General features: G+C 51.2%; 1 long non-coding RNA gene across 1 annotated transcript; it reads right to left on the bottom strand.

The window, feature by feature from the left end:
- Positions 1-35745: 35745 nt before the first annotated feature.
- LOC140597671 (uncharacterized) lies at positions 35746-46497 on the bottom strand. Its single transcript, XR_011999494.1, has 3 exons — positions 46421-46497; positions 42914-43079; positions 35746-36118 (listed from the first exon to the last, which is right to left on the bottom strand). It is a non-coding gene; the product is annotated as an uncharacterized lncRNA (long non-coding RNA).
- Positions 46498-71281: the final 24784 nt, after the last annotated feature.

Here is a 71281-nt window from a genome sequence, read left to right as displayed (position 1 = left end):
AGAGCACAAACAGGGAGAGTGGCAGGCAGAGGGAGAGGGAGAAGCAGACTCCCTGTGGAGCAGGGAGCCTGATGTGGGTTGATCCTAGGACCCTGGGATCATGATCTGAACCAAAGACAGATGTTTAACCGACTGAACCACCCAGGCACCCTTCTTAATTCTTTATACATAGTTTTCTTCAGTTCTTTGAAGATATTTATAATAGCCTCTTTGAAGTCTTTGTCTATTAAGTGCAACATGTGGATCACCTCAGAGGCAGTTTCTACAGACTGCTCCCCCACCCCTGCCAAATAGATCACATATTGCTGTTTCTTTGAATGTCTTGTAATTTTTGGTTGAAAACTGGAAATTTTGGATAATACATTGTGGCAACTCTGAATTCTGATTCCCTGTGACCAACACCAGGGTTGTTGCTAGGGTGACCCCTGCCCCCATCCTGCTAGTGCATAGACTAAGAATCTGTCTTCCCCATAATATGAGGCTACTGGTGTCTCTGCTCAGGTTTGTTTGGTTTTTTTAAATTCCTTTTATTTTTAAGCCTGGTGTCCTAGAAATTGCCCTGGATCAGCATAGCTTAGTGTTATGCCAATGGCTGGTCAGAAAGTGTGCTTAAATACCTTGATCCAGTTAGGCTTCTATCCTCTGCCAATGCATCTTTGTGTTGGTTGGGAAACACATTCAAGATTTAGACAGTTTACAAATCTGCTCCAACCTTTAGTCTCTGTGTGCTTAGCCAGGGATCACTAGATAGCTAAGGCCCTTTTCAGCCTCCTCTTAGTGTGCACATAGCCTTCCACACCCCCAGGGATATGTGGGAGCTTATCAAGGCTCACCATGGCTTTCTTGTTTCCGGGTATCCCTTTTAAATGTTTTGCTGTTCTCTTGATTTGTTACTTGCTCCAATTAGTATTAGCCTCAGGCTAAGACTACAATGTTGGCCTCAGTGTACATAATTTTTAGAAATATACCTATACTGAGAGCATGTGCACATCATATTTCCTGGTAAGAGTGCACAATGAAACATGTTTGGTGACTGCCAATCTACTTTTGGGCATCTCTGACTGGTCTGCCCTGGCTGGGTCTCGATATTGAGCTTGGGATTGGCATCCATTGGGTCGGGATCTAGGGGGCACTTGAGAAGAGCTGTTGCAGCAATAAGATTCTCCAGGGGGTACCTGAGGGGCAAGTGGTGGTCATCCAAGGTGGTTGAACTTGCCTCCCTAGGACAGCTGGCTCTGCCCCTCCTGGCTGGGCCTTTGCTCCCACAGGGATGCAGGCCTGGCTGCTCTGTCAGCAGGCTTGGGGTGTGGAGCCAGGTGCCCTTTTCCCTGGCTTCCAGTCACTGGTAGCCTGCCAGGCACTCAGGAGGAAGATCTAATGGAGCCAAGAGAACGATCAATTCCCTCAGGGCAGGGCTGCCAGCAGAGTGGGGGTGAGGGTCACCCAGGAAGCAGCTGGCTCTTGCCCCAAGAAGCCCAGGCTGGAAAGAGCTGGTGCCTGTGGCCTCCTCAGTCCCCTAGGTACTCACTAGATGACAAGGATTCAGAGAACAGACCCTTCCTCCTGGTTCTACCCCTGTCCTTGGGGTGGGCACACAGAGAGGCCCGTGTCCATGAGCTGAAGGTCAGTGAACACGGTAGGCACTGTGGGTAGGAGGGGTGAAGGGCAGAGAGGAAAGCTGGGATGACAGTCACGTACGCTGATGTCACTGGTCACTCTGCCTCCCTAAGGTATCACTTTCCTCATGGCCGGGCCTGCAGCTGAGTTCAGGGGGGCAGTCACGTCCCATCCCTGGCACAGCTCTTAGGCTGCTCACTGCACCACCTCTGGGGCTGCTGAGGTCACGATGGTACTTGCCAGCACTGCCTAGTGTCAGCTCAGCTCTGACAGTGGGGAGGGGGAGCCTAGGGAATGGCAAGAGTGGCAGGGACAGGTGTCTGGGGGCTGGAAGTAGCCAGGCTGCTGAGAATCTGTCCCAGGGTACTTGGGGGGCTGTGCTGGGCTTACTTCCCTGGTGGGCAGCAGCCCTTGCCCACAGGTGGCTCCCAGTCTGAGGAAGAGGACAGAGCCCCAGTCCGCAGACGCAGCAGCTGTGTCTGAGCCGAGCATGGTGGTGGCAGCAGCTGGAACCCCCCCCCCCCCCCCCGCCCCAGGCTACTCAGTACTCCTGTGCAAGGCTCCCAGGTCACCCAGAAAAGATACTTTGGAGAATCCCTTCCCTGGGCCCTGGGAGGACCCAGCAGGTGCCCTGCTTGTGACAGTCCACATGGAGTAGGGAGGGGCTGCCAGAGCCTAAGTGAGGACAGACAGCGGCGTCCCTGTGTCTGAGCTCGTCCTCAGGGCTGGGTCCAGCAGAGGGAGCTGGCAGCCAGCAGGAGCTGAGACAAGCCGGCCCTGACCCCCGAGATGGCCCTGAGAAGCTCCCGCTGCCTACCCAGGGTGGCAGACTCACCCATGGCTGGAGCTGGAGCATTGGCAGCATACGTTGAGGCCCAGGACCCTTCAGCCCACCCCAATACCCAGGGCTGCCCCACCGAGACTCCTCTGCAGAGTCACAAATTTTAAACTCTTCCAGCTCGATTTATGGAGTCCTTCCCACTGCTCTTGGGCTAGGTTGTAATGCAAGGGATCAGAGTCCTGGGTATGAATTCTGATCCTTGACCTACTAGTTCTATGACTCTAGGCAAGTTATATAAGTTCTCTGGACCTCAGTTTCTTCACCTGTAAAATGGGCTGCTGTGAAGAGAAAGCGCATGAAACATGCCTGGCATGCAGTAAGTGCCCAGTTAGGGCAACTTCTTTCCTCCTCACCATTCCTCTTTGCTTCCCTTTGAGCAACAGCTAAATGGCTGAGGATGGGAGAAGCTTGCTGGGGCAAATGCCAGCCATGGGGCAGGTGGCATTAACCACAGTAGGCTTCGTTTGGAGACAAGGTTTGAACTGGGTTTAGAGAAATGCTTCCTCTTGGCCCCTAATGCAGGCATGTCAAACTGCAGCCAGAATGAGGTGGCAGTGAGAGGGCAAGGGTCATGGCCTCATTGGCTCTTCACTGAGCACTTGTCTAGCAACCCTTCCAGTCATGTGCCCCTGGCTGTATGTCAGCCCCCAGTAAGACTTACTGGCCTCTTGCACTGCCATCAATTTCAAGGTCTCCTTGGGGTATGTAGCTCTCCAGGTGTTCTCTCATTTTCCTTATGTGCCAGGCCCTGTTCTAGGCATTAGGGGGATAGCAGTGAGCAGAGCTGAGCATAGTCCTTGACCATGTGGAGTTGGCACTCTAGTGAGGAGTGAAAACATTCAATAAAATTAATATATTAGAGGGTGATAAGTGCTCTGGAGGAAAATAAGAAGAGGTTGAGGGATGGGAGTGCAGGTGTAAGTGGGTGATGTAACATTAATAGAAAGATCAGGAAAGCCATGAGAAGAGGATATCTGAGTAAAAATCTGAAAGATGAAGCCACATTTACAACTAGGGGAAAATATTCCATGAGAGGGAATAGCTAGTGCAAAGACCCTGGGGCAGTCATGGAGTTGGCTCGTTTGAGGAAGAGCAAAGGGGCCAATGTGAAATTAGTGAGAAGGAAAGTAGTGGCAAATGAGGGCAGAGGGGCAAGAGGGACCAGATCCTAAAGGGGCTGGTAGGCCATTGTCAGGACTTGGGCCACAGAGCAAACATGGATGCAGAGAAGGAACACGGACACTTTCTTTTCCCTAATGGGCAGTGGATCAGAAAGAAAATGCTACCTGCTTTAATAAAGACGAGCCCCGGAACTTCAAGACTGGTACTGGAGGTACACTCCTGATTGAGAAGGGCAGCACTCTGAGTCTTGAGGCTCTGTCCCTCATGGTCTCTCACCAGCATCCAGCGCCATCCATATTGGTCTTGGGGAGAGGGGCCTCTCTAGGAAGGGTCAAGAGCAACCTGAGGGCAGGGGTGCCTCGTTGACTCTATGTCCTTAGTTCCTGGACTTACAAAAGGTGCTCGACACAACCTAGTTGGATGAAGGAAGGACAAAAAGAAAGAGAGAGTGAAGGAATGGTGGACACAGGCCCTTCATTCCCCATAGCAGCAGAGACTAAGCTGCGGGGTTTCAAACACTGAGGGCAAAACACTCAGAACCAGGCCTCTGAGATGTGTGGCCAAGGCCTCACCTACATCTTTCCCCTTGGGGTCTCCTGTGAAGTGTCTCTGCTGGCTCCTTGGTGACATTTCTGTGCTGAGCCACCTCGCCCAACACACCCCCACACGCACACCGTGGTTCCAGTACACACACACCTCAGCCATTCAGCAGCTTCAGAGGCTCCACTGTGTGCCAGGACTCCCACCTTCTGAAACCCAGCCTCTTGTCTGAGGTTCTTCTCTTTCCCCTCTGAGCCTCATCAGAGGGGCCACCGCTTATGGGGAGCTGCCATACACCCCACACAAGGTAGTGGCTTTGTGGGCCTCAGCCAAATGACCCAAAGCTCGGGCAGTGATGGGGAGTGGCCTAGCATAGTAATACTGATGACAACCAAGCAACAGCTCACCTTCATCAGGCACCGACCACGTGCCTGGCCTCTGTCCTAAACACACCATCGGCATTATCTTGCTTAGCTCCAGAGGCCTCCACGTGCCAGTCAAAGGGACTGGGGCTCCAAGAGGTCAAAGGACTTGTCTGAGGGCGCTTCCAAGGTGCCCCTCCTGGATGGGAGGTAGGAGGCCTACAGGGCCCTGGCCCAGAACTGCCCCCTCCTGCCACTGCCCTGGAGCAGCCAAGTAGACAGGTTTCATCTCAGGGCACCCCTACCTCCTGTGAGAGCCAAGCTAAGTATGTCAAACTTCAGCCTTGCCCTTCAGAGGAAAGGCTGGGGTCCTGGGAGCTAGGAGAGCCCGGGGCTGGTGGGACTGAGAGGCCACTCCCATCCCTGGCTCCGTTCCGGGAGAGGAGCTAGCTGGCAGGGCTCGGACCACCACCAGAACGTGCTGCTGCTTCTTTGATCTGCTGTGGCACTTGCTGCTCACCCTTCATGTCTAGGCCAGCTGTGTCCTCTGGAGAGAGGTCCTGAAAACAAGGCCAGGTCAGCCTCCCTACTTGGGCTGAAAATGGGTTTTCTGTAGGCAGAGAGCAGATCTGGGGGGCCCACATGTATAGGCTCCCACTGAGGCTGTCAGACCCGTGCCTCCTCCTGGCAGAGGAGACTGAAAGCTGCCCTCTCTGAGCCAGGACGCTGCCTCCTCGACTCCAGGAGGTGAGAGGACAAGGTGGAGGAAAGCTGCCAATTAGCAAAGTGCTCTGCAAATGGGAGTTCCGCACAATTGCACCTCCTGTCTCCGCTGGGTGGCCACTCTCCTCTGAACTTGAATGTCCAGGAACCATACCTCTCACCTGGACACAGCTTTCCTTCCCCTTGACTGACAGTCATTCATGCACATTTCTAATCTCCCATGCGTAGAGACAAGCCCCGGGGCAGCAGGACTTGGGTCTGAGTCTGTTCAGTGCAGGGCCTGATACCCAGCTAGGTCTTCCTCACTGCCTCCCTTCCAGAGGATAGCAGGACAGAAGTCGGTCAGGTGTGGGGAGGACAGCGGGGTGGGAGTTGCTTATGGAACAAACAGAACCTGGGGTGGGTGGCCTAAGGATGCGGGTTTGTGTCCTGACTCTGCCTAACAGCCCCAATCTCCCTTTAAAGTGTTTGAGAATAGAAGAGATGCCTTTGGGAACACATGCTCTCATTGCCCCATCAGACAAAGGCTCTACAGGTCTCCGAAGCCAGAGCTGGGGGGCCGGGGCGGTGTTGGGCGGATCATTTCCTGATGGAGGCTGTGAAATTGGCAGAGAGGAAACCTACGAACACACTGGCCCCATGGCCTTGGCACCTGCAGCAGCCTGATCCCCAACCCAGTGTGGCAGCTGGTGGTGCCCAGGTTTCCTCATGGCTCCTCCAGGGCAAGGGCTGGCACATGTTCCTCTCTGCTCCCAGTGGTGAGGGCAGGGTCTGGCCCACAATAGGCCTTGAACAGTTGATTATTGAAACAATTTGGCAAGGCTGGGGAGTGGAGTGTCTCCCAAACCGTCCTAGCTGGGCTCCAGCGGGGAGGCCAGAGGGACACCTCAGGTGGCATCATGGTAGAGATAGTACTAAAACAAACACCATTTTTGAAAATCCATGTTCGAAATCTGGTAAGATGGGCTCTTGGCCAAATACCAGTGCGTGGCTCATCCTGCAGAGAGTGAGGCCATCCTGGAAGGAGAGGCTAAGATCTCAGGGATAAAGAGCTAGGATGGCATTCTTTCTTTTAGCTCAGTTGGAGCAAGAAATAGATCCAAGTGTCCCTGTTAGGGGGACCAACAGAAAGCAGAGGAAGAGTGAGTCTCGGTCAGTCCCGGCAGAGAGAGGGGATGTTAGGATGGAACTGGCCGTACTTGTGGTGTTTAAGTCTGGGGCCAGAGGGAGTCTCATGTGGGGGGCTGGAAGACCCACTCCTGAACACAGAGCCTCAGTTCGGTAGTGGAGGGGGGGAGCAGAACACCAGGGCTGGGCTGATTCTGAAAAGCAGGAAGGGTCTATTTGGGAAATGACAGACTTCTGAGTTTGAAACCAATCCCCTCTGGATACCTGGGAGTTGATCATTTGGACTACAAGTTCATAGATAAGGAGGACAGACCGATTGGCGAGACAGAACAGACGGCAGTAGAAACCCGAGTGAGGCAAGTGATTCCATACATCGTCACAGCACCGAGAGGTGGGTTTTGTTACCGCCGGTTGGCAGGTAAAGAAACAGGCTTCTGGAAGTTAGGTAATTTGCCAGGAGCCACATTGCTAGAAACAGGCAGATCAGGACCCCAGCTCTGCTGATCACAGAAATCAGGTGACCTTCCAGTCACCTCTCCTGGGATGCCACGTTAACAGCCCCAGCTCTCTTTCTCACAAGGGTACTGGAAGGCTGCTGGAGGCAGGGGTGCTGGGTCCCCCCACCCGCAGGGTGGCAGAGCTTGTCGTGATACTCTAGGGAGGCTGGCTCCCATGATAACAGCAGAGACACAGCACATGGCAACAGCTGATGAACGGGACACTGGAATTCTCTAGGGCTTGTCCCAGGGCCCTCCTCCTTGGCCCCATTGTCCTGAACATTTTTATCAATGGCCCGAATGGAGGCCTGAGTGGCTGTATCCCCCCCGGCTTGCAGACACCCCTCAGCTGAGAGAAACAGGTTCGGCAGCACAAAGAAGATTCAGCCTCCCCGACAGCGCCTGGAACGAATGGCAGGCAGAGCCAATGAGAGCAACAAGCGGTAGGCAGAAACGACAAAGGCCAGCTCTAGGATGGAAACAAAACCGGAGGGAAACCGGAGTACCCTCACATGGGTACTGAGAAGCTAGCACACCTAGCAAATGGTTTCTGTGCAAAGGGACTCCTGGCAGGATGGTCTTGACGCTGCAAAGGACTGGAAACAGTGTATGTGTCCCCCAGGATGGAGGGGTCTGTTAAATACTTTGTGTAGGTCTGTGCAATGGAAGGCCACAGGTCTGATACGAAGAATGAGGAAGAAGCTTTCAGTTACTAATAGGAAAGGCTCCCCAACACACCCGGTTAAATAAAAAAGCAAGGTCATGGCTGTGTGCACTGGAGTGTAGACCATACTTCTGTTTGCATAATCAAAAAGATGTGTATATATTTGTATATGCAGATCATTTGTGGAGGATACATGGGAAACCAAGTAAGCAGCTAGGGTCTTGTTTTACACTGAATATCTTTTGTGCTTTTATGTAATGCCATATAGGTGTGTGTGTGTGTGTGTGTGTGTGTGTGTGTGTGTGTGTAGGAGGGCATGGATAGAGAAATTTTGTGGAAAAAGACCTGGAAGTTTGGCTGACCATAAACTCACTAAAAATTGCTTTAAGAAAAAAAGACCCCTATAATCCAAGGTTAATTAACAGGCTGTACCCAGAATGTGGGGCCTCTCTGAGGGTGCCATGTTTGAAGAAAAACCCTGGGGGCTAGATTATACCTCAGGGGATAACTTGGCTAAAGTAGAGGTGGATGGAGGGAGGGTAACTTGACAGGTAAAGAGATGCCAAAGAGATCAAGGGTCATTAAAGGGTCGCCATGTGGAAGCCCGGGGGACCTGATCTTTTTTTACATGAGTCCCTATGTTTGCCTGTCCATTTATTTGGTTTCAAGAGTAGAATTTAGTGATTCATCACTTACATATAACCTCCAGTGCTCATCATAACAAGTGCCCAAGAGGAGCCTGATTATTTTAACTTGCTTCAAAGTATTGAACCTGGATCAATGGTTTGGAAGGTATGGGGAGACAAATTTTGGCCTCAGGAAGACCTTTCTAATCATTTGAATTGAATTATATAATAATATAATAAAATAATCAGAGGAATATATAATGCATTATGTAATTTAACAATATAATGTAATAAAAAGTACTTTCTAATAATTAGTACCGGAATGAGCTCTGCGTCACTGGAAATATTCAAGAAGCTACTGATGACATCTCACTAGGATGCTGCGGAAGACATCAATAAAATCACCAGGTCCTAGATTTGGAGATCACCCCAGGTCTATGAAAGCTGTATCTCTGGAGTTGAAGTCTAGAAATCTGCTTTACTGATTGATTTTTTACCACTGATGCAGACAACTGAACTAAGTACACTCCTCCGTTCATGGTGTATTATCGTCATTGGTCTGGTCAAAGTCCCCTTTATTTTTTTATTTTTTTAAAGATTTTATTTTATTATTTATTCATGAGAGATAGAGACAGACAGAGAGAGAGAGAGAGAGAGAGAGAGAGAGGCAGAGACACAGGCAGAGGGAGAAGCAGGCTCCATGCAGGGAGCCCGACACGGGGCCTAGATCCCGGGTCTCCAGGATCATGCCCTGGGCCGAAGGCAGGAGCTAAACCACTGAGCCACCCAGGGATCCCCCAAAGCCCCCTTTAATGCCACTTTTCATTTTGTTTTTTCCCCCTTCACCTCTGGTCTCTACTTCCATTTTCCTTTTTTTAAAAAAAAGATTTTATTTATTCATGAGAGACACAGAGAAAGAGAGAGGCAGAGACACAGGCAGAGGGAGAAGCAGGCTCCATGCAGGGAGCCTGATGTGGGACTCGATCCTGGGTCTCCAGGAACACGCCCTGGGCTGAAGGCGGCGCTAAAACACTGAGCCACCCGGGCTGCCCTCCACTCCCATTTTCCACCATCCCCAAATCCCTGCTTCCAGACCCTCATTTTATGTGCTTGGTAGAGGTCATGAAACATGCATCTTCTGCGTATGTTGCATTGTGTTGTTTTCTGCATGTTTTATCATTTATATAAATGGTGTTATGCTGTCACTCCCCTCTGTTTCTTACTTTTATCTTTCAATGCTGCTGTTGTTATGCATTCTTGTGTGTGTGTCTGCCTTGTTTCTAACTGTCTCTTGGCATCTGACTGATCCGCTCCCCCATAGGTGGCCACTTAGGCTGCCTCCAACTTCCCATTACCCCCCAAGTTTTGCTGTCATGAGGATCCCATGCATTTCCTCTCTTCGTCCTCTATAATAATTTTTTCCAAGCCATATATCCACTTGTGGGATTCTGGGATACAGGGTGATGCATATTTCGCTTCAATAAATACAGACAGATTGCTGCTTTTAGAATGGTTATTTTCATTTATCCTCTTGCCTGAAGGATACAAGGGTCTCATCTCCCTACATAGAATAGAACTCACCTTTCTAATTTGTGCCATTCAGTAGAGTGTGTAAAAAGCTACAGTTGTTGGATGCGTCTCTCCAATGGCTAGTGAATTAGCACATCCCTTCATATACCTGGCCTTTGCATTTCCTCTTCTGTGGCATGCCTCTTCAAATTTTTTTTTTTTTTTTGCTTATTTTTTTCTATTAGATTTCCTGGGGTTTTTTTTGTTGTTGTTTTGTTTTTTTACTTATTCCCTATTTTAGTTTTAATCCCAGGCAAGTTCTGAAGTTGCAAATATCTTCTCCCAGCCTGAGACTCTTCCATCTTAGCAGGTGTCTTAAGGATCAGCCAGGCTTGGGAAGCTTCAGGATGGATATATACCACTTGAGATCATTTCTAATTCTGCCACTGCATGTTTTTAAGCTTCTTGGGCTTTCTGAGGAGTTTCCTGGCCATCTCCATGGGGAAAACAGAGGCCTCGGGGAGGGCTGAGGATAAGGCGAGTCATTGTGAATGCGGATGTAGAGATGGGATGCACCCAGCTCCATCTCTAGCAGTGTGTTGCATTGTGAAGATGTTCATATGATGTGGCCCAGAGAAGCTTTTGAGATCCTCCTGGGAGATGATACACAGTTCATTTGGGTAAAGTCTAGAATAGCTCATTGTTTGGAAGAGGTCATCAATCCACTGGAGTTTTCTCAACAACAAAAGCTAACTCTTTCATCTGTGGAAGTCTTAAAATTTGACTGCAAATATTTAACACTCCTGTCTGAGAGGTTAGTGGAGAGAGGTCTGTGTTTCCTGCCCTTGAATCTGGGTTGACCCTAGTCACTCCTCTGTGCTCAACAGAATTTTGCAGAAGTGATGCTGAATGACTTCTGAGGTTAGGTCAGAGAAGACTCTGTGTCTTCTGCCCAGCTCTTTTGGGACTCTCACTCTGGAGGAAGCCAACTGTTGTATAAGACACGCAACTACCCTGAGACTGCCATGCTAGAGAGGCCATGCATGGGTGCTTGGGTCAACAACACGAGCCGGGGTCCCAGCCAGTGTTCAGTACCAACTGCCAGCCATGTGAGCAAACTGCCTTGGATGTCCAGTCCTAGCTGACTTCTGACAGCAACTGTGTGAGACCCCAGGTTAGGATTACCCAGATGATCCCTTTGTGAATTCCTGATCCACAAAATCAGGAGACAATAAAATTGTTTATAGCACTAAGTTCTGGGACACTTTGTAATGTAGTGGCAGTAACCACAACAATCTCCTAGAACATAGTAAGCAGTTACTTCAAGTCTTTGCTGATGACTCTAATACATGTAGCCTTTATGGGTCTGTTTCTCTTGTCTGCTGTTCTGATGTTTTGAAATTATGTTATCTGACTCTGTCTGTGTAGGTATTTTCAATTATGTGTTGGACATTGTATTTATGGACTTCTTTGTAGCAATAACCTGGACCCTGGAATGATTACTATCTTCTTTCAGAAAGGATTTACATTTGTATCTGCCAGCTACTTGGGGCATTATTAATACAGAATTACCTATTTCAATGTTTAGCACTGTGTGATTGGAAACTGAGCTACTTCTGGTTCACCCTTAATTCCTAGGATATAGCCCTTTTGAGTTGCCTGCCCAAAGACAGAGGGCTCACTAAGTCCAACTCTTTGGTAAACCTGGGACTCCACTTCATGTCCTCTGCGTCCCACAGGGCCATCAGAATTTTTCAGCTTCTTGGACTCTGAGTTGACCTCTCCCGAATGGGCAAACACCCTTAGGAGGGGAAATGGCCATAAATGCCACTCTTTCTTCTCCGGGTCTCAGTCATGGCCCAGAAATTCTTCCTATCTTGTTAGCTCCTCAGTGCTTCAAGCAGATTTTTCAGATATTTTGTCCAGCTGTTCTAGTTGTCCTCAGTGATACATGGGTCTAAATCACTTAGGCTGCTATTATTAAATCTTATTTACTTAATTCTTCAAATGTCAAAAATATAAAGAAATATGAAATCATGATCTTTGAAAGTCCCTATAAAAAAATGTATCACATAGTCTCAAACTTTCTTAAACAGAGATTGACCATAATCCAATTTTCCACTGAAGCCTTGGGATCCTTGTTAAGAATATTCCCTACTATAGTCAAAATACAGTGATGCCTCTAGGAATTGGAGTATGTCTTTTTTTATTATTTATTTATTTATTTATTTTTTTGCACCTACTCTGAATAACTCAAGATTGCTTTTGTTTTTAGCTCTTGGGTCTACCTTTGATTGCTCATGTGTTTGCTACCTGACACCTTTTGCTATCACTGAGAAGAATGTCCTTAGTGGCCTTTCCTCCATTCTGATTTTATTCTTTTAATTCATACATAAATTAGATAACCATGCATATTAGAATAGTGTGTAAGGTAAAAGCACATAGGCTCTGACTTGGGTGGGGGAAGAATCGATAGGTGAAGCTCTAAAGTTTGTCAGACTCTAGTTGGACAATTGTCAAGCATATCTTTAGTCTGTTCAGAAGCCTTACAAGCTCAGACTTCAGTCTGAATGGCAAAGGTCATCAAGTATATGGCCTCTGGATAAGTAGAATGTTGTTCCAATTGCCCTGACTTTGGTGCTCCCACTGGAAGCAGGGAGTTAGGGGGCATATCTAGTGCCCTAAAACAGCTTAGGGGCTTTGGCCAGTCATAGGCTGCTTTCTTTTTGTTTCCAAGGCCCCACCCTGTCTTCTGGCCAAGGAGACTGAAGAAATCTTGGCAAAGAATGCTATTCCCTGCTGCCCTGCGGAGATGACCACTTCATGGAGAGCAGAGGGAGGAAGGAGGAGAAAAGCGAAGAGAAAGGTTCTCTTTCAGGCTTAAGATGGTGTGGAGTGGCTGCTCTGTGGCCTGCCAAGAGCTGACTCACCGGGCTGGGACAAGGCACTACAGGTGCACTCAGGCCAGCAGACAATAGGCGCCTGTTGCAAATAGCCCCACACCCGAGACAGACCACCAGGGTCAGGTGGAGACAGTCCCTGAGGGAGTGTGGGGGCTGGAAGGGCAGGCAAGAGGCTTGTCCTGGGAAGTTGTTCTTGTCCGGTCTTCCCAGGGCCTGACTCTGAGTACTCACAGCCGTGGTGACTCTGTGATTTCATGGCCAAGGGACAGGAGCACTGGACCACGAGTCCAGAGACCCGGGATGTGGCCTCTCTTGTGGGCCTTATCCTTCATCTGCCAGCTCTAATGTTCTGGTTCTCATGCCACCAGCATGCTTTGTAGTGTGGGAAAAGTCCACACACTTTCCAAGCTTCATTTTGTTCCCCTCTGGGTGAATCCTTACCTGCATTATCTCTTTAATCATACTGTCCTCCAAAATAGGTGCTATTGTTAGTCTCTTTTTACAGATGAGGAAACTGAGGCACAGATGGTCTGAAGATGCAAGCCTGGTTTCAAAGCCGGAGCTGTGTGAGTCTGGACCCCATGCTATGCGCAGCACTGCCATCCAAGTAGACCAGGACCCAACACCTTGCATCTTGGCAAATACAGGGCCTACTCTGGGGACCTGGCAAGGCAATAGGGGTGGGATGGTCAGAAGGCTTCCTGGAGGAGGAGAGATTGAGCAGCTCCTGGTATGGGGATGGGCACCATAGAGGGTAAGGGCTGGTGGGGATAGGGAGCCAAGAGTCAGATTCCTAGCTGATTTCTGCATTCAGCAGCAGACTGGAGGGAGGGTAAAAGCATGGGGAGGGAGACTCACTTCTGCCCCTCTTAAGCCTCTTAACCCCTGGGGGAGTCACCTGGGACCCCCTTCAGGGCTGGGTACAGGGGCAGCTGTTCACTGCCCTGTCCATTGCTAGCTGTGTGAACATGGGCAAGCTGGAGAGACTTTCTAGATTTCAGTTTTTTCATCAGTAAAATTGGAAATATAAAATGAACCCCATGAGGTTGTTAACATAATGAGACCTAATGAAGTCTCATTAGGAGTAGCACAGTACCGGGGATCCCTGGGTGGCGCAGTGGTTTGGCACCTGCCTTTGGCCCAGGGCGCGATCCTGGAGACCCGGGATCGAATCCCACATCAGGCTCCCGGTGCATGGAGCCTGCTTCTTCCTCCGCCTGTGCCTCTGCCTCTCTCTCTCTCTCTCTGTGACTATCATAAATAAAAAAATAAAAATTAAAAAAAAATTATTAAAAAAAAAAAAGGAGTAGCACAGTACCAATGCCCCCTCACCTGTTCCTCTTCCTCTTCTCTGGGCTTCGCTTCTCCAGGCACCTTCACTTCTCTTGTCTTTCCTCAGAGGCCTCCTTGCTGGAGTCTGATACCCTCTGTGACCCAAACCATCACTACTCATTGGAGTTAACTTGCTGAGCAATGAGTGCCTTCCTACTTTATCTCTTCACCTCCTCTCCCTGGTGGAGCCTGAGCTCCTAAGACTGCACTCCCCATCTGCTCTGCCAATGGGATCCCAGTCCCACCATGAGCTCTTTCTCTGCCTTTGCTTCACTGGCAGGAGATGAAGTGTAAATGCCCCAGAGTCGAGTGCCTTGGAGGCCTGGTTCAAGGTGGTCCCGCCTCATTGAATGGCTGGGTCAACCACTAGCCCTCACTAAGCCTTCCTGTCTGAAAAGCAAGGTTGTCTGGGGGGGCCTACTCCCACAGGGGCTCAGGGTGAGTAAGCAGAGATGGCTCTGTGGCTCCAACCCTCCTTGGGGAGGGAGGGACTGATGAGGCCTGGCAGGAGAGGATGAGGGAGAGCTGCCCTCCCTTTCTCCTCCGGTCCAGAAGCCTCTCAGGGTCCTTTGCCTGAAAAAGAAACCATCTGCCTTGCCTTTTCGGAGGACAGGGCCTCGATAAGGAATTAGGGAAGCAAATCCAGCCTGCATGTTAATCCTTGCCTGCCTTAAGTTGGCCACAGAGATGGGCAGACTGAGGGCCTGGCCCAGAGAGGAGTCATGGCCAGACCTCCTGCTATCAAGGCAGCAGACGATTAGCCAATTAGCCTGGAGGAAACCAGGTCTGGCTCCTTGGGGGCTCTGAGCTGCAGCTCCCAAGGAAGCAGGGACCTCCGGGGGTGCTGATTTAGGTGAACAGGGGCAGCCGTGGGGCTTTGCCTGGAGCCCACAGGGTATCCAGGGGAGAGGGCTTTCCTGGCTGCCAATTACAAGGGAAGGGACAATGGGGATGAGGCTCTGCACTCTGTACCCCAGCCTGGCCTCCTGCGTATGAGCCCTGTAATGGCAGAGAGGGCTTGGCACACAGCCGGTCCTGGGCTTTGGTCAGCCCTGCCATTATTCTTCTTGTTTCCACCATGCAGTGAGCACCTGTGATGTGACATCATCTCCGTGAAGTCATGCTATTAACTCCAGGGAAGCTGGGGAGACATTGAGTGGAAATTCAAACTCAGGTCTCTAAAAACCTGATGTCTCAGATACTACCTTTTCTGTATTGGCACCACTCGGGGTCACCTGGGGCACTTGTGGCAAATGCAAGATTTCCTAACCCATCCGAGGCCTGCTCAGTCAGGATTTCTTAGGGGTGGGGACAATCACAGGCATCTGTGTTCTCAATGAGACCCCTACCCACACATCACAACTGACACTGATGCAAGAGATCTGCGGTCTGACTCGGAGACACTCGGACCTACAAGAACCCCTTTGCCTCCTTCCTCTCTCCTAGCTCACCCTCTAAGCAGGGTCAGACAGGGGAGTCCCACTCCTCTCATCCACTGAGAACCACTCAGTGCCTTTAGAGGCCCTCAGAGGCATGGCAATGGTGGGAAGGCAGGTGTGCACGTCCTTGGCAGAGGGGCTCACCAGCCTCATCTCGGGCCAGCGTGGCAGCCCCAGCCTCAGAGATTGCTTCTCTGCATCCACGATGGAGAAGGCCTCGAGAGGGCCTTCGGCCAATCTGAGGAGCCCTGGATCCCAGGAGAGGGCCAACCCTATAGGAACCTGTGGGCCTGAGGGTTTGCCCTCTTCCTGCATTTTGGCCACCGACGCCCACGGACATCTCAGGCAAATCTGTTTCTCATCAGCCTCTCTGGGCCTGGAAACCAAGGCTTGAGGCTGGCCCGTGGCCTTGTGGTTTAGAAGGAAGGGGAAGCCAAGTCCTCCAGTTCCCGGGGCCTCCACACTCATAAGTCTGCACAGGCACACATATGCGTGAATTGGCAGGCAGATGTGCAGCACGCAAACACCCACCTGCACATGTTCTCGGGCTCAGGGCTGCAGGCCCAAGGGAGCCCCAGGCTCAGGGATGGCCTGCTACAGACGGTGGCAGCTGGGGTCACAGGAAGGCTGGTCTAAGAAGGCCTCACCCTGGCCGCTCCTGGCTTCTCCCAGCCCCATCCCTTTCTCTTCAGGCTGCTGGGCTCCAGGACAGGAGAGGCCATCAGCTCTGAGGCGCTCTGCTCTCCCTTTGCTACCTGACCTACAGGGGCTCATGGGCTTACGGGAGGGCCTCCGTGGTGAGCCTCCTGTGCCCTTCACCCCCACACAGTGAGGAACAAGACTGGTGCCCAAGGAGCACTCGCCCGGCCAGTGCTGGTCTTGTTGAGTGGAGCCCCTGCAGGCCTAGGTCAGACCCTAACTTCAGACCCAAACAACCCCCGAGCCACGCCCACTCCATGTTAACTTCAGAGACAGGAGCTGACTCCCACAACGGAGCTGGGGCTGTGGTCCCACTGTCCTGGGCCAGAAGGTGGGGGCATCTGGAGCCAAGGGTCTTGGACACAGGCCTGGTTATCTGGCCCTGCCTCTGTGGAGAATGAGCTGGGCTGACTCAGGGGTCGGTCATCCCACTGCAGCCTTCCCTTCCCCACTTGGATTTGGGGGCCTACGGGCTACCCCTAACTACAACCCGCTTTGGGAGCTCCTTTAAGGTGGGGGCCTCCATCCTCCTATTGTACAGCCAGTGCCAGTGTGGGGCCAGGTGCACAGCAAGTGCTCCAGACATGCCAAGTGTGCAAATGCATCCCTTCTGCTCCCCATTCCTGTCTTTCTGTGTGCTTGGTTTCTTTCTTTCCCTTCCTGTGTGTCAGACCTGAGACATCCCACACTGCCGGGCCTGCCTAGAACCCCCAAAGATCATAACCTGATCTTCCAGAGGCTTCCCAGCAGGGACCAAATCCCCAAATAATCCCTGAGCTGAGGGCTGCTTCTCAGCAGCCCCTCTGGACCTTGAGGAAATTGAGGCTTGAGGCTGGCCAGCAGGATCTTTTCTTCTGGAGATATACTTCCTCAGAGGAGGCATAGGAGACCATTTGGGACTTGGCACCTCCCTCATGGTCATCATGGGCAGAGCCCCTGTGCCGGCCACCCGCAGCATTGGCACTGTCAACCCTCATCACCCACCCACCCTCCTTTCAGTCTGAGGGCTGCCATCCTCAGCCAACTAAGCAAGCTCCTCCCTGAGCCCACCCTGGGCTCAGTGCTGAGGAGATTATTGGCCATGCCGGCCAGGGGCTGACAGTCTGGCTCGGAGATATAGACTCCCCAGAGAGAGATGGGCCCCAGGCAGTCGGTCAGGCTCAAGAGAGCTCAAGTCTTCGGCATGGCCAAACGCAAGTCCCTTCCCTCAGAGATGGCTGACTCAGCAGTGGGCAAGGAGCTGGAACAGGTGCACAGGGCCCTCCCACCCTGTGAGGGGCAGGGGATGGATCTGAGGTATAGAGAAGCACCCCCAGGCTGTGAGGTCAGCAGCTGTGGGTTTGAGAGCTCAGCCTCTGGCCCCGACTGCCTGGGTTCACATTCAGGTCTGACTCTCATGAGCAAACAGGACCTCTATGAAGTTGCCCTACCTGGTAGAGCTCTTTCCAGAATTAAATGAGTTTCTCGGTGTAAAACACTGGAATCACCCTTGGCACAAGAGTGAGCCCTCAGTGGACGTTAGATATTATTGTTAAAGACTGGAGTAAACCAAAACCCACCCTAGAGAGCTTTAATTGACTGTTGACATTTGGCTTCCTCCACTGGGCTCTAAGCTCCCCAGGCCCTTTATCTCCCATGCCTGGCACATCTCAGAGACTCAGAATGTGTGTTGAAAGGATGAACACAGGAATGAATGAATCAGGGAGCCTATGGCATCAAGAGACACTTCCTGGAAGAGGCAGCACTGGCGGCTAGGGTCCCACAGAGGTGGAGAGGGAAGGCTGAGGGAAGGCCAGGAGGCCTCTAGCTGGGCTGGTGGCAGGGGAGGCCCTCAAGGAGAGGAGCCCAGCGAGGCCTGAGGGAGGCTGGAGGGAGGAGGGAAGCTGGAGGGAGGCTGGAGGGAGGCTGCCTGGGTTACAGGGGGCCGGGGCTGGGTGAGGATGGGGAATGGGCAGGGAGAGGCAGCGGGGGCGGGGGGCTTCAGCTCAAACCTGTCTTCCTCCTCTGCCCAGGCACCGGCGGGCCATTTACGGAGTCTGCAATTCTGTTGTCACTGGGAGAAAAACCAGCCTCACTCCACAGACCCCTCCGCCAGTAGAGAAACAAGTGTTGAAGATAAGAGGAGTTTAAACAAATACATTCCCATACAGGAGGCCGAAGAAGGGGAAAGGTTGGGAGTTTTCTCTCCCCTATCTCTTTCTTTCCTTCCTTCTCTCTTCTTCACTCCCTGGCTTTCATCCTCCTTCTTTCTTTCATTTTTTTTTATTCTGACTTTATTAACCACCTATCCCACAGATCAACAGAACAAAATAAAAGCAACGCCCCCATCACAGTGCCATCCTGTACTCAACGCTGAGGACCTAGAAAAGGTTTTATTGACCCAGAGTCAATAAAAGGGTCATCTTGTTCATTCCCCTGCTCCAGATGCAACCACTTATAGATTCCTACAGAGGACGCCCTGTTTCCCTCAGAGGAGCCCCGTGACCTCCACTCTGGCTCCTTCTTTTGCTCAGCCTGCAAGCAGAACTCTAGGGAATGATTCTTGGGTGGCAGGAGGCCCAGTCTAGACCAACCACTGACCACTACCCTGGAGCAGGTGAGGCTAGATGGTGGGCAAAGTGTTTCTGAATGGGGAGGCACAGCCCTGACCTCAGGGATGCACAATCTCAGGGGGAAACACAGCTGTATCCTTAGGGATCCCTAGTCTTAGGGGGAAGATGCAGCCTGAGCTCTAAGAAACCCCTGGTTTGAGGGAATAAAGAACCACACTACAAATATTAACCTGTTTTTCACATTTGATGCAAGATGACAAGACATTGGGCAGAGTGGCCCCCCAAATCTATATCACACAGAGGGGTAAGTGAGGAGATGTGTGAAGCTGTGAAAGGTTAAGGGGCAGTGGGGAAAAATATCCTCAGTTCCCTCTATCCCTTTTCTGTCTCCAGCCTGACTGACCAACAGGGAGGGTCACTGGAATCCAGTGTCCCCTTGAGGCAGAGGAGAGTCGGGGCTGGAGAAGCAAGAGGTTGGGAGAGGCCTGCTGAGTGGCTCTCTGGTGTCTGGCAGGCGAAAAACCATAGGAGATAAGCCCCTGTGATAAGGGGCAATCAAGCCACCTCATTTAGTGGAGAGCCTGTCGGTGACAAGCCGAGCCCTGCACGGCTCAGGATGTGTGTGGCAGGGGAGTCGGGGAGTGGGCACGATTCAGGAGCTCTCAGCTGGAGGTCAGGGCTGGCGGGTAGGAGGTTTCCCAGGGCAGCCCCCAGCACCTCCTGTCTCTGCCCAGGTGGAAACAGTCCCATTCCCTGACATGGGAGCATCTCCAGTGGGACCTCATTAAGATGGAGATGGTGGGGATGGAATGTGTGTGTGTGTGTGAGAGAGTGTGTGTGTGAGTGTGTGTGTGTGTGGGGGCGAGAGTGTGGGTGTGAGTCCTGGATTCCCAGCAGCTTCTAGGCTCCTCCCTTGGTCACATCATATCGAGTGTGAGCTGACTGGCAGCAAGCAGGCACGTCCACCGAAGCTCATATGACCTAGAGGCCAGAGGGAGGCTATTCCAGGGAGTGAGAATGTGAGCCTCAGGGTGGTGGAGTTGGCTGTGGCCTTTTCATGACAGAAGAATCTCCTCTGGGGCTTGGGGGATGAGCTGGGGTTGCCTGTATGCATTTGCAGAAGCCAACATTGGGAAAACTTTTAGGTTCAGAAGGGGAAACTGAGGCTCATGGCGGGGAAAGTCTTGCCTAGGACCACCCAACCCGCACCGGAACTGCAGTCAGACTTCCACTCTGCTCCGTGTATGGGCATGGACGCCGTGGGCTGTGTTCTTCAGGCCCAGTGGCCACAGTGGGGCCCTGGAAGGGGTTCCAAGCCCAGATCTGGCCCCTGATTGTGCACAGCCAAGGCGACCCACATGGGAAGGCCCCCAGACTTCCAGGCGACACTCACTCATCACTCCATTAGTTGCTCTCCAGCGAACAGTCCACAGACGGTTCTCATTCTGGCCTGGTGCTCCCCAAGGCCCAGCAAGAGCACCAAGGACAGGCTCAGCTTACGAGTCCCCAGGGACCTCTGAGCTCATAGCAGTTGCAGACAGAGCACAGTATAGTCAGGCAAGCACTTAGCTCTGAGGAAATGCCAGGTAATACCACAGAGATTGCATGCAGCTGGGCATGGCCCCTGCCCTGTCTTCCCTTCCAGAAGGGGGAGCAAAAGGCATGGGGACAGGCGGCTATGGGGAGGGGAGAAATGACATAAATCAAAATGCCTGAAATGAATATGGATAGGAGCATGCTTTATGCAAACATATGCAAATAGGCATGCAAATTGACCCCAGAGGATGGGGAAGTGGAGAGGATGTGTGCAAATCAGAGCTCCAGAAACTCTTGACATCGGGAGTCTGTTCCAGTGAACAAAACCCAGGGATCCCCAAATATATCCTCCCACAGAGCTTGGGTCTTCCTGCTCCCAACTGTGTCTCCATCCCCTCCATCTGCTCGGATCATGTGATCTGACCCCAGGTCACTCAGGGCTGTGGAGAGCACAGGATGGCCCAGACAGAGCCTGCCATAGGGCCCAGCCCCCTTGTACTTCCTCCAGGCTGCACTGCTCAATGCCCTCCAGCTCCTAACCGTTGTCTGCCTCGGAACGGCTGGGAGGGGTCCGTGGCTGCCCATCTCCTGCGACTGCAGTCTCCATGCCAAGCTTGGCCTGTCCCTGCCCCCTCCACCATGAGGTTGCCAAGACAGTGGTCTGCCCAGGAAAGATGGCCTCCTCCATGGGCCCTCCTGTTGTTTCCAGCGATGCCCAGCACACAAAAGATGCTCAATAATGAATGAAGGGTGGAATAAATGAATGCACAAACACAAATTCAAATGCATGGTCACTTCCCTCTGGGGACCATTGTGCTCCCTTAGGATCTCTCACAGCTGTACGTGTATTGGAGCTGAAACATTTGTGTTCCTTCCTCACGTCCTCAAGCAGCCTGAGCTCACTATGGGCAGGAGTGTGTCTTGGTCATCATTCTCGTCCTGGCTTCTTCCATGGAGGGCTCTCAAATGTTGACTGAATCGATGAATACACAACCCCATGATTTCTAAGGATCTGCCTGTTTTCCTCTCCCCCTTGCCAGGCCTCGAGTGCCTGGAGGGTGAGGACAGGCTCACTCGTCTGTAGTACCCAATAGGTACTCACTACATGTGGGATGGATAGATGGGTGACTGGGGACCTCTGAGGGTCCTGACCTGCTGACAGGTCTCTTTCCTGTTCGATCCTGAGGGTCTGGACTCCTGGGCACATTAAGAATGAAGTACAGGGATGAGCAAGGAAATGAATAAGCGAGTGGATAAATGACTGAGTGCTGCCAGGCATCTAAACATACTGTTGCTGGCTGCCAGTGTCACCAGCCCCAGCCAAGGTGGGTGAGCACACACGTGTGTCCTGCACTCAGATCCGAGCTTGTCTCTGACTTCTCCCCAGGACCTATGCCAGTCTACAGGCCTTTGCTCCCACTCCCTTGATCCCCCGTGGCTCTTCCTATGCCCCCCCATCACCTCGTTACCCATCTAGCTGCTTAGCCTAGAGCCCCACAGCCTCTGGGTGGCTTTCTCCTTCCTTCTTTGAGGTTGCCAGGTCAAGGCAGCTTGGAAGCCAGCTAGACCTTCTGGGCTTGAGTCTATCTGCCCTCTGCCATCTGCCAAAGGCAAGAGGCTGAATCTTCTCCAGCCTCAGTGTTCACATCTGTAAAGTGGGGATGATATCAGCTGTTAAGAGGCTTATCCGAGGCTCCAAATTGACTCCTGAAATGGAGCCAACTGCTTGCTGAATTAAGTATTCCATCTGTGGCTCTTCCTTCACTCCCTGTGCCTGCCACTGCCTCTGTAGCCCCCTGTGGGGCTTCTGTCTGCCCAGGAGAACCCCCTCCAATCCCCCCCCACACACACACACTGCTTTCGAGAAGCAGGAGTAAAGGACTCACTTCTGTAGGAAGGGGAGTCCTGGAGCTGGTTCGGGTGGAAAACCACCAGGAACGGGGAAGGGACCATTAAACCAGAAAAGAGGCACTCTTGTAGGCACCCTACAAGAGAAGCAGAACTGGAACCTCTGTGTGAAGCATTCCAAAGCAACAGCTAAAACTGAAGCAAGCTTGAGGTTAGGTACAAGAAGGGACTTCCCATAAGGCAGGTGGAGGGAGAAGTACATGGTCAGAGACAAAAGCCATGGCTTTCCTGCCTGAAGTTTAGGAGGACTTGAGGAAAAAGCAATTTGAATTTACCTTCTGCTACCAAACTATCAAAGTTTTTGCCTAATTCTTTACCTCATTTCATCCCCATCATGAGCCCTGAATATAGGGCAACAGCATACAGCAGGCCCCCCTCATCCGTGGTTTCGTCTTCAACGGTTTCAGTTACTCGCGGTCAACCTCGATCTGGAAGCAGATGATCCTCCTACTGGCACCGTCAGAATGTCGAAAGCAGCCTCGCTCCTCGTCACGAAGCCTGTGTCATTGCCCTCGCCTCATCTCATCATGTGGGCCTTTCTCATCTTAACCACGACACAGGAAGAAGGTGAGTATAACTCAGTAAGATATTTTGAGAGAGAGACCACATTTACATAACTTTTATTCTAGCATGTTGTTATAATTGTCCTATTTTATTATTAGTTATTGTTGTTGACCTCTTACCATGCCTAATTTATAACTTAATACTTTGTCACAGGTATGCATGTGTAGGAAAATATATGGTGTGTGTGTATATATATAGGGTTTGGTACTCTCCATGGTTTCAGGCATCCACTGGGGGTCTTGGAACATATCCCCTGTGGATGACGGGGGCTACTGTGGTTTGTAAAAGAGGTGGGACAAGCATCATGATTCTCCTGTCATGCAGGGAGGGAAGAAGGTTCTGAGAGGTCACGGGACTAGCCCAAGGTTGGCAGGCGGAGGGCCAGGCGACTGGGCTGAGATCTCTCTCATGAGTGAGCCCAGATCATTGGCTTTCTCTCCTCACCCTTTCCAGGGTGTTTTTTGAAGCTGAGGTTTACTGCTGATTTTTTTTTTTCTTAAGGAAATAATGGGAAGTGGAGGGTGGAGGAGGTTTTCCCAACACCTGGAGTACAGAGTGTGGCCTGAGTGTGTCCCTTTACATCTAGAGCTGGGCTGGGACCTGTGCAGAGGTCAGTGAGCAAGACTCCCTGTGAGGCAGGAAAGGGAACATCGGGGCAGGGAGGAGGGGTTGAGCCTCTGAGCTTCCATCAAAGGCAGACGCCTCTTTGACCCCATCTGGGCGGCCAGCCTTCCCCCCGCCTGTGTGGCCAGACACCCCCATTCCCACCCCAGCCCGGCCCATCTCCGCCTTGCCCCAAACCTGCAAACAATGCGTTGTTGACAATCCATGGGGGCTAAACACTCGATAACACGGTCCCCACCACGCCAGACATCCTAACGGTGGGCCAGGGGGCTCTGTGCTGGGCCGGGAAGATGCTTTGAATACATCATCCTGTCAACCGAGTTTATTATTCTTTTAGTCAAGATAAACTGCAGCCGCCATCGAGCGGCTGTATAAATTCCAGGCTCAGAAGTCAAGCAGGCCCCACTCCTTGTTAAACACTCACTCACACACACACGCACACACACGCACATACACATAAATCCTGCTGAGAAAATACTACCCCCCTTAGCCCCATGGGGCTCTCGGGGGCTCAGTAGCCTCTGTCTCATGGGGTGGTCCTAGGAGCAGCTGCAGACGTCAGGGGACCTAAGGCTTGGGCCTACCCTTGGGCCACTTCCCTTGCCAGGCCTGAGGAGACTCAGCCTGGGGGGCTCAGAAAGGTCTCCCCACAGGAGCCAGTTGTCCTCCCATCAAGCCCAGCCTCTCAACTCCTGGACTTCTGTCTGTCCAAGGCCACAGCCCCATGTGGGTGGCCAGAGCACCCCTATGGCTGTGTCGGGAAGGGCAGAAATTTTAAGACTCTCAAGCTGACAGCCAGGCCCTCAAAGCGGATCCTGACAAGGCCTCCCAAAGCAGCCAGCATCTAGCCTGGGGGAAAGGGGACCCCAGGGACTATCTCTTCTCCCCACCCCACACACATAGAGGAAATGCTGAGGAATCCGTGTCATTTCCACATGCTGGCCAGAGAGAGGGGTCTCTGCACCCAGAGTTACAAACCCAGGCCTGTCCTCCCAGGGCCCTTGGCTGATTGCAACTCGAAGGGAGGGGCTCGGCAAACTCCATTTCAGTCTTGCTCTGTCTCACTTGGGGACTTCAAATTAAATCAAAACAAAGTAAAACCACATGCCTAGTGCAGGGGCAATAATAAGGAGGCAGCCAGATGCAGCAGAAAGAACATGAGTTTCAGTGAGAGATCTAGGTTTGGGTCTCTCACCTTCAGGATGCTTCTCCATAAAATGGGAGAGTCATTTCTATCATGCAGTGTAATTGTAAGGACTGGAGGCAAAGCATATCACATAGCAGATGCCTGCGTGAATTTTCTCCATTTGTAACGCCCTCTTCCTATTTCTCAACCAGGCCAGGGAGGTAATAGTATTTATTATCCCATCCTACAGATGAGGAGGCTAAAATTCTAAGGAGAGCCCAAGGCATCTCAGGCAGGAAACTCATTTCACTTCTAACTCTAAAGCCAGCAGATCACAAATTATTATTTGGCACCTGCTGGGTGCAGGGGACTGTGCTGGATTTTGAAGGAATGAAGAGAAGGACTTCAGCCTGAAGTTGTCCTCCTCTAGGACCCTCCTCTAGGGTTTGGGCTGTCAGGTCAGGGATCTGTCTGTTTGTCTGCCTGTCTTCTGCAGGGCATGTCTTCCCCTGTACAAGAGGACTCAAGCTCTAGCAGATGAAAGTTCTTGGTTTGAGGTCTGAGGATTGGTCTCACGGCCTATGTAAGCTGCCTGATTCTGCGCATATCTCTTGCTCCCTCTGCTCCAATGGAGGCACTCTTACTAGCCCAAGACAAGGAGGGAGAGAAAATCGAAGATGCCAGAAGCCCAGCTCACGTAGAAGCAAATTCCTGCCCCCATCAGATGGATGGCTGCCACCTGCTGTCCTGTCCCCAGCAACCAGTCCAATGTCACCCCAGACATTTAGGACATGCCACTTCCCCATCCCCAGCAAGGATGGCAAGCAGGCAGGGGAACTTGGCAAGCTGAAAGGGGCTGTGTGTCCAGCCCCATGTCCCTCTCTACCCACCCCCTGCCCTGTTATCTGCTCAGCTCTGGGGTTGGGAACCCACACCAGGGATTTTGGCCCATTCCAGGGGACACTGCTTTGGGAAGAGGATCCAGCATGGATATCTGGAACTTGAAGCACCTGACCACATGCCTATGCTCTCCAGAGACTGGAGCTCAGGAAATCGGGTAAATTGTGCTTTAGAGGCTGCCGGGGGTGAGGTGAAGGGGATGGCCTGAACCCCACCCCCAATAAAGCTTCTCTGATCTGTTTTGTATCTTGGGCTCCACCTAAGACCTGACAACATGGAGAATTCTACAGGTAAAAAGTGTGAGGAATTCGCTGATGGAGTTCAGCCCTCTCATTTCACAGATAAAGAGACTGAGGTTCAGAGAGGCTGTAGCCACTCAGATTAGAGACACACTAAAGTCAGGCTCCAGGCCCGGGGCTTACTCTTCTGCTCCAGCCTGCCCACAGCCATTGCCCAACGGCTCACCAAAGCTAGGTTCATGAAGAATCACCTGGGCAGCTTGTTGAAACTAGGAACCTGGTGATCCAGGGATGCCTGAGTGACTCAGTCGTTGAGTGTCTGCCTTTGGCTTAGGTTGTGTTCCCGGGGTCCTCATGCAGGATCGAGTCCTGCATGAGGATCCCTTGCAGGGAGCCTGTTTCTCCCTCTGTCTATGTCTCTGCCTCTCTCTGTGTGTCTCTCATGAATAAATTAAAAAATTTTAAAAAAGGAACCTGGTGATCTGGATTCTTTCTGAGCTCCCTGGGTGATTCTCCTTCAGCCTCTCGACTGGGAACCAGTACTCTGCACCATGAAGGATGCTCATAAATCATCAGGACAGACCTAATGCCTGCTTTGTGACTTTGGGCATATTACTTTCCTTCTCTGAACCTCATCAGCTAAAGGGAATAACAATAATAACCGGTGCTCAGCATTGTCGTGATAATAAATGAATTAACACACAACTGACACAATATCTCACCTCCTTCACCCTCCATTTCCCTCACTCTGCTCCAACTACAGCAGCCTCCTAGCTATTCCTTGAATACACCATGCCTGTTCCTGCCCCGGGGCCTTTGTACTTATTGTCCCCTCTGCCCAGCACTTTTGTCGCCCAGGTAGTCCCAAATTCCCTTTCTCAGCATCTTCTGGGCTTGCTCAAATGTCACCAGATCAAAGACCCCTGCTGATCAGCCCTTCTCCGGATTTATTTTTTACCACCTAGATTATTTTTTGTTTTTTACTTCTTGGCTTATTCTGTTTCTCCCACAATATCGTGAGCTTCCTCAGGACAATGACTCAGTTTGCCTTGTCTAATGCCATAGCATCCAGAACAGCATCTAGAAAATAGTGCCTGGCACTCAATAAATATGATTGATTGAATGTATGAAAATAAAATACTTGAAACTGTGCTGGGTACATCATAGGTGTCTGATAGATGAAGGTATTATTCTCATTCACATTTGCACCAACACTGGACATGGTAAAGACCAAATATGAGGCATGGCTCAGGCTCCCAAGGGTGGAAAAAGAGGGAAAGGATGCACTTAACAGGCTAAAGTAGGCTCATGTGATCTGTGTGACCTCAGGTAAGTGTGTCGATGTGTCTGCGTCCTAGTTTCCTATCTGATCAGATGGGGATGCTGTACTTGTTCTGTGTTTGGCGTTTCTGGGAAGGGTTTCCGGGTGCTATGTCTCCGCTGATATTTTGGCTCTCAGCTCAGAAGCAGACAGGAACCCAAGGACAGATGCCTGAGTGAGGTCACGACTTAGGGATCTAATGTCACCCTGACATGGGAGCAGAGTTGTCACCTGCCTTGGCGGTGCAGACACAAGGACGGTTGCCTCACCAACGGGAGGACGTGCTGGGAGCTCCTGACAGGTGGGAAGAGGCCTCCAGATGGCCCCCTCTCTGTCACCACCTCCTCACACCCAGCTTCTGTTGACTCAGGGAGCCAGGAGATCGCTGCTGATAAGGTACAGGCCCTGCTGGGCTAAGCTGACAGGGTGACCTCCCACTGCTGCTGTCTACCCTGGGGGTCTGCCCACCCTGGGTCTGCCTACACTGGGGGACAGCTTCAAGAACATTTTTCTCCCTGGGTTCAGGGGCTTATGCGGAGTGTGGAGGTGCCTTCAGGGACTGAAGACTGCTCTGGTACTTCCCCCATTCCTGGCTCATAACATGTATTCAGATTACACAAATGAATAAATGAATGAATGATGAATGAATGAACAAGGGTCTCAGACTTCACCCCCCAGGCCTGGGTCTCAGGCTATGTCTGCTTCTTCCCCACTGTGGGAAAAGCCAGCAGCTCAACAAGGACACTTCTGAGCACCAATTGTATGCAGGAAGGGTCCTGAGTGTGGAGCATCCACTTCCTCCCCATGGGAGCTCATGGCCTAGTGAGGATACAGCCAGAGGCTGCTTTTCAATACAACCAGCACTCGTGAAGATAGAGCTTTGCTCAGGTGGGGAAGCACAGAAGGGGCGTGTTGTGGAGGGTTTCTGGGAAGGGGTGACACAGAGTTCCTAAAAACTGAATCTAAAGTGCTCAGTTGAGGGGATCCCTGTGTGGCTCAGTGGTTTAGTGCCTGCCTTCGGCCCAGGGTGTGATGCTGGAGGCCCGGGATTGAGTCCCATGTCGGGCTCCCTGCATGGAGCCTACTTCTCCCTCTGCCTGTGTCTCTGCCTCTCTCTCTCTCTCTCTCTGTGACTATCATAAATAAATAAAGCAGTGCTCTTTAAAAAAAAAATAAAAATAAATAAATAAATAAATAAATAATTTTTTAAAAAAAGACAAAGTGCTCAGTTGAGGGACCTGAGTGGCTCAGCGGTTGAGCGTCTTCCTTCGGCTCAGGTCGTGATCCTGGGGTCCTGGAATCGAGTCCCTCATCAGGCTCACCATGGGGAGCCTGCTTCTCCCTCTGCCTGTGTCTCTGCCTCTCTCTCTGTGTCTCTCATAAACAAATAAATAAAATATAAATAAATAATAAATAAATAAATAATAAAACTAAAGTGTTCAGTTGAACCAGGGGAACGGTAACCTGGGCAGTGGAACAGCTCATGCAAAGGAAGTAGCAGAAGAGGAGGGGAGGGTCCAGGCCTGGGATCTGGGGAGGGGTGACTTTGGTGGGCATTAAGCAGAGCCAGTGTGCTCAGGGTCACTAGTCTTAGCAAGGTCCTGTGGCCGCACAGTGGCAAAGGGAGTCGGGGGCTGAGACCAGTGTCCTTGGGCAACAGTCCAAGAGAGCGGTACCGGGGTCTGCAGAAAGGCAGTGCTCCCTGGGAGTCCATCCCAGCCTCCACTTACCTGTCGAGAGTCCCTATTCCTCTGTGTCAGTTCAGATTTGAGGAAACTGAGGAAATGGAGGCCCAGAGTGGCTGAGGGCCGCAGGTTAGGAGGTAGTGGTGATCTCTCTTCCACACTGGGAAGAAAACTCTCCTGGGGCCAGGCCTTGTTCAAAGAAAGTTTCCTGTAAAGTAGTTGCCCCAACTCTGGTTTTCCTTTTGAGAGAGAGTGAGTTCACTGAACTCAAGGGCTGATCTATATACCCTTGTCCTTCCTCTGCAGAGATAATACAGTTAATGGGATTATTATGCCCAAGAACAGGGCTGCTAAGAAAATATTGTGAAGTGAGGGCTGTTTGCAGAGGCCAGATCGAAAGGCCAAATCTTTGCCACCAGGAGGAAGTAAAGGGTGTGCCTCCGCAGGCTCCGGGACAACCGTGCCACCAGGACCTTGCTTTGCCCAAGCCTGTGCTCTGACTTCCCTCTGCCTCACTGGGCTCTGATTCACACAGATGGCCAGATTGCAGAGCTGCCAGCCCCATCTCCCTGGTCTCCAAGGTGTGGGTTGACTGGGAAAATTTCATCTTAGAATCGGAAAAGGCCCAAGCTGGACTTGAAAGATCATCTGGGTTACCGCTCTTTTGTAAATGGGGACACTGAGTCCCCATTGACACGGAGGTGAGCTTGTTTCGGGTCACACGGACAGGCAAGGCCTGGTGGGGAAACTGAGGCACCAAGATGGGTGGTCACCTGGCCGGCTGATGGTTTGTAGTGGGAGAAAATAGGCTCAGAGAGGAGAAGTGGCTTGTCCAGGCTCCCACAGCCTGCTGGCGGAAAGCCTGGGATTGCTCCAGGTCCCTGACCCCTAAAACAGAGCTGGCTCTGTCACCAGCCCTGAGTTCCATCCCCGCCCCCCTTCTACTCATCTGCAGAGAGAAGCCTCAGGGGATCATTGCCACCCCTCTCTGTTTGCTGTCTCAGTCATCCCTGACGGTGTCCCAAGCCCCCTGCTCAGCCCCTTTAGATCTTATCGACCCGGCCCCTCTGAGGGCTCCTCACCTGGACCATCCTCAAATAGCATCCGTGTGCACAGGTGCACGGGCGGGCGGCGTGCTGGGCATTCCAGCAGGGGGGAGACAATGGCTGGGTTAAGAGGGTCGTCTTCTTTTCACACCTCCTGATTCCCCAAGTTTGTAAATCATTATCCTTGGCTACACAAAGCAGGCATTGAGCGGGCCTTGGCGCTGCCCCGTGACAGGGTAGGCAGAAGCTACTGGGGTCCCTGAGCAGCTGGGGGGTAGCTCCTGGTCCCCCACTGCCCCCCATCCTGGGCACCAGGATTGGGTTACCCCTGTAATCCCTGCTCCTCCATCCTCCGTCTTTGCACCCGTTGTAATTTATAATCGAGGGGCATGATGCAACCTGCTAATTACATTGCTCGATTTTGAACACATCCCGGCTTCTGTGACTCAGGCGGCAGAGGGAGGAGGGAGCAGCCGGCTCTGCTTTGTGGCTTATCAGGGCTGGGTTATTCTGCTCACACCCGCTCACGCCTCCCGGCCCTCCGCCTTTGTTAACTAAGGCTTGCATCACCTCCTGCTTTCCATTTCTCCAGAATTTTTTTAACGGCCCTTTTTATGAGCCACTCCATCTTGTTAGCTAATGAATGATTGTGGGGCAGCGATGGGGATCACTTTGTGTCTCTATTAAATGTTACATGATTGCAATTATGAGTTAACAAGGGACAGCTAGTAAAAAAAAAAAAAAAAATCATCTATTCTGCAGCCTGGGGCAGACCTGGGACTCTGCCTGATTCCCAGGCTGAACAATTCCACGCCCTGGGGACCACAGGCTGGACCAGGAACCTGCCAAGGGATGGACGGATGCTCCTGGGCCATGGGGGTGCAGCTGGCAGGAGGGCAAAGGCCGGAGCTCCAAATCTCTTTGGAGGGCTTCCCCACCCATCCAGGGAGTTCAAGCTCCCACAGGCAGGGGGCTGGACTATTGTGGCTTCTTCTTGTCTGCCACTGCTCCCGCAGCCCCTCTCCATGTCCCAGCAGAGTGAGCTTCTAAAGATGAGGCCAGCTGTGCCAGTGCATTGCCCAGACTCCTGTTCATGGCCTCCAGGTCGTCCCCTTACCACTGGGCCCTCATTTCAGCCGAGAGCTTTCAGTTAGCCATCCCCATGGCATGTCTGTCCTCAGCAAACCCTATAGGGGCATGCTGGGCCCCAGGAAGCCAAGGGATCTTATGAGATGGGTCTGAGGATTGGAAGGGGTGGTGAGCAGAGGACATGCAGCCAGCTGTCACTTTGCTATGGAGGAGCCTCAGACTCACTCGGTGGTGCCCAGGACCATGGGGTGGAACATGGAGTGGCCTTGGCTTCTCCATCACTGCTCCAAGGAGGCAAAAGGCAGGCTGTTGGCTTGGGATCATCCCCTGGGGACTGCCGTGGTATGTCCGATGAACAGCCACTGAGCCTCTGCAGGTGCTGGATACACAGGAGGTTCTCAGTAAATAGCAGTCGGAAGCGGGGGCAGAGGCATAGATGATGTCCACAACCCACCCTGAAGACCTCAGCTCGTGCCCTGAAGACGGACCCCAGAACACAGCCTTATTCATATGGCACCCAGCTGCGGAAGAGCAGGACTGATGTCCCTCTGAGCAACCAGAGACATGGCCCAGCCCATCAGCGAGGGGTGTCTGGCAGGCAGAGGGACAAGACTCTTGAGTCCTGGCCTAGGCAAGCCACATCCTCTCCCTGGGCCTGGGTTTCCCCACCGTTCCAGCTCACACCTCAACATTCAGTCTACGCTCTAGCTAAGCTGTTTACATCTCTGCCTACAGCTACCCACCCCACCCCACTTAGACTGGGAGCTCCTGCAGTAGGGCCTGTCCTTGGCTGGCTCAGCTTTTAATAGGCACTCAGTCAGTGTTGAGCTAATAAGCAGCTGACATTAAATGCTCTCCTCGCACCCACTCTGTGCCAGGCTTCCTACCCGTGCTCCCTATGTGTCACCGGGGATCCTCCCAACAGTGCTACTGGGAAGACTTCTTAATCCCCACTTTCCAGCTAAGGCAACCGAGGTCGAGAGAGCTTGCGGCTGGTGTCCGTTGGGGTGGGGCTGGGGCTGAGCTGCCGCTGTCGGGCTCTGAACCAGAAACAGAGTGCTACCAACTGAGGGCCCCCCTTCCCAGCTTCTTTATGGCCTGGGCGGCAGCGGGCAAACAATCATTGGGGGGTGGGGGGCGGGTGGCTGGCAAGGGTGACCGCAGGCTTGGCGACAGAAGGAACACAGTCTGAGGACACCACTGAAGTGCATCTTCAAACACTGCGGCCGCACTGTGGGCACCGGGAAACCACAGCCGCCCACATCTCAGTGGCTGGGCCAGCCCAGGGCAGGAGGCCGAGCTGGCAGTGGCAGAGGGCGGCCGAGGGGCATGCAGGACGGCAGGAAGGCAGGGAGTGGGCAGGGCCCTGCCAGGCTCACCCACAGAAGGCCTCCGCTGGTGGCAGGGTGGGCAACACAATTTGCCAAGCCCTTGTCCAAAACTGTTAGGAATTTCAAGATGGTAACAGTAGAACTTTAAACTGACCTTGGGGTCCTCTCAAGTGTGGGCCCTTTGGGTCACATATTCATGAGGCCGGTCCCGGCCAGTAGGCTGTTTGCCCAGGCTCCCAGCCCCTGGTTCTTCTTGGCAAGGCTCTTGGGTAGTAGATACCGTGTAAAAGGTCTGGCCCTTCCTTGCCTAGCGGGGCCCATGTAACCCACAGTACAGGGCAGGGCATGGCAGGGCTGACAGAAGGGCCAGGCATCGGGAAAAGTCATGCTGGGGACTTTTTTGGAAGCCATGTGGACAAGGCCATGCCAGCACACTGCTGGGATGGCTGGCAGATAGGCAGGCAGGCAGGCAGTGTTGGGCCTGCTTGGTGACTCATACCCGCCTGGCTGCTCAGAGATACTGTGCTGCTTCCACTAGGAAGATGCTGGGGAGAGGTCCTGGGGTATCCAGATTCCCCGGCTGGGCTACGCACAGACCTGGAGCCCGCAGGAAAGCCCAAGGTCCAGTGGGTGCTGAGAACCGGGCAGGTAGCTTGGCCTCTGGAGGAGGGTATTCTATCACCAGAAAGGACTTAGAACCTTCTTTGAGCCTACATCCCCCAGGCTGACCCTTGGCAACAGGGATGACTGTGTTCACAGGCTTATGGCCCACCTCTGCCCTGCATAAGATGTCCCTAAGGGGCTGGGCTGAGTTCCAGTTGTGTCTGCCACCATGGTCCTCAGCATAAGGAAATACTGGTGAACTCACGAGGTAGGAGGACATCGACTCCTGCCTCATTTGTCTTAGGGCTGATATTTAGCTTGAAGGTCAAAGAACGGAAATATGCTCTTGGTTAGCAAAATGGCAGGACATACTCCCTCCACACATGAGTTATGTGCACATCTGTGTGTATGTGTGTCCTTGTGGGAAAGCATGTGTGAGGAACATACGTGTATAGGGTGAACTTATCATATGGAGGGTGAAGTTCTCGATCTTGATCGAGGTGAAATATGCCTGTCTGTTTGGGGGTGCACATAATACACACATATGCAGGATGAGGGATGTGCAAGTGTGGGTAGGGACACGGGGCATGAGGCGCATGCATGTGTACATGTTCTAGGTGGGAGGCACCTGTGCCCACTTGGGGAGTACCTGCACACACAGGGGCCATCCTCTGCTGCTTGAACTTCATCTCTGAGCCAGTCACCCCGCCGGGTCCAGGGGCCAGACTTACTCATGGCCTTGGGATTTCAGGCTGCCTGGTTAAGTCTAGACTCTGCCCCTAACTCACTGTGTGCCTTTGGGCAAGTTACATAAACCTTCTTTGCCTCAGTTTTATCATCTGTAAAAGGGGCTTATGACAGCACCTCCTTCATAAGCTATAAGGTGTGAAAATTGGTGTTTGGTACCTACCTAGTAAGGGCTCAACAAAAATTAGCTGTTATTAGTACCCGGGCTGGTACTGGGGGCTGGGGGCTGCTGCTGAATTGGCTGCTGAGAACAGGGTTGGGGCCTATATCCATTCATCTCTATGAAGGCGATGGGCAAGTTCCAAACACTGGCTTCCCCGGCCTGAGAGGCGAGAATAGGGGAGGGGACGGCCCCTGACAGTTCCCTCAGACTCCATAGAAGACACTGGGGAGGCTGCTAGGAATCCCCAGATTGGGAACACACACATGGCAAGGCATGGCAAGGTAGAAGCAGCTTTTTTTAAAAAAAAAAACAGCCCTCCTGGGACAGTTGAGCTGGGCCCCAGAGGCCACCCACCCACTGCAGGGACTGGCGGCCGCTGGGGACGAGGTAAATCACCCGCGATTGCCCTCTGGAATGCGGTCGCTGTGAAAGGTAACACGCATATTACTGCTACATAAACACAGTTAAACTATTTACCATGGCCTCGGCCTGGCGGCCCCAGGAAGACCCTGCCATGCAGGGGTGGGTGGGCCAGCCTCAGTTCTGCAGGCCACGATGGTTGGGGAGAAGGATTTATTTTGGCAGGAACCAGATCCCTGGCACTTTCCCCGCTGCCACCCAACCAACGGCCTGGCATGGCCCAAGGGAGGCATCTTTTCCCAGCCCAGAAAAAAATGTATTTTGAAATTATGGCATGTCAAAGAACAACAAAATCTCTTTGTTTTGTTTAAGGCCTTGTCCTTTAGCCCATTTTGTGGTGGGCACTTTTTTCAAGTAAGCAGGAGCTTCAGCCCTCAACCCGAGAATGCGCTGGGGTAGATTTCCTCAGGGATCCTGAGGAAGAAGGTTCAGCTCTGCTCCCCAGGAGCCCCCGGTGTGTGGGAAAGAAGCAGCCCCCACCTGCCCGCAGCAGCCTCTGGTCTGAAGGCAGAGACTCAGCTCCGCTCCGTCCTCAGCTCTCTCCTTTGCTCTTGCTCACTCTCTAAGAGTGGAGGCACAGTTCTGTTCCTCAGAATGGGAAGCCCTGCCCAATTGGAGGGTGGACGGGACCACCTCAGGGTTCAAGGCCTCAGGCAGACTCACTCAGGGCATGGGCAAAGGCCCTCAGGGTGGCTGTGGCCTTTCAGGCCTTCCTGGGGGAAATATCCCAGTTGTTCCTTAGATTCATTCAGAGCAGGCATCCTTATCTGGCTCTGGTGCTGGTTCTAGCCTGGGTCCATTTCCTTTCAGCAGATGAGCCATGGCTTCCTTCCTTTTTGGTTGTTTTTGTTGTTGTTTGTTTGTTTAAAAGTTACCAGGGTCACCAAAGAGGTCAGTGAGGCTGACAAACGTTGGAGGGATTTACTACCAGGGTGTGGAGGCCCTGCCCACCTCCCAGCCTCCTCCTTGGCCCCTCCAGGCCTCCCCCTCCTCCCCTGCTCCAGGGGCTGCCCCTGCATCCGCTTCCTGTGCCCGCTTCTGCAGCTCCTGTACCCGGAGGGCCCCCCTCAACCCTTCCCACCGGTCAACGAGACCTTCTTTTCTCCCAGCGTCTACACAACCCAATCCAGTTCATCTGGGTTAATCTGCTCATCCTCCAACTCTCCTGCTAGTAGTCACCACTATTCACTGAAGGTCTTTGCCACTCCCAGCGCTGGCCTCGGCCTCCTTAGCTCCAAGACGCGCACTCCAATTTGCCACTACCCCGCGGCAGGTGGGAATTTCCCGGCCCATTATAGCAAGGAGGAACTCGAGGCTGGGAGAGGCTGGCTCTTCTCTCCCAGGTGACATAGCTGGCGAGTGGGATGGGGTCCGATGGCTGTGCTCTGTCAACGGCACCACCTTGCCCGCCCAACCCCACGCCCCATGGATCCAGGAGCAACCCATTCTCTAGTAGGTGGGATCAGAAAGGGTTCAGGTGGGGTTTTGTTTTAGTAAGTGAGTGAGGTGATCATTCAAACAGTTGATCTCCGAAAAGAGCAGTTGCCCTGATCATGCTGCTCCTTCAGTACCTTTTTGTTCTTGTTTTTTGATTCACATTTCATTTATTTGTATCAACAAGTGCAAGAGGCCAAAAAGCAAGTCTCTGCCATATCCCAGTGCCATGGGCCCCTTCTTTCCAGGGGCTTCAGCTGTGGTGAATCCACCCTGAAGCATCCCCTGCCTCGAGAGCATTCTTGCCCGGCTTCCCATGGTTTAATTCACTCACATGCACTTTTAAAGTCCATTAAACTCATCACATCAGAATCAAAACTTTTTTTTTTTTACCCAATTTAATCCAATTATTCTTTGAACTTGATTTCAAATAACAAATAAACTCTTTGCTTGAGGACAGTTTTAGATTTACAGAAAAATTGCAAAGGCAATGCAGAGTTCCCTTATACTCCACACCCATGTCTATGATAGACATCTTCCAGAGTTTGGTATATTTATTATAATTAATGAACTTATATTGATACATTATTTATTGTTAACTGAAGTCTCTACTTTTTTCAGATTTACTAATGTCCTTTTCTTTTCCAGGATCCCATCCAGGACACTGTGTTAAATCTAGTCTTCATGTCTCCTTAGCCTCCTCTTGGCTGTGACAGTTCTTCATTTTCTTATTTTGGATGACCTTGACAGGTTTTGAGGGGTACTGGTCAGGTATTTCTGTAGAATGTCCTCCATTAGGATTTGTCTGGTGTTTTTCTCATGACTAGGCTTGAGTTAGGTATTTATGAAGGAGGAATACATAGAGATAAAGTGTTAACTTTCCTCATGTCATATCGAAGGTACAAATTATCAAGATCACTTATCACCATGGATATTGACCTTGATCGTCTGGCTGTGGTGATGTTTGTCAGTTTTCTCCACTTTTCCTCATGCCCACCCCCACTCCCCTGCCCCCTGCCCCCTACCCCAGCCCTTTCCATACTAATCTCTTTGGAAGGAAGCCACTATGCAGAGCTTACACTGAACAGCTGAGGAGCTATGATCTCCCTCCTTGAGAGTGAAACATCTACCTCACTATTTGGAAGTCAGTTCTGCACAGGAGATTTGTCTCTTCATTCCCATTTACTTATTCATTTATTTATATCAATATGGACTCATGGAAATTTATTTTATCCTTCAGGTTATAATCCAAACTACTTTATTTCATTTGAAACTGTTCCATCTTTGGCCCTTGGGAGTCCTTTTAGTTGACTCCTTTGGGGTTTTTTGAGCACTTCCTTACTTTCTGACACTACAAGATACTGGCTTGCCTTGTGTATTTCTTGTCCCAGTCCCAGAATCAGCCTTTACTCCAAGGAGCCCTGGAGTATAAAGCCAAGATCTAAGCCCTAGATGTGCTTGCGGTATAGTGGCTAATAGACCCAGCTTACAGAGAAAGGAAATATATGTGTGGGTACTAACCCATGTATGCATACATTTCTATAAGTATTTCTTTTTTTTAAGATAGATTTATTTATTTATTTATTTATTTATTTATTTATTTATTATAGACAGAGAGAGAGAGAGAGGCAGAGACACAGGAGGAGGGAGAAGCAAGCTCCATGCCATGCGGGTACCCGGACGTGGGACTCCATCCCTGGACTCCAGGATCGTGCCCTGGGCTGAAGGGGGCGCTAAACCACTGAGCCACCCAGGGATCCCTCTATAAGTATTTCTTATGTAACCATCTATATCTATTTGAAGCTAAACATGGCCCCAACTCGATTACTACATGGATCATTCTAGCCTTCTCCCCTTTACTTGTCTGTAACCTTTCATTCCAGCAGTGAGAAACCTGGCTCCCACCATCTGCTATTCATTTACTTAATTGCTTGACTCCAGTACACATGTATATGATTTCAGATTGCTAACCCATATTTCTATGGGAAACAACTTGATCAATGAGAGTCCAGTGCTTATGCGCTGTTCCTCTGTCTTTGCTCTTACAGACTCTATTCATTTCCAGAGTGACTTAGCATCTTTCCTTCCATTCCTTTCAGTGAGGTGTTCTAAAGTTTTGAAGTTTTGTAATATAGTGATTGTTTTGCCACAGTCTACATTCTGTCCATGACCTCCCAATCCCCTATGTGCTTTTTTTTAATGCACATAGATGGAGGCTCACTCTTTATACTGTTAGGTTCTGGGGGTTTTGACCATCACTGTGTTATGTATTCACCATTTTGGTGTCACACAGATGGCCCAACCACCCTGAAATATTTCTTGAGCTTCATCAATTCAACTCTCTCCCCACCCTGTTCAGTTTACCATCTCTATAGTTTTGCCTTTTCCAGAGTGACATATAATGGAATCATACAGTATATAACTTTTTCGTACTGGCTTCTTTCACCCAGCAATACTCATTTATGATTCATCCATGTCTCTGTGTGGCTTGACAGCTCTTTTTTTTTTTTTAATTGCTAAATACTGTTAAAATGAGTGAATATTCCACAGTTCATGTATTCACCCATTAAATGACATCTTGGTTACTTTGGCAATGATATTTTTGTAAATTCTGAATAAATTACTTGTATAAATATTTATGTGCTGGTTTTTGTATTGGATGTAAGTTGTAAAATCAGTTGAGTAAACACCTAGAAGTGCAATGATTGGATCATATATGGTATATATATATATATACACACACACACACACACACACACACACACACACACAATAGAATACTACTCAGCCATCAAAAAATGAAATCTTGCCATTTGCAACGTGGATGCAACTAGAGGATATTATGCTGAGTGAAATAAGTCATTCAGAGAAAAACAATTATATGATCTCACTCATATGTGGAATTTAAGAAACAACACAGAGGATCATAGGGAAGGGAGGGAAAAATAAAACAAGATGTGATCAGAGAGGGAGACAAACCATAAGAGACTCTTAATCATAGGAAACAAACTGAAGGTCGTTGGAGGGGAGGGAGTGGGGGATGGGTTAAGTGGGTGATGGGCATTAAGGCAGGCATGGGAAGGAATGAGCACTGGGTGTTATATGCAACTGATGAATCACTGAACTCTACCTCTGAAACCAAGAATACATTATTATGTTAATTAACTGAATTTCATTAAAATTTAAAACTTTTAAAGAGTATTTTTGTTTTATAAGAAGCTGCTAAACTTTTTTCAGCTGTACCACTTTGCATGTCTACCAATGATGAATGAGAGTTCTGTTGCTCCCCATCCTCACCAGCAACTGATATTGCCAATTATTTTTTTGGATTTTAGCCATTTGATTAGGTATGCTGTGGCTTCTTGTTATTGTTTTAATTTACATTTCCCTAAGGACAAATGACAGTGAGCTTCTTTTCATATATCTATTTCCCATATATATTTTTTCATATATATTTTTTTTTCTTTGGTGTGCTGTCTATTCAGATATTTTGCCCATTTTTAGACTGAGTCATCAAATAACTTTTGATTTATTTATTTATTTTTAAAAGATTTTATTTATCTATTCATGAGAGACACACAGAGAGAGGCAGAGATATAGATAGAGGGAGAAGCAGGCTCCCTGCGGGGAGCCTGATGTGCAACTCGATACTGGGACCCCAGGATCACAACCTGAGCCAAAGGCAGACGCTCAATCATTGAGCCACTCAGTAACCCCAACTTTTGATTGTTTTTTTTTTAAATCTGCATTTAAGAGAGGAGGGTCCAACTCAACTGAGCACTGTCAGCATTTAGGTGAGACATCTAAGAAGTGTTTGTGGAATAACATTCCATGGAGACCTGGAATCCCATAGCTAAAAGACACCTCTGGGTTCTTTTACAGGAGAGGAAAATGGGATTTTGCGAGGGGAAGTGGTGGAGTGGCAGAGACACCTATTATTCACCACATATCCCAGCACTCCCCATCACTTACTAGACCCCCTCATTCTCAGATGCGATGATAAGGGTAGTCCTGCCAATGGGCTGTGAATGGAGATGCTGTCCATCACTTCTGGGCCAAAGCATCAGAGAGCCAGTACATAGCTCTCCTGCTCTTTCTCTATCCCTACAGGCACAACCATGGAAGCCATGTGTCTCTATTTGGTATAGCCAACATCTGGGGTTCCTAATACACTACGTAGAGCAAAGCCCCTGCCAATCTGCCTGGGCTAAATTGTGTGAGCTAGAAAGAGACCTTTGTGGTGTGAATCCACTGAGATTTCAGGGGTCATCTGTTACCATGGCACAGCATGGACTATCCTGACTTACCCAGCCAGCCAGAGTGCCCCAAACCTGCAGGTTTGCTGGCCCCAAGGAGGAAAGTTGCTTAATGGAGAGAGATCATTTAAATGAGTAATATGTACTGAGACCTACCATGCACCTGGCCCCATGTTGGCACTGAACCTTCATTATCTCTGCTCTAGAAGATCCAGCTCTCTGCTTAACAGTCTACTCTTGCCATTCACTGGGTCTTATCTCTCCAGATGACACGTAGGGGTTGACGTGTCATTGGAGCTAGATTTTCCAACAGCAGAACAATCTTTATGGGATACTAAGGTAGATCCCCCACCCTCAAGCCCTCAAAAGTCCTTATAAATCATATATCCCCCCTCAAAGTGTTTCCTAATGGGAAGTAAGTCTCAGAAGCTCTGTTCAATCTTTTGCTGCATCTTTTATTCACATCCAGAACTTACTTTCAGCCAACCCCATCCTTTCTAAAAGTGGGAGACATTTCCATCCCATTGTTCAGAAGACAAGCACCTGCCAGTACTTAACACCCCTCTTTTCCAGCTCCGCCCTGCCTGAAGCAAATTGCCCTGCGCTGGGCCTCATAGTAGCCTGTGGGCCCTGCTGAAGCAGCCACATTATTCCAGCCTTCTGATCCCAGTATCTGGGGGCTAGATGCAGCCATTAGGGCAGGGAATGAGCCTCTCTCTGTGTGAAGAAGGGAAGTGATGTGCACAGGGCTCAAAAATTGAGACCTTGACCTCATTAGTGCAATGCTCTGGTCAGTGAGCTTGCAGAAATGTGATGTTGTTAATTAAGCACTGATTTATTTAATCCCCGTTCTTGTGAAATACATGCATTTGCCTTCTTCTTTCCCCAGAGACTGTAAACTCCCGGGGGGGTAAGGGGGCACAGCAGGGGGTGGAGCAGGAGGAGGACCAGCCTGGGGTCACCCAGACCTGGATTCGTTCACTTCCTGACTGCTCTGACCCTGGGTAACCTTCCTGAGCCTGGGATTGGGTAAAGATTACAAACTTGGCACTGTGCCTGGCACGTAGGAAGCTCTCAGTAAATTATAGCCATTATTATCATGCTGTTAATTATTATTTTATTCTAGCAACTGAAGAATGATTTTCCATTGCTCCCTCTTGATTCTTCAGAGGCCGTAACTTGTCGACTGTTATTGTCCAAAAGAGCTTTCTGCTGTGGTGGAAATGTTTAGTAGCTGCACTGTCCAATATGGTAGCCATCAGCCTCGTATGACTACTGAGCACTTGAAAGGTGGCTGGTACAGCTGAGGAACTGAGTGCTTAGCTGTACTGAATTTTATTGCAAAGTTAAATGCAGAAGCTCCTGATTTATGACAGTTCAACTTACAATTTTTTGACTTTATGATGGTGCAAAAGTACTACGCATTCAGTAGAGATTGTACTTTGAATTTCAAACTTGGATCTTTTCCCAGGCTAGCAATATGCAGTACAATATTCTCTCATGATGCTGGGCAGTGGCAGCCACAGCGCCCGGTCAGCTACGCTATCACGAGGGTAAACAGCCCTTACGATGATTACAATGATTCTGTCCCCATACAACCATTCCGTTTCTCACTTTCAGTACAGTGTTCAATAAATTACCTGAGATACTCAACACTTTATTATAAAATAGGCTTTGTGTTAAATTATTTCATCCAGTTTTGGCTAATGTATCTTGATGTTTAAGGTAGGCTAAGCTAAGCTATGATATTCAGGTTAGGTGTATTAAATGCATTTTTGACTCACGATATTTTACATTTACAATGGACCTATCAGATTGTAACCCCATAAGTTGAGGAAGATCTCTAGTCTCATGAACTTAGTGGCTACTGTATTAGGCACGTTAGGTGCAGAGGGTGAGAGCACAGGCTCAGGGGTGGACCATGTGGCTTCCCAACCTACTTCCTAGCTGTTAAGACTTTGAACTAGTTACTCAGCCACTCTGGGCCTCAGCTTCCTCATCTGCAAAGTGTGGATATTATAGTAGAGTGGTTTCTCTTCATCTGCGGTTTCGCTTTCTGCAGTTTCAGTTATTCACGGTCCACCTTGGTCCAGAAGCAGCTGATCCTCCTTCGGACTTGGGATCAGAGGGTCAATAGCAGCCTAATGCTAAGTCACAATGCCTCTGCCATTCCCTCACTTCATCTCATCACGTAGGCATTTTATCATCTCACTCACCACAAGAAGAAGGGTAAGTACAGTACAATAGGATATTTTGAGAGAGAGAGCGAGCACATTCACATAACTTTTTTTTATAACTGTACACAGTTACAATTGTTCTATTTTATTGTTGGTTATTGTCGTTAATCTATTACTGTGCCTAATTTATAAATTAAACTTTATCATGGACATGTATGTGTAGGAAAAAACATAGTGTATAGAAGCTTCAGTGCTATCCGCAGTTTCAGCATCCACTGGGGGATAAGCCCACAGATAAGGGGGGACTGCTTCTGGAAATGTGATGTTGTTAATTAAGTGCCAATTGGGATCCCTGGGTGGCGCAGCGGTTTGGCGCCTGCCTTTGGCCCAGGGCGCGATCCTGGAGACTCGGGATCGAATCCCACATCAGGCTCCCTGTGCATGGAGCCTGCTTCTTCCTCCGCCTGTGTCTCTGCCTCTCTCTCTCTCTCTCTCTGTGACTATCATAAATAAATTTAAAAAAAAAAAAAGAAAAAAAAATGAATTAAAAAAAAATTAAGTGCCAATTTATTTAATCCCCTCAACGCTCCTCTCCCCGCAGGGCTGGTGGGCTTCTTGCCCTTCTTGAGAGGGTTGTGGCCCACAGGAGGCAGGCTCACCCTCTGGTCCCGAGGTTCTGAGGGCAAGGCAGCCTGAGGAAAGCAGCTCAAGTGGGCTCAGGGGCAAAGGGCTCTCTCCATCCCAATCTCCCAGGCAGGGGAGCCGTAGAAGCTGAACCACATCCCCTCTAATGCCATCTCCAAACGTGGACACGATCTGGCCCACCTGCCAAACTCGGTCAGAAGAGACCAGAAGTCAGGAAGGCTCTCCCAGGAAGCTTTGGAGAAATGGAAGATCTGGGTCCCGTGCCAGAGCCCTGGAGCGGGGTCTTTGGAATTCCCCCATCCTTCTCACCCCGATGAGGAACTGAATTCCTCCATTTCAGGGAATGGGTGCAAGCCTGTGTCCTTTCCTCTCAATTCCTTCCTCTGCAGGAGTGCAAGGGCCACATGGGGATTTCCGGATCCTGGGACTTCTTGGTGCCCCCAGAGGCATAGCCTCAAATTCCCCCAAAGAATTAATCAGCATCAGAAGCCAAGGACCCTCTGAAGGGCTCGCGGTCCCCAACTTCACCTCGGTTCAGTCCTCACCTGTCCCACACTTGGTAGGAAATGGAAGGGTCTGCAGGCACAGTCCACATCTCCTCTGGGAGGTGGCCTGAGAGAACATCTCCTCCTTCTTCCCCAATGTCTGGGACGCCTGCTTCTGGAGTCAGGAGCAAGCCACACTTCAGAGCCACAGAGGAATGCCACAGTCCTGTGGAACACAGTATTCAAAGACAGGGCATGGGACCGGGACCATCTTTGTTCCTCTTTCCCTGATTTTAGGGTGAGAGACAGAAGGGGGCACCCAAATTAGACTCCAGGAAGGACTTTCTGGTGTGGGAAATATGAGACAGTGGGCAGTGGGAGCCGGTTATATTCAATCCTCCGGGAGAGGGCTCTGGTAGAGCAAGCTGATGAGAAATCTGGGCTTTAAAATACACAGGATACATGGCTGATATCATCTCTTAATTAGCTGGATTTGGAGTCAGACAGACTGGAGTTTAAATCCTAGCTATGCCACTGACTGGCTATGTGACCTTGGGCTAATTGTTTAATGATGCTTCTATTCAGTTTCCTCATCTGTAAAATGGAGATGAAGAGACTCACCACCCAGATTGGACTGAGGGAGTCCCCTGGGTGAATGACCCTAGCCCAGTGCCTGGCATGTACTGGGCTATAGAGAGGTGGCCAAGTCTGGGCTGGCTGGAGATTTAGGGTGCAGTGGATGGGGAAGACCAACAGGAAGCCAGGCTAGAGGTGGAAGGAGTAATCATCTCAGCTGGAGACAGCCTAGGGGCCCTGCCACAGACCAAGGAGTGGGCCCTCCTCCCTGGGCCAGGCTGAAGATCTCTATTGCCCAGCCCTGCTCCTACACCCCACTTCAAGGCAACCATGGGGGACAATGAGAGGACTGGGACCCCTTCCTGGAGATCTCTGTTCTTCCAGCAGGCCTCCTATTCCATCTTGATTGGGTGGAAGCCCCTCATGGGGCCAGCCAGAGATAAGTGGTTTCCTGTAGTCTTCCTCCTTCTCCTGCAAGCCCTGTAGAGAATCCTGAGGAACACCCTGGGAGCTGGGGTGCTGGCCTGCTTCAGGTCCGTGCTGCTGAGCAGCAGGGCAGGGAGACCTTTGGTGAGCTGGGGAGCTGGCTTGTGGGCAGATTTGTAGGGGACCCACTTCCCACCAGACTCAAGCATAATTTGAAAACCCACCTGGATCTCTCAGCAGGGACAGGAAAGAAGTTGGCTTTACTCGGCCCTGGTATGTGGCATCAGCTGGCTCTAGCTTGAGTACCTTTGGGGGCCTCCCTCCCTCCCCCTGCACCTCCCAACAGGGGTAAGAAGGAGTCTAGCCACTGGGCTTTAAGCAGCCTCCTAAAGCCAGCTCAAGCCAGACTACTCACTGCCAGGGAGGGAAACCAAGAGGTGGTAAGCACCTGGGAAGCCCAGCTCTGTGTGACCCAGTGGGTGTCTTGAATTCAGGTTTAGGTTCTTGGATATAAAGGAACAAAGCTCTGTCATAAGATACAGCCTCTACTCCTTAGACTGGGGGTTCCCTGGGAGCAGGGCTGTGTTCCCCATCTGATGGTCTTGGGAGGTGGGGCCAATCAGCTTTGACTTATGCCCACCATCTGAATAAGACCAAGGTGTCTCCAGAAAGAAGTGATCTCTAACTTGTGGTGTCCGGGATCTGAGGGTGATTCCTTACCAATGAAGGTAACTCTTTTTCCTGTAAAGCTGTGGACTCCTGGAAGCTCTTTTGGTGTTTGCTAGATCTCTTTCTTCCCCTTACCTCTGCCTGTCCTTGCAGGGAAAGGAGCCAGGGGCTAGGCTGGGCCCACTGTGGACTGAGATAGAGAGGGACACCTTGCTCCAGGCCCCTTCTGTCCCCCTCCCCCACTTCCCCCCCCCCGCCCCCCTCTCAAGCCAGCCCCTCTGGCCTCTGCAGCCCTGCGTTGCCCAAGGCACCCCACCTCGGCACTGTCCTCCACTCCTTTGCTCACAGAGGAGGGTGCTTGTCTGCCCACTACCAGGCACAAAGGATAAAAATACCCAGTGGAAAAACACATGGCTCCAAGTCAAACATTAACCTGCAAGACCTGGCATTCTGTCCACAGTGTCCCTTCTCAGGCTACCTGGCCACCAACATGCAGCTGGTGACGGTATCCTTTCCCTCTGACCATCATTGTGACTCTCAGACATTTACCTACATACTTCCAGCAGGAAGCACGCACCTGAGGACCCCAAGGGCACAGGTCTGGTCAATCTGTCCAAACTGGTAACTGCAGGGGTGGGGTGATCCTCCCTCCACTCAGCCTGGGGTCTCCCCTGAAGCTCTCTGAACTTCCAGGTCAGCCCAGCTCCCAGGTGAAAACAGTGCCTCTGACCCTCTGGGGGAGGAGCCCAGCTTAGACATCCTGGGTTCCTCGGGGTTGCCATCCATCTGCTCCAAAGCCAAGTTCACTTTAATTCAGGAAGGAATGATAACTGGTGAGGGGCTGGCGGGGCATGAGAAGAGGAGAGAGCCTAGCCAGTGGGGGCACTCACAGCTCAGCAAGCTGGGAAGCCACCTGGAGGAGGTATTGGGAGAGGCAGGCAGGTGAGAAGTTCCAGCCCCGTCCCTACCTAACCCTGTGTGTCCAGCTCTCGTACTACCAGGTGGGTCCTATTCATTGGCATCTTCACAGCTGCCTGAGGCTCAGCCCGGCGACAGTCTGCCCCCCTGCCCCCCTGCCTCCCTGCTCCCTGCTCCTCACACCTCTGGGGGCTGATGCCCAGTGGTTCTAGGAAGTGCTTGTGCAGCAGCCTTGAACCGGAGCCAAGTGCCCCATTTTCTGTCAAGGAAGCTTGACTATGCACAATGAAAAAAGAGTAAAGTCCATCTGAGCACAGCACAACTGCCCCATCCTTCTGGCTGGCTGGAGGCCAGTGGGCCCACTTGGAACCCAAAAAGGATTTAGGGGGCCTGGGACCAGGGAAGCCCTCCTGGCCACTTTGATATCCACAGCAGCATTGCATACGACAGAGGGTGTGTAAATATTAACTTTGAAGGGGAAGCGGAGGGTTTGCATGGCGGTCAGCAGGGCCTTGCCCTCCTCTCTTGGGGCAGCGGAGAGCTATCCCTTTGGGGATTGGCCTCCTCTGGCTCTATCACTGGGTCAAGAATCCAGCACCAGACAGAGGTTGGGAGGCCTGGCGCCTGGCCTCTGAGGAACAGTCAGGCGCCCCCAGGCACAGGAGTGCCTCCCCAGCACTGTCCCCCCAGGCTCCTGGGGACTTTTCCCACCAGGGTTAATGTTGCTGTGCAAGGACAGAGCTCTGGAGATAGTGCCTGAGGCTCTGCCCTGCTGCCAAGCCAGCAGGCCCACCCAGGAGGCCCCATGGGCTCTGCAAGTCTGGGGTAGAGACCAGTTCTGCCACTGAGGTAGCCACATGGTCTTGTAGGAGTTACTAAGCCTCTTTGAGCCTCAATGACCTCATCTATACAATGGGGACAGTTATGTCCAGCTCTCAGTTTCCCAAAGATTAAGTTGGTCTGTCACTCCGTTAGTACCTGGCAAATGAAGTTATTCCAGAGATGGTTGTTCTAGTTAATTCTTTTCTCCATTCTGGGCCTCAGTTTCTTGATCTGTAAAATAAAATTAATCATGCTCCGCTCACTGGACTACACGAGCTGGCCTCTATATCATGGCCCACGGACATCAGTCCGCAATCGTCAGCACAGCTGTTACCCGTTCCCCTCTCTGTCCTCACTGGGTTTGGTCATCTCTAAGGACCCCCGCTGGAGGTCCAGGGCACTTGCCACCTGCTCCCTGAACACAATCACACACCCTGCTCTTCCCCCCTTCTTGCCCGGGCCAGAACTGCATCATATCGCCCTCATTATCGTGCTGACATTTGCTTTGGCTCATGGAGCAAGTACCTGTTAAATTGAACAAAGGCCGAAAAAGAGGCAGATAACAGGTCAGCCAGAAGCCTTGGCTCTGGAGAGAGAAGCAGGCAGAGGTGTTAGCCCGAGCCCTGACCTCAGGGCCGAGAAACAAAGCCAGTGATGTGGGTCGGTGGGTGTGAGGTGGGCTTGGGATTAATTTCCCCCAGCTGAGAAGCCAGAGCTGGGGGGAAAGGAGGGATGTTTGCATCTGGATGCCATCTGGACGAGGGCAAACACCGAGGGGCCACTCGAGGAAATGCCTGAGCAGCAAATCAAATCCTGCAAAGAAATTGCCGAGCCCTTGAAATAAATGTCTGAGGGAGAGGAATGTGTCTGGGAGTGCTGGTGGTGGAGGGGAGACCAGGTTAGGGAAGGAAGCCAAGGGGAAGAGGAAGGGAGCAAGCCTAGGGGCCTCTGGGGAAGGGGGCCTCTCTGGGCGGCTGGACCTCCGGGCTGGGGGTGATGAAGGCAGGGTCTCCGGACCCAAAGAAGTTCTACATTCCCTCAGAATTCTGGGACTGGTTCCCTGTAGCACCCCCAACCACTTGCCACACCCAGGCCCTAGAGGGATGCTACCCTTGAGATCAAGGAGCTTGTCTGCTCCATGGGCACCGCTAAAGCACCTACTGTATGCATAGCCACAGGTGCAGAAAGCTTATACTCTATGGTGTGAATGGGCAGAGTGTGGTGGTTTTAGGTTCTGACAGACTCAAGTTCAAATCACCTCTCTCCCTAAACTGGCTTTCACAAAATTTAACCCTTCCAGGCAAGGCTCCATTTTCTCATTTGTAAGAGGATAATCTTACAGCCTCTTAGGCCTTCCCTGAAAATTCGACCAGTGCTAACACTAAGTGGGGCTCCAGAGCAAGGCAGGAGGTCTGGGGGACCCTCAAACCCCCATGGACTGGGGACTGCATCCTCCCCAGTCCCCACCCCCAAACTGATGCAACAAGGCTGGCCCTGGCCCTGCCCAAGGGAAGTACACTCTGACGCAACCCCAAGGGGGGATGTCGGGAAACACACTCCCCCCAAGTCAGCTGACAGCTGTGAGGCCTGGGACACATGGGCCTTCTCCCACCGCTCCACAGTATTCCACCCAGACGGGCACACACCAGTATGTGTGCATGCACGCGTGCTTGCATATTTGTGTGCGCACATAAGTACGGGTGTGTTTGTACACGTTTTTGCATCTGTGGATGTACACATGTGCTTATGTCTACATATGTATATCTTGTGTGTGTTTATTTCTATATGTTTTGTGCAGATGAATGTGTGTTTTAATGTGTGAAAAGCATGTGTACATGTCGGTATGACTATGCTTTAGTATGTTATGCAAATGAGGATTTTATGTTTATGTGTACATACACATATATTTTACATATTTATGTGTTTTTTATGTACCATATGTGTATATGCTATGTGAGTCTATATATGTGTGAATATATGATGTACCGGGTTTGTGTCTATAAATAAAGTATGTGTTTGTATAATATGTTTCCCTGTTAACATATGCTTGTGGATATAATGCATCTGTGTATAATTGGCAGGCCTACATATTATGTGTGGATGTGTGTGCGCCTCTATGTATGGATGTATGTAAGAAATGTAAGCGTGTCTGTCTATATGTGTATATTATATGCCCATGTAGAAATGTACGTGCATAATAGTATATGTGAACAATGTATCTATAGGTTTGCATATTTGTATGTGTAATATATGTGGTATGTATGTGCCTGTGTCCATAGGAGGCAGCCTTGCGTGTTAGGAACGGCCCTGGATTTGCAGCCAGAGGAGGGGGTTCAGACCCGAGTACCCTGACAGTGACGTACTTATTTGGCCTTTTTGAGCCTCTCTCCACCCAACCATAACCACACCAGCTCTGCTCCCTGCTCTGTCTCCCACCTGTAAGGCCCACGGTGCAGGAACATGACAAGTAGGCAGCTGCAGGCAGGACCATCCTGGCAGGCGCAGGAAGATCAGCTGGGTGGGCCCTGCTTCTAGGATTGCAGAGGAGCAGGACACAGGGCCTGCCCTCACCCAGCTTACAGTCTGCCCTTTGACATAGAAAACAGCAGGAGGACAAGGAAGGGCTTGGAGGAGATTGGCATGTAGATGGGTTCCCAGGTGCCAGGAGGTGCCAGGTGCCCACAGAGCCTGCAGTGGTAAGAGCCAGAGTTCAAATCCTGGCTCTGCCATTTACTTGCTCTGGGATTGTGGGCAAGTCACTTAACCTCTCTGTACCTCAATTTCCTTATCTGTAAAACAAGATCATACAGTATACACCTCTGAGGGCTATTATTATAAGGACTAAGTGAGTTCATATGTGAAAAGTACTTAAAGAGTGCCTGGCACATAGGAAGTGCTCAGTAGATGTTGTTCTAAAGAGAGAAGGCCCCGAATACATTCTAAGTACACAGAAAATGAAGTGAACAACCAAAAGGACCACCATCAATTCCAGGGAGAATAAAATGTTATGCAAAGAAAAATAATCGCAGTTTACTAGATGGCTCAGCCCTGGATGTTAAGCTTTTACAAGGTCACGTCCATTCTCATCTAACCAGAATGACATGGGGATTATAGAGAGGGAGGGAGAGAAGGTTGTGCCTGTGAGTGTGGCTAGAAGCACCAGAAGAATCTGTCGCAGCAAGTGAACGTGGTCACCTCTGCCGAAGGAGACTGTTGTTTGTACCTTATGGAACCTTACAGAGCCGAGTGACTCTTTTGTGACTCATATAAAACTTTGATAAAGATTTTTAAAAATCCATTGAAATACATCAAGTAGAGACCTGTGCCTGTGGTCAGGTGTGACTGAGCTCTAAGTGTCGGACGGGGTGCTGTTGGCTATCCGTCTCAGCAGAGGGCAAGACGACATGGAGTCTCCAGGACCAGGGTTCTGGTGGGGGGTGGGGGGGTGTTGTGTTGTCTCTCCCTCCCCGCCCCATCTGGGGATGACTTTCTGTAAGAGCAAGGGGATGTCCTGGCAGCTCCTCTCTGGTTTTCCCATGATGCTGACTGTGGACCATTATTACTCTGGCTGCCCTGCTGGCCCCTCCCCTCCTGCTCAGCTGCCTATTTAGCTACCAGTCTAAACGCACGGGTAAGAAGAGATGCAATAACAGTCACGAGAACGTCTGTGCTGTTTGAGATGTGCCGCTGTTCTAAGCTTTTACATGTTTTAACTCATTTAATCTTCGCACCCAACCTTACAATAATCTGTTTTGATTTCCATTTCAAAGAGGAAGAAGTGAGGCACAGAGAGGTTGTTAGGTGACATGCCCAAGGCCACGTAATAGAGTGAGGATTGAAACTCAGGCAGCCTACTCTTAACCATGAAATATTCTAGAACACATGAAGAAGCAGGTGGGGAAAGAGACAATACCCTTGGCCCAGGACCTTGGGCGCAGCTGGCAGCCAGGCCACGCTGTACCCTGATGGACATGGCAGTGAGAGGCCAGATTCCCTCAGGGGTGGGGATTATCGAGCCAGGCGTCCCTCCTAGCACCCTCGCCAGGGAGTCCTCTCTGGGTCACCTTGCAGGGCCAGGTGAGTGTTAGGGGAGGAGGAGCCAGGGCCAAGAGGCCTTCGGATTCCAAGCCGCTGAGGTCAAGCCTGAATCAGTCCAGAAACCCAGGCCTGGCCCCCTTGGCCCTTCCTCACAGTGTACCTACTCATCTGCATACCGGTCTCCCAGTTACTCCATTAGCACCCATCGAGTGCTCATGCTGTGCTGGAAGGTGGGCTCAAGCTCCAGAGCACTGGAATTTGAATCCTGTTACCTCCTAGTTGCATGATCTTGTGAGAGAAGTCAATCTACTGCTCTGTGCCTCAGTTTCCTCTCTATCCCTGAAGATCGTACAGCTTTGATCTCAATAGAGTTGTCGTGAGGATTGATGAGTTAATACCCGTAGAGCTTAGCAGGTGCCTAAGCCATGTGCTCAATTAATCTAGCTACTATTTTGTCCTTGACCTGTGGGGATATTAATAACAGCTTTGCATTGGAGCTTCACTCACTTAATCCCTAGGAATGTTGATGAATAAGAGCTTGCCTTTTGGCTCTCATGGGATTTTCAGTTTATTAAAGGGAGCTTGGATGGATAAGTAACAACTAAACTAAGGCATAAATGGGGTAACTGCCTGACAGTGAGCACCTAACAATCTCTGGTCCTGGACAGCTAGCCCATGGGCAATAGGCTCAGGGAGGACCAGAGGCAGCAGTTCTTCCTCCTGCTTCAATCAGGAGAGCAAAGCAGACAGGCCAGTTAAATCCCTAGCGGGGTTGGGGTGCCCAAAGGGGCTGGATGGCCCTGGAACAAGGCACCCTGGGGACATGGGGGTCTGGTGTTCCAAGGCCAGTGAGCAAGGCTTGGCCAGAAGCACGCAGCTCACACTTTACCTGTTCTGTTCCCCTCTTGGCCAAGTCCAGGCGTTCTTAACTCCCAGAGCCTTCACCCACCACACAGCCGAGAAGACTTCCCAGCCCTTGTGGCAATGTTTTCTCTTGGATGTGAATGACATGGCTTCTGATTATAGTCAGCTTCCTGAGGTCCCACTTCTCGGCAGGAGGGGTGGGCTGATGCTGCTGACCGGAGCATGCCTGGCCTGGGTGGTGGGCCCAATTCCCACCCCTGATGAATGCCTGGGTAGTCTAGGGCTTCCTCAGGCTATGATTCTGGGTGCTCTGGAGAAAGAGCCAGAACTCCTGTGCCCCCTGCCAGGTGTGTCCATCGAGCCTTACCAGCGGTAGAGGCAGAGGTGGATGCAGTATGCCTCTGTCCCCCAGCCTTGCTTCAGTCCCACTTCCCTGCTTTTTGTTTTTTTTAAGATTTTATTTATTTATTCATGAGACGCGCACTGAAAGAGAGAGACAGAGACAGAGGCAGAGGGAGAAGCAGGCTCCATGCAGGGAGCCTGATGTAGGACTTGATCCCAGGACCCCAAGATCACTCCCTGAGCTGAAGGCAGATGCTCAACCACTGAGCCACCCAGGTTTGGCCCCACTTCCATTCCATTGTTCATTCCATAAATGTTTGTCGCGTGTTGGCTTGGTGTCACACACCATCGTGGACCTTCCTGTGAGCCAGGAGTCATCCCTGTCTTACAGATGAGGAAAAGGAGACTTTGAGAGAGCTAGAAAGACGTGGAGTGGGGATGGGATGCTGAGCTGTCTAGACATGGCTCACTAGCCCCCACTGGTCTTCCCTCTGAGACTCGAAAGACAGGAGAGATCATGAGAACACTCACTGCATACTTGCTATGTGCCAGTCACTACCTGACAGCCCTGCGTGCCTCCGCTCTTCCCATCTTCACGTCACAGAGATTAGAGCTTGCTCCAGGTCACACAGCTAAGCGCAGAAGAGCAGGGCTTTGAACCTAGGAGCCAGGAGCTCACACGGCTCCTGGACAAATGCCAACACCTCCACGCAGGGCAATGCTGCGCTGCTCTCCATGCGCTGCTGACAACTGCTACCAGTTCTCCCAGACAGACTGAAAAGGAAAAAGCCAAGGAGCAAAATAGTGAGGTTAGGCCGCCACTGTGTATAGGAGGGAGCCCTGCTAACACAGCCTTGGCTGACCTCGGGGGCGGAGGGGTCTGGCATGCGTGTGGCCTCGAGGTGTGAGAACGGGTGTGACCTCTGAGCTTTAGCAGACACAGGACACAGGGGTTGTGTCCTCCGGTGGGGCTGGCTTCTCGGCAGGTCTGGGACTCTTGAAGTCTGGCTGGAAAAGGTCCTGAGGGAGGCACTGACGGGAGGACCCAGGGTGTCTTAGGCAGCCTTTGGTCCCACACAGAGCTGATAGCACCAAGTTCAAGATCAAGGGAAGTGGAGATATGCGAGGCAAGGCAAGGCTTGGCCTCTAAGAGGCTGGGATCAGAGGGCTCCGGAGCCTGCCTGGGATGCTTTTTAAAATCTAGTTTCCCGGGGCGCCTGCGTGGCTTGCATCTGACTCTTGATCTCAGCTCAGGTCTTATTATCAGGGTTTCGAGTTCTAGCCCTGGGTTGGGCTCCATGTTGGGCGTGAAGCCTACTCAAAATAAAAAACAAAATAAAATACAGCTTCCGAAGACCTAACCCTTGGAGACTCTAATTTACATGAAGCCCAGCAAGAGGGCCCCAGGATCTATAGTTTTGTTTGATTTCAAAATTATTTTCATATATTTTTTAAAAAGTGAAAAGAACAGAGGAGGGAAGAAGGCAGGTGGGGAAGGAGGGAGGGAGGAAGAGAGGAAGAATCAACCAGTACTGAAGAGGATACAGTGACAATCAAGTCACCCTCCTATATTGCTTCCCCAGGGGACTGTTCCCCCAGGGCCACCAATGGCTAGCTATTTGCGCCCTCTCTGGAGATGCTCTAGGCACACACAGCACCATATTGATGCATACAGAGAGCTGCCTCCTTCCTTTTTCAGGATACTGTTGTAAGGAAGGTGTGCTTGTGAAAAGCTCCTGGGCAAATGTCGGTAAACAGCTAGTTTTGGAAAAGGCAAGTTTAGAGAACTTCTTTGGAGCTGATGGCTCTGGATCTGAATCTTGATTCTGACATTTACAAGTTTAAGTGACCTCGGGCAGGATATGTGACCTCTCCCAGATCCAAACCTTAGCTCTCCTGTGCTCAGAAGGCCAGTAACAATGGCAGAGTTTTCATGGAGGTTAGAAATAATTTATGGCAAGTGGCTGGTGCCTACCAGGAGTGAATAATGATGGGGGGATGAGACATTCACAGACATGCGCCATAAGGTGAAACTGATCACAATGTTTCAGCACAAAGAGTTCACACAGGCTGCCTGCGGGACGGGTCCCTTCAGCTCTGCCACAGGAAGATTCTCATGGAAGAACAAGGTGGGAGAATGAGCCACCCCCCCCACCTCCGCCCCGTGTCCCCGAGTTCGCCAACAGTGTGGGGAGAGAGGCCGGGAATGGCGATTACTTTCCCAGAAGCTCTGACAAGGCCCACGTGTGCTCCACTTTGGAGGCTAATCCGTTGTTGGTTTGCGTGGCAGGTGTCACTAAGTCAGGGCTGGCAGGGCCACAGGGAGACTGGGTCAACTGTCACAGGAGCTTCCGCTGGGCTCAGTGCTCTGCTGTCCTTGGCCCGGAGGCTCCAGGGACTGGGACTTCTTGGGCGCCCTATCCAGCATGGGGCACGCACAGGAGCTGAACAAGTCTTTGTAGCGTTACCTTTGGGATCGCAAAGCTAATTGGGAAAAAAGAATTCCATGGGATTCAGGAAAAAAAAAAAAAAAAGTCCAGGGATGAGTTGTTGAGCCAGGAGTGGCTTCAGATTCCAGCACTACAATTTTCTGGAGGTGTAAATTCAGGTGTGCTATGTAACCTTCCGAAGCCTGGTCTCCTTTGTATTTTTTTAAGACCTTATTTATTCATGAGAGACCCAGAGAGAGAGACAGAGACACAGGCAGATGCGGGACTCAATCCCAGGACCCCAGGATCACGCCCTGAGCCAAAGGCAGACGCTCAACTGCTCAACCGCTCAATCCCTGAGCCACTCAGGCATCCCTCTGGTCTCCTTTGTAAACCAGGGTCTTCCTTCAAGGATTAAGTGATAGGACGTCCCTAAAGGAACTAGTGTAGGGCTTGCTGCACAGCATTAACAATAGTCTAAATTCATGGTCTTCCCTTTCAAAAGGGACAGTGTTGGAACTCAATTACTTATATTTGCAAGTGAATTTGAGCAGTTGTCACTCAAGTTGGGAAAGCTTTATCATGGAAATTTTTCCGCAAGAGATGAGTTCTAAGTTAGTGTTGAAAAGGCAAATGGACTCTAATTAATTCAACAATTTCTTAGTGAGCACCTACGCTGTGCCAGGCTGGATCTTAGGCCCTGGGGGTGAAACAGTGTACAAGTTAGGTCCAAACCCTTGCCATGTGCAGTTTCCATTCTAGCCTGGGACTAAAGCTCCCAGTCTGACAAGGAGACTTTTCCAGACCCAAATAAGCCCTTTTCCTGGTCTTTCTCCACTAAGAGGGTCAGTAAACCTCCTTTCTACTAAGGAAAAAAATGGCCTGGCTAGTACTGCAAGGACACTTTCCTGACCCTGTGGGTACCCACTCTGGGCATGACCTGCAAGATTCACATGAGGTAAGGCACTGGCACTGCCTAGCAAGAGGCTCCAGGCCATAGTAGAGGCCCTACCCCATTCTGGTCTCTGTCCAGACGCAGAATGACTCCCTACAGATAGCTACCTGAGGAGTCCTTGGCCTTCTCTGTACAAGTAATGAAGTGGATGGGGAAGGATGAACCCTGTTTCCCAAAGGCCCAGCTTATTTGATACTTCTTTCTCTTAAGTCTCTGGGCTGTGTCTCCCCTCAGACTGGGGCTCTGGGGGCAGGGCTGTGTCTCCCCTCACACTGGGGCTCCCTGGGGCAGGGCTGTGTCTCCCCTCACACTGGGGCTCCCTGGGGGCAGGGCTGTGTCTCCCCTCAGACTGGGGCTCCCTGGGGGCAGGGCTGTGTCTCCCCTCACACTGGGGCTCCCTGGGGCAGGGCTGTGTCTCCCCTCACACTGGGGCTCCCTGGGGGCAGGGCTGTGTCTCCCCTCAGACTGGGGCTCCCTGGGGGCAGGGCTGTGTCTCCCCTCAGACTGGGGCTCCCTGGGGGCAGGGCTGTGTCTCCCCTCACACTGGGGCTCCCTGGGGCAGGGCTGTGTCTCCCCTCAGACTGGGGCTCCTTGAGGGCAGGGCTGTGTCTCCCCTCAGACTGGGGCTCCCTGGGGGCAGGGCTGTGTCTCCCCTCACACTGGGGCTCCCTGGGGCAGGGCTGTGTCTCCCCTCAGACTGGGGCTCCCTGGGGGCAGGGCTGTGTCTCCCCTCAGACTGGGGCTCCCTGGGGGCAGGGCTGTGTCTCCCCTCACACTGGGGCTCCCTGGGGGCAGGGCTGTGTCTCCCCTCAGACCGGGGCTCCCTGAAGCAGGGCTGTGTCTCCAGTCAGAGTGGAGACTCTCCTTTTCCTCCTCTTCTCCTAGAGGCGGGATGCCCCTCCCAACTCCTGAGGTGATATCCCACAAATTAAGGGCTGAGCTGACTCAAACCCAGCTCTCCTGATGCCAAGCAGAACTCCGCCCCCTGCATGACTTCTCCAAACTCCCAATTTGGGCTTTACATCCTAACAAGCTCCAGTGTCATCTCTGCCCTGCGTGTTCACAAAGCCATTTGGAGGCCTGGCTGCCAAGCTAGGCAGCCTGGGGAAAAGGGGCAGTCCCAGGGCTGGTACTTTCTAAATCTCTCGTCCCTGGCAAGTGAGGCTTTTTTTTTTTTTTTTTCTGAGGCCCTCACTACTTAGCTACAGGATTAGTTCTAGTCCATTTACTCACCAAGTCCACCTGCCAAACGCTGCCACCAGAAAAGCACATCTCCCTTACATAATAAATGTTTAATAACGACGATTGGGATTGACCAGAAAGTGCCCCCCGGTTGGCAGGCCCGAAGCCACAGCTCCAGGGAGCGGTTACAGTTCAGCTCCACTGCCCGCTTCTACCTAAAGTGCTTGTGTCCGGGCTCTCTGGGCCCCAGGCAGCCTCCAGCCGTGGAATCCCACGGCCCTCCGAGGTCCTCTGTTGTGTTTCAGTACAGTCCTGCCTCCTCCTTCAGCCCGGGAGCTTCCCCTCAGACCAGGGCCCCCTGAGGGCAGGCCTGTGTCTCCCTCTCAGCCCAACCCAAGCCTGGGATCCGCCTTCTTCACGCCTTCCCACGCAGCCAGGCTTGGAGCTAGTGCACCTCAGGCTGCCTGTGCCCAGGCCCCGGGCTCATTTGCACACAAAGGCCAGATCTGTGTGTCTGCTGGCAGATGTTAAAGATAACCCCACTCAGCCCTTTAGGAATTAGTCTAAAATATACGATTGTATTTCAGGAGCCTTAAGGGTGTTTCTGAAACCTTGAGGCCCAAGACAGTTATAACATATGTCCATTTTAGACTTTGGAAAATAGGGCGCTATAATTGGAAAAGTTAGCGAAGCGCTAAGTACAGGGAGCCGGTCCCTTTACATCTCAAATACCAGGTATTTAGGTGGCTTTCTTGGAACCTGGCATTAGGGACACGTGTGAATGGGCCAGGCTCATTTCTGGGGAGTGAGTGGGAGCAGCTGGTGAAGGTGCTGGGGCAGGACACCGATGCTGCCTGGCACGCGGACTCCAGACTCACCTCCCTCTTTTCCTTCCTCTTCTCCTCTGACCTGGCTTTTCCGAGGTTCCCAGGAGCACTTCAGAGACTCCGGGCTGGGGCTTGTGCCCTAAAGCATTCCAGGTGCTGGCCTTTTCTTCAAGGGTGGAATATGGGGACTCCTGTTGTTTGTCTGAGCGTAGGGGCTGTGCCCTTGGGTGCTGGTGCCAGACTGTCTGAGTTCAAATCTTCCCATCCCCACTTAGGCAAGTTACCTAACCTCTCTGGGCCACTATTTCCTCACCTATAAAAGGGGATGAAAGTTAGAACTTACCTCCCAGGGTTGTTGGGATGATTAATGCAATCACTTACACAAGGCACTTTGCACAGTGCTTGGCACATAGTAAGAGCTCAATCATGTTAGCTACTATAATTATATTTTAAAAGGGTTAACATATTTCCAAAGCAATCTATCATTAGGCCTGACTCTACTGATCCTGTCCTTCCTGGAGACCCTTCTATACGCCTTGCTCACATTGTGACCCCTTGTGCTGGGGTCCAGGTAAGTCACTTCTTGTCACAGTTCATTCATTTGCTCATTCGTTCGCTTATTCCTCTAGCACTTATGTGGGCGCTAGGGAGGCCGTTGACAAGGGCAGCCTTTGGCTGTCAGATGCTGCCTAAACCTGATCTAAGTGATGTGGCACTTCCCAACTTTCTGAAAAAGCAGGGGAAGGTCCATGGAGCCCACCCCCATTGAAGAAGCTACAAATCCAAGCAGGAAGGCAAAGGATAAACACCTGGCAAGGGTCGAAGGCAAGGCATGGGGTTCTGGAGGGAAAAGTAGCCACTCTTGTGTATTTTCCAGAGCATCAGCAACTTCCCATGTCGTGGTTTAGTTTCAAGCTGTATAAAAGGAAGCATGGTGGATGTAGTTTTTCAGACAGTACAAAGGGCCTTGGGCCATCCACCTCTGTTTCAGTTGCCTAGTGCTGTGTAACAAGCTACCCCAAAAGCTAATGGCTTAAGACGGCAAGTGTTCATTTGATCCTGATTCTGCAGTTTCGACAGGGTATGGCAGGGACAGCTCATTTCTACTCCGTGCCTCAGACTGTAGGATTCACTTCCTGAAGGGCTTCACTAACACGCTGACAGATTGGTACAGGGTCAGCGGGGGCAGCACCTCTGTTCTCCCCCAGGTGACCTTTCCTTGTATCTGTGTTGGGCTTCTCGAGATCAGCAGCTGGGTTTGGAGAAGAGGCATCCCAAGAGTTAGTGTTCTAAAAGGACAAGCCCCATTATGACAAGTGCTTACCGAGTCTCTGCTTCTAGCCATCACACTTACTAAGGTCCCATTGGCCAAAGCAAGTCACATAGCCAAGCCTGGTTATGAGCAGAGGTCACACTAGGGTGGGAATACTAGGAAGGATGATCTGTTGGAGACCACCGAGTATTGGTCTACTAAAACATGGGGTTCCCAGCATCACCAGTGAGTAGACATATCTAGATGTGGCCATTCCACTAAGGGACAACAATAGTGAGTATATGAGTTCAGCTCCTAGAACAAAGAGACCCCCAAATACAGGGGCTTAAACTGAATAAAGGTTGATCTATCCCACACATAAACATCTAACCATGTAGTTCATAGATGATTGGTGTCAGGCATTCAGCTTCCTTCAATCTTGTCATTCTGCTTTCCTCATTGTGTAGCTTTCTCCATGTGGTCCAAAACGACTGCTCCAGTTCCTGCCACCACATCTGCACTCCAGTCAGTGGCAAACAGAAAGATGAAAGGGAGTGCTCCTTCCTAACCATCCTCATTGGCCAGGACCTAGTCATAAGCCACATCTAAACTGCAAGGGAGGGGTGCCTGGGTGGCTCAGTGGTTGAGTGTCTGCCTTCTGCTCACAGTGTGATCCCAGAGTCCCGGATCGAGTCCTACATCAGGCTCTCAGTGGCGACCCTGCTCTTCCCTCTGCCTATGTCTCTGATTCTATCTCTGTGCCTCTCACGAATAAATAAATAAATAAATCTTTAAAAAAAATAAACTGCAAGGGAAGTAGGAAAATGTAGTGTCTGGTGGACAGCTTTGTAACCAACTAAAACTTCTGTTACCGTAGAAAAGGAGAATGGATATAAGGGAACCATTGATGGTCTCAGCCATAGGAAACAAATGACCATCCCCAGGATGTTCTGTTTGCCAATCTAGTGAGTTGGAAGGGACCATATTCCTGACATCAGGAGCAGAGATTTAAAAAATGACCCTGCGCTATGGTTCATGATATAAGAAGGGTAGCCCATGGGTGGCAGGCAGCCTGGGCTTTGCACAACCAGGAGCCAGCTGACCTCCTAGGAACACCATTTCCTGCTAATTCTATCAACTTCACTGCCCACGGGCAGCTCTTGAACATCTCCAAGGCATGGCCGAGGAGGGGCCACAGAGAGACCAGTCACAGTTCCAAAGGGGATGCCAGGAAGTATCCACCAGATCTCAAAGCCCCGGGTGTGGACTGGCTCCAAAGAGCTCAGATGGAGCTCCGGGCTGCAGAGGCCACGGTCGCAGGTGGAATCCCACAAATAAACCTGAATCCCTGGCTTCAGAGAGCAACGCTTGTGCCTCCACCACCCCCAGCTATCCCACAGCTGTGAACAGCTGGCAAGAGCGGCAGCTCACATGGCTCCTGAGTAAAGGCTGACCCAAGAGTTGCCTGCTGTCCCGGCCCACAGGGACTTCTCCTGCCCAGTACTGCCAGCAACCTCGCCATGTGTCTCCCGCCAGGCCTGGGGCCCTTACTGTCTATGTCAGCCGCATAGTTTACTTTGTAGCATGCCACCTCCCAGGCCTCACCCTCTTTGGTGGAAGGCTCTTTGCTTCAGAGCTACGGCAGTGGGTACTTTGTCACCCCCAGCGTCTGAGGACAGAGAGAGGGAGAGGACCCTTAGCATCTTAGCAGTACAATGGCACATCTTCTAAGTACAGTGGTGCAGACACAGGTGCTCTGTCCCCAGGGCTTGAACGCAGAAGTGTGCATGTAGCCCAGAACTGAGATGAGGCAAAAGCCCAATAAGAACAGATGTGGGGGATGCCTGGGTGGCTCAGCGGTTTAGCACCTGCCTTCGGCTCAGGGTGTGATCTTGGAGTCCCAGGATAGAGTCCCATGTCGGGCTCCCTGCATAGAGCCTGCTTCTTCCTCTGCCTGTGTCTCTGCCTCTCTCTGTGTGTGTCTCTCATGAATAAATAAATAAAATCTTAAAAAAAAAAAAAAAAAAAGAACAGGTGTGGATGCAACTCCAAGACAAGTCCCATAGTACGACCAGCAAATTGTTTCAGCCCCTGAGAACATCCAGAAGTTAATTCATTCAGGAGAAGGTGCCAGAAAGGAGAGGGCAAATGCAGAGACCCTCCTGGTGAGAGATGTCCCTGTTAAAGACTGTCTAGTTCTAGTAACATGACAGGGAGGGAGGGAGAAGCCTGTTTCTCAGAAACGCTGATTAAGAAGTCAGTCAAACCCCCCCCCACCCCCCCAAGGCCTTCAGGACAAAGGAGAAGTCATTTTAGTGAGAAACCATTCTCGCTCCATCTGCAACCCCTCCGAGCACATTGTGGTTCTGTGTGATGTTCTTACTGTAATATATAAAGCATGACTGACTTAGGCAGGTTTGGGTAGCACTGCAGGAGGAAAGGAACCTTATGGAAACAGTGTTCAGGCTTTCAAATAACCAATGAAAAGCAAAGGCAAACAAGATAGTATTTATGCCAATTACATTCCTTTTTAAATATTTTTTAACGAAGTCAAGCACTGGGACATCACAATCGTCTGCGGCCATGGCCCAGCTTACTCTTTAGCATCTCCTGTCTGGTCCTACCTTCATTGCAGACGACTGGACCCTGACTTCAGGGTTCCAAGCCATAGGCTGGGCTAAGCCAGCCACATTCTCCCTTTTCGGAACTCTAACTCAGAGACACAGAAATGCTAGCTAGGCTGGTAGTTGTAGATTTGGGGCCCCCGTGCTCCCAGGGAGACTGGTGCAGTGGTCGTGAGTACTTTTTTTTTTTTTTAAGATTTTATTTATTTATTCATGGGAGACACAGAGAGAGAAGCAGAGACACAGGCAGAGGAAGAAGCAGGTTCCCTGTGGGGAGCCCAATGTGGGACTTGATTCCAGGACCCCGGATCATGACCTCAGCCAAAGGCAGATGCTCAACCACTAGGCCACCCACACATCCCCTGAGTATCTTTTTGAATTGAAGTAGGCCAGTGAGGTGGAACCTGGTCCCACCAGTTACTGACTGCATCTTTAAACAAGTTACTCAGTTTTTCCATGCCTCAGTTTCTTCATCTGTAAAATGGGAATTGTTATTACCCCCACCCCTGAGGGTGGTTGTGAAAATTAAAGATAATCAATACTGATGATTGGTATGGTGCCTGTGACAAAGTAAGTCCTCAGGACATGTGAGTGGTTAGTTACAAAGTGGTATGTTCTCAGAGCTGACAGCTCTGCTGGGAGGGGAGGGAGGGGAGGGGAGGGGAGGGGAGGGGAGGAGAGAAGTGGAGAAGAGAAGAGAAAAGAAAAATACATGGAGCAGGGAAAGTGGAGGGAGAAGCTGGGACAGGCAGTCCCCAGGAGCCAGAGGCAGTATTTGAGCTCCTGTTGGCTCTCAGTTCCAATTTCCCTGAAGCCTGACTGTACTTGGCTCCCAGTGTGGGATGCATCCTTATATTAAACCTCCTTCGTTTACTTTTGGAAAGCAGTTTGGCAAGCCACATCAAACAGCACAAAAAAAGCCTTGCCCGCTGACCTGGACACTTATCTTACAGAAATAATTAATGAGGAGAAAAAAAGCCACATGCACAAAGATGTGCAAGGAAGCTTTATTTATAATAATGGAACACTGGAAGCCATCAAAGGCCCGATGATCAGGGAAGGGGAAAGTCCCCAAGACGGAATATTATGCAGCCATTAAGAATGACAGATATTAAGAGTACATAGTGACATAAAATGGTTATGAAGAATAAGTGAAAAAGAACAGAACACAAAACTGTGGCAGATTCTGATTACATTGTGAAAAAAAAAAGTATGTGTGTGGACAAGGCTGGCTAGAATTGCCGAAAATTACAAAAACAAGCTTATTCTTGGGCTATCTAGAAGGAAAGGCCCTCTGAAGGGAAGGGTCTCCTTCCCAGTCACCCCTGGCATCCCAGCTCTGGGAAGGAGAAGGATGGATGCCCTTGGAACTCCCAGTCCCCACAGCCTGCTCCTTGCCAGCCCCCACGCCGTCTCTCTAGGGGGAAGATGCTCCGGGCTTGGGTTGTTGGTATTTTTAGCCAGGCCTCTTGCAGTCCAGTGTTCTAGGGTAAAAATAGCTGGGGTGGAGGGCACAGCACTAACTTTGCTGCTTTCTACACACCCCCCTCCCCTGGACCAGGCGCCTCCTGGTCTTGGAGTTACGGCTTTCCGTTGCTTCACTCTGGCTTCATCCCATCTCTTGAGGCCTCAGCGGCCAGGGAGGAATGTTCTGGTCTGGTACATCTTGGAACCTTGGAGCTCATGGAGGCCATGTGTTCCATTTTATGGATAAAGAAATTGAGACCCAGATAGGCTACAGGACAAGCCAGGAATCGGTTAGCCAAAGTAGTCCCATCCTCGCCCACATCCCTCCTTTCTTGCTCCCACCCCTCCTCCTTGTTCTCACTTATAGGAAGGAAGAAGATTCACATGGCAGCCACAGGGGATGTGACTCCAGGCTGTCCTGTTAGAGGTGGGATTGGGGGAAGGTCACTTTCCACTCCAGACTACAGTTTCTACATCTGTGAAATGAAAGAGTTAGACGAGACTAGCTTCTGAATCAATGGGCTGTATCTCCCATCCCAGACTGGAGGCTAGACCTGCTGGCATTATCTCCCCAGCACCTGCTGGGGGCTGTGAATTCTGTTAGGCAGGTGGATGGCACAGCTCAAGGATTACCTATGGCTGTCGCTCCCTCTCAGATGAGCTTCTCTCAGCTCCAGGCACACATTTGAGGCCCCTCAATCTGTCTGGGCACCTTCTTAAGGAATGAATCCTAATTCTAACACTAGTTGGAGCCAAACCTAATCAAGGAGGTAAATCTGCCTACAAAAACAAATCCTACAAGTGTAGCTTAAGGCAGCATACATGAGACTTGAGGGCAGTCAGCCGCTAGAAGCCTAGAATTCCTTGCCACTCCTGCAGAGCATAGTTATCGTGGCAAGAAAGTACCCGAATGTACCTACCACGCCAGAGACTATGCAATATGATATGCCTTCCATGCGGCCCCCACCTCTGCCCCTCTCCTGGGCCTCCTCCTACCCAGAGCACATGTCCCTCACTGCATGGGCTGGGATTCCAGTCCACAGGGCTTGTTTCCCAACTGGATGGTTAGTCCCTGCACATGACCCAGCTCACAGCTCTGGGAAGGGCTTAAAGGGAACCAGCCCCAAGCGAGAAATCACAATGCCTGGAGCCAGGAGATAAGCCGAGCCTAGGGACTGGGGTGGCCAACAAGTCATACATCATACTAGGCTGAATCTGCTGGTTCTTCAGAGGCATGTGTGCTAACATGAGTGTATGTGTGCGTGTGTGTGTGTGTGTGTGTGTGCATGCACACGCGGGTGTGTGTCTGCTCTAAGTGTCCCCAGCATGGGGGCCTAAGCCCTCAGGAGTCTATGACAGACAGTAAGGATCACCCCTGAGCTCTTTCCCGTGTTGCAAACATTGACCTGGAAATCCTACCAGTTGCCTTGCACAGTTGCAGCCACTAACTCAAATGTCAAATTTCTGCCCTTAGCCGACACTTTATCAGTACAGTAACACTGGAAACTCTGGTTATTTCACGAATAGGCATCCTTCATTAATAACACGGGGAAATGGATCAGGACATAATAAAGCAGCATATTTGGTAGACAAAACATAGAACCTAGGCAGGGGCGCTAATCCTGAAGTCCTGGGGCCGAGGGAGGGAGAAGCCTCAGATCAAGGATGCTGGAGGATTCTGAGTCAGAATTTGGAGGTCCTGAGAGCCACGATGGCTAGAGAGAGGTCTGCACACTGCAGTGAGTACTCAGACCACATGTGAGATGCTCTTCGTTGTCTGAAGGGGAGATGAGGTTTGGGCTGGGGTGGCCTGTGGAAGACTCCCATGGGACCAGCCTTCTGTCCTTGTCTCCTACTGCTCTCCCCTCCTGGCAGCCAAAGGCAGAGGTTTGCACTCAGCCTGGCATGCAGGGGAGGAGGAAAAAAGGATAGGAAGGTCCTCATCCAGCCCATCTCTCAGCCTCATGTCACCCATGAACAGGACCAGTGGTTTATCCTCACGAGGGCACATCTGGGATCCCCATAGCATTGAACTCTAACCCAGTGAGTCACTTGGCAGGACCCTCTGGTATAGCCCTGAGGCTCCTGAACCTTCTCTGAAAGCCTGGTGTCCCTCCATATGTTTCTGCCACATGAAGTCAGGAGGGTGGTCCAGACATTATGGTTCTGAAGAAAGAGCCTGGAAGCAAGCTTAGGTTTTCATCCAGACTCTACCTCTATTTTTTTCCACTGTTCTCTGACTCAGTTTCCCTATCAGTAAAATATGAATTGCAGGCAGGCTCCAGGCATCTTACTAATTCCACCTGCTAACTGATCTGCAAATTACTTGACCTCTTTGAACCTGTTTCTTTGACTTTAAAATAGGGATACCAATCCATGCCTTGCCGTCCTCCCTGGGCTGGTCAAGGATCAAGTGCTTTGGAAATCAGAGGCTCCTCATGACCACAGAAGAGCATTCTTTTTCTTTCTTTCTTTCTTTTTTAAAAATATTTTATTTATTTATTTGACAGAGAGAGACCCAGAGAGCATAAGCAAGGGGAACAGTAGAGGGAGAGGGAGAAGCAGGCTCCCCACCCTCCATCTGTGGGATCATGACCTGAGCTGAAGGCAGATGCCCAACGCACTGAGCTACCCAGGTGTCCCCAGAAGGGCATTTTTATGACCAAGAACATCCCATGCATCCTATTTGGGTCAGGCCCTGAAGCCATAAGGGAGAGTGAAGTTGTGGCCCTGCCCTTTGCCACCCTCTGGTGTGTTAGGGAGATGGAAACAACCATCATCCATTCTTGGTGGAGGGTGACCAAGGCACCTGGGCACTGGAGAGCTTCAGTGGCTGAGAAACCCTGGAGCCTCCTGGAGGAGGAGATTCACCTTGAGGACATGAAAGCTTTAAAAGGAAGCCCTGGCAGTCACTTAGAGAGGGCATGGCTCTGCTTTTGGCCCCACCAAATCCCTCAAAGTCCCTTTACAGGGTTTTTTTGTTACAACACATCATCGGATTTGATCTTGAAGACTGCCCGTTTAGTTAGTTATTATATACGGCCATTGACAGAGAGGTCCCCCAGCTGAGAAGGCACAGAGGTGGGTCTCAAACGGGGGCTCAAGAGACCTAGTGCAGCCCTCTGAGCATTCTCCAGATGTCTCCTGCCCTCCCTCCCCCTTTCTCTCCCTGCCCTCCCCCACTTCACTACCTGTGTGCCACACAAATGCAGATGGCTCCTTTTATGTCTCTAGGGATCAAAGGTTTGGCTTTGGAAGAAAGACATGCTGCTTAAAAGCCAAGTGGAGCCAGTCTGCACAAACGGCCTTTCCCGCTTCCTTTCCAGGGCTCCAGAGCTGAGCCCTTCCCAGAGGGTGGTGGTGGATGCCCACACCCCACTGGCTCCTAGGCCTCTCCTTCCTCCATCACGTGCACAGCAGGGCCTGGGTGCCCCCTCCGTGCATGGTCCCATCATCTCTGCTGGGCAATGAGACTGTGGAACGTGTTGTCCCCACCGAGCCAGGCACCATCATTTGGGAGAGGGAGAAATGGAATGACATGATGGAGAGACAGCCGGTGCAGGAGGAGAAGCTCTCAGAGACAGAGATCCAGAGAGGAGAGAGACAGCAGAAGCCTACCAGATGGGCAGAGGAGAATGCAAGAAAATATGAGAAAATGTAGAGATGGCAGGGGTTGAAAGGGACAGGGAGAGAGGAACAGGGTGAAGACAAGAATGTGAAGGAGAGATTGACAGGCAGAGAGAGAGAGGGAGAGGGAGAGAGACTTTTTAAAAAGCCAGACTAAAAATGAAGAAGAAAGAGCAAAGAGGAGAAAAGAGGTAGCCAACTCCAGGGCGATGGAGATGAGCCAGCAAGGCAAGGGAGGGCATCCCAGGTGGGCGGCCTTGGGGCAGAGGCTACAGCAGGACCCTGAGCACCCCATGCCCTCACTGACCAGGGTTCCGTCAGCCCCGACCCCCACACTGAGCTCACCCACACACCACACATGGGGTTAGCACATACCGTCTAGACCCACGTGGCTCCCAGTCCAGGTGAGGTTCCCAGGGAGCTTATGGAATGAAATTGCTTAATGGGGAGGGGAGAGAGCCTGAAAGCTAGCACACCTCCAGGGGGATGGGTGGGGGGCACCTCATCAGGAAACCCTGTACCCCTTCCCCACCATGGAATCAAGTCTACAATTCCCGGTGAAAAAGCTCCCCAAGGCTGGCAGCCAGAGAGGAGATGGGGCAGGAGAGCAGGTAGGTAATCCCAGGGCAGGTATGTGCCACCTTCCTTTTGACCCACCTGCAGACATCAAAACCAATCTCTGACCCCGGCTGACCCCTACACCTTGCCATACCCTTCACCTTCTGTGCAGTGAAAGAACCCAGACTTTCCAAAGCCAGGACCTCTGGCTGACTGTCACTGACTGGCTAGGTGACCTTGAACTTGTCACTTTTCCCCTGAGCCTCATTTTCCTTATCTGTGAAATGGGAAAAAAATCACAGTGCCTGCCTCACAAGATGGCTGTGAGGATTAGATAAGATTAAGGTGACCACGCGCCCAGAGCAGCACCTGGCACGGAGCAGCACACCACTGCTGGGGTCCCTGCCGTGGCCCTGCCTTCGGTGTGGGGTAGGAATTCTGGCCTGCCTGGCTCACGGAGACGTTGTGAGGCTTGTGAGAGCTAAGAGATGGGAAAGGTGGCCCAGCCAGAGATGGCTCAACTCCTGGCCCATGCAAGCTCCTCTGCCCAGAAGATAGCATAAGACACTGAGGGGCTAATGAAAATGTTTTAATTTATCATTTCTAAAAGATTTTGTTTATTTATTTTTAAAGAGAGCATGCATGTGAACAGGAGCGGGGGAGGAGCAGAGGGAGAGAGAATCTCAAGCAGGCTCCGCACTGAACACAGAGCCCAACACAGGGCTCGATCTTATCACCCTGAGCTCAGGACCTGAGCCAAAACCAACAGTCGACGCTTAACTGACTGAGCCACCCCGGCGCCCCAGTGTTTTAATTTATTTTAAAATGGAAAGGAAAAAATATTTTTTAAGTAAAAGAAAATGTTTTCATATCTAATATGAACATGTTTGCCTTTATTCCAACACAGTTACAAAACATAATTTTTGGCATTTGTGGAGGAAGGGGCTCACAAAGCAAAAGTGCCTATGTTCCAGAAAAGTCATGATGCAGTCCCACTGGCCAGTGTTGCCTCTTGGTGGGGGCAGGGCAAAGGCACTCTCAGTGGCCCTAATGGATGGCCCTGAGGTAGAGCATTTAGACCAAAGCCTTCCTGGGGTCATACACCCTGGGAATTGTGGGAAAGGAAGAGAGAAAAGGGAACGGAGACATGAAATAGGAGTCCTTCACCCTCTGTCCTTGGGGAGACCAGATCAAGGGACAGAAATAGCCCTATACCTTAGAAGAGCCCTAATCTGAAGGAAAAGACGATTCTTTGACCTTACCCAGTCCCAGGGGAGCCCCAGTCTGAGGGGAGACCCAGCCCTGCCCTCGGGAAGCCTACAATCTTACAGAAAAGGCAAAATATAAAAAATTAAAACACAACAAGCAACTAAGTGGAAAAGCCCTCAAAGGCTGTATCATAATTAGCCGTATGGCCATCAGAGAAGCCTGGAGAGAGTTCCCAGATGGCTGGAGGAGCCAGTCATCTCGGCAGAGATAGAGGCCCTGACCCAAGACAAGGAGAGATGCAGAGACGGTAGGGAAGGGAGATGCTGGCACCGTCGTCAAGGAACGAGCCAAATGGAGATGTGGGTCTGGTACAGAGGGGTCACAATGTCCAGCCAAGCCACTCCACGCTGTACCCACACCTGGGGCCTCCACAGCCCATGGCTATCCCTGGGGCGTCTGTGTCCAGAACGGCACAGCGACACAGGAGTCACTCCTGGTGCGGTCAGGTAACCGCATGCCCTAGGTGCCCCCCCAGCCAGGCGCCCTGCAGAATTAAATTACCATATTGGAAATAGCAAAGTAAACACCAATAGGTAAAGTGCAAATTAAAGCCGTTCCTCCCAGATACCTTATTTATAGACCTGAGCTCAGTGGCCGCGCCCTCCTGGGCAGGAGCCACAGGAGCAGAGCAGGGCACCTGCCCCGTGCCAGCTTATTCCCAGGACATTTGGCTTCTTTCTGGCAAGGGTGGGGGTGAGACCTCTCTGAGGTCTAGCTACCCCCTACACCTGGCCGCCTAGGGGGTGAGGTGGGGGCCAGCTATGTGACCCAGGCTTCAACAGCACGAGGGCCTTGGGGAGAGTGACCGGTTCGGCTTGCTATGAGAGAGACAGTGGGGCTGGGGGGTTTTAGGGCCAGAGCTGAGGGGTAGAGCGGCCATGGAACGGGTATCGGGGGTTGAGATACTACAATGGTGACAGGGGCTAACACTTAATAGTAGTTACTGTGCCAAGTGCTTCCAAGCCTTAGCTTACTTCGCCCTCGTGAGAGGTCTGTGACTCTCTCCATTGCACAGATGGGGACACTGAGGCACGGAGTCCTTACATAACTCCACTCCACTGCTACTAAGTGTCCTGTCAGTGGTTTGAATGAACCTCACAGTTTGTTCACTTAACCATCATACTCTGCCACTTTGCCTCCTCTCCAGAATCCTCCCCAGCCAATTCAGAAGTAGCCTTATGCCTGCCAGCCTGACACTTACTTGGTCTCCAATGTTTTCCCACCAACATACGTGCCAACCTTCACGTAGGAAAGTGCCTGGCTCCATGCCTTGCCTAGGGGAGGACAGCTGGACCAGGGCTGGGGGCACAGAGACACCCACACACACTCTCACGCACCCATAGCCCTCCTCAGGCCTGACCTCAGTCCCCGCTGCATTGGCAAGGGTGGCAGGCTGATGCCATGGGACAGAGTGCCCCTCTCCACCATGCCGGCCCAGTTAGGGTAAAGCCTGACCTTGGCCTTGTTGGCGTGGTACTCTAACCCACGGAACACGAGGCCATGGATGGTTAGCCACAGGTTTATTAGTGGAGGGAAGATGCCGGGCCAGGGCCAAGAAACCACACTTTGCCCAATTTGCTCATCCCACCAGACCTGGGAAAGCTGTCACCATCTTGGCGGCAGGGAGCCAGGAACAGAAGCTGTGGTCTTGGCAAGAGGGTGGACGGGAAGGAGAAATGGCCACATTTTGTAAAGAAGGGACAAAGCTCGCCAAAGCCTCATGCTCTCAGCCAATGAGCTGCACATCCGAGAGCTGTTTCCAGTTGAAAGCCAAAGGACACCAGCAGACTGCCCCTTTGCAAATATCCCCCACTGCCCAACAAACACCACATGCTAAAAATAGTCCCTGTCCTGAGTTAGGCAGGTTGGAGGCACCAGCCAAGGGGCAGGCAAGGCCCAGGGGATGAGCTCAACCTGGTTCCCGCTAGACACACACCTGTCAGGGTCCCCACCTTTTCTCACTGGCATTGGCCAGCAGGGCTCCTTATGTATTTGGTGAGGGGCAAGGATAGGACTCTAGGGATTAAAGATCAAGAGGCAGCTGGTAGGGGTTTTGCCATCCCCAGTTATGTGGCCTGGGCAAAGTCACTTCCCCTATTCAGGACTCAGTTTCTCCATCTGCACAGAGGGGACAGCAATCCTGCCTAGTCAGAGAATCAGAGCCATGTGAAGAAGGCCAGGGTCGTCATCCTGCACCAGACTGTGCCTTGATCCAGTGCTAAACACTTTACCTGTCCCAATCCCTCTAGCCCTCATGATGCCCTACGAAGAAGGTATGAGCCCTGGCTCCATTCTACAACTGAGGAAACTGAGACACGAAGGGGTTAAAGTGGCTAATGAGGGCTTAAAGGAAGACTTGAACCCAGGCAGTCTGGCTTCAGAGCCCGTGTGTGAAGCACTGAGACAGTATGAGAAGCCTGTGTCATTCTTAGGGTGAAAATGGAAAGAGGCACATGTGTATTATTCCCAGTGCCCCAAGAACCCAATTCTCCTCAAAGAGACCTAGAAGCCAGAGGCCAGGATGGAGGGGCGGATGACCCTTCACGTCCCCTTCCTCTTTGTTTCTCCCCCTGGGGGGCCAGCCAGAGATGGGAAAGCCACTGCCGAGCCAGCAGGCTGACGGGCATGTGAAACGTGCCCCGGTCAGAGCGCCTGGGTGGGGTGGGGGTAGCGGGCTGCCAGCCATGTGGTCCCCAGCCCACGCACTGTCTGGCCGACCGGGGGGTGGGATGGGGGGGCCCATAAATAGCAAGCCTCTCACCGGTGTTGGGAATAGAAACCCAATCCAAACAGTGTGGTGAGTCGGGGCTTTCCAGAGTAGCCACAACCCCCAGAGGCCTAGAGGCATCTGTGAGGGCCCCCTGCTCCTCGTGAGTCTCTCAAAGGATCAGGTCATCTTGGGAAGAAAGCCTACCTGGACCCAATCCCAGAATCCTTCACAGCTCAGGCTGGAATGTCAACAGGTGACAGAACAGCAACAGGTGACATTTACTGAGCATCTACTTGGTGCCTGGCCTGTTCTAAGTGCTTTACATGGGTTATTCCAGTTGGCTGCACCACAAGCTTATGAAACAGGCCTATTGTTTTCTCCATTTTTTGGAAGAGCAAACTGAGGTATTGAAGGGGGAGGCGTGTGACTCAGGTCACACAGTTAGAATGTGGTGGATCTAAGATGTGAACTTGGGCCACCAGCTGTGGATTGTGCCTCTTGCCCCTAGGCTTGGGGGGCCCAGACTGGTCACACTAGGTCCTATCCTTGAAGTCATCTTGGTTGGGGCAGTGAAGCGGGGGGTGGGGGGGTCCCAATATCCAAGGAGAAGACAGGAATGGCTCAAGGCCTACCAAGGCAGGGTTGGGGCTTCTGAAGTTCTTGGGTTACTCTTCCCCGTGGAACAGAAACACATCCTCTGATGGAACAGAGCCTGAAAAGCAAGGGACCTGGCTGGGGGTGGGGGCAGATTCGTTTCCAGCAGCCAGTGAAGATGTAGAAAAACCTGGGCAGAAGCCAGGCTTTTGTCTATGAGTTCTTGGAATGAGGAAGCCTGCGTACATGTGGGGCGGGAGCAGGTGGCAGCTTATAGCC

This window comes from Vulpes vulpes, chromosome 1 (genome assembly GCF_048418805.1).
Source record: "Vulpes vulpes isolate BD-2025 chromosome 1, VulVul3, whole genome shotgun sequence".
NCBI classification, from domain to species: Eukaryota; Metazoa; Chordata; class Mammalia; order Carnivora; family Canidae; genus Vulpes; species Vulpes vulpes.
The sequence above is the reverse complement of the archived record's forward strand: the minus strand, read 5'-3'. Positions and strand labels throughout refer to the sequence as shown.